Source organism: Lucilia sericata, unplaced genomic scaffold, assembly GCF_015586225.1.
Source record: "Lucilia sericata isolate MDLA Ls3-8-SP2 unplaced genomic scaffold, ASM1558622v1 Contig002433F_arrow, whole genome shotgun sequence".
Taxonomy (NCBI): domain Eukaryota; kingdom Metazoa; phylum Arthropoda; class Insecta; order Diptera; family Calliphoridae; genus Lucilia; species Lucilia sericata.
In genome coordinates, this window is record NW_023996222.1 from 1 (window position 1) to 53056 (window position 53056).

At 31.5% G+C, this 53056-nt stretch overlaps 3 protein-coding genes across 3 annotated transcripts; 2 read left to right on the plus strand and 1 right to left on the minus strand.

Annotated features, from left to right (window-relative positions):
• The first annotated feature begins 22532 nt into the window (after positions 1–22532).
• LOC119613922 (protein DDI1 homolog 2) lies at positions 22533–29871 on the plus strand. The gene is made up of 7 exons (XM_037969994.1): positions 22533–22829; positions 23138–23597; positions 25437–25908; positions 25975–26097; positions 26163–26325; positions 28672–28885; positions 28989–29871. Exons 2-7 carry the CDS (start codon positions 23321–23323, stop codon positions 29168–29170), a joined length of 1431 nt encoding a protein of 476 aa, XP_037825922.1. The 5' UTR covers positions 22533–22829; positions 23138–23320; the 3' UTR covers positions 29171–29871.
• A 3313-nt stretch (positions 29872–33184) lies between these two features.
• On the minus strand, positions 33185–34817 carry LOC119613924 (eukaryotic translation initiation factor 2 subunit 1). Its single transcript, XM_037969995.1, has 2 exons — positions 33952–34817; positions 33185–33888 (listed from the first exon to the last, which is right to left on the minus strand). Exons 1-2 carry the CDS (start codon positions 34644–34646, stop codon positions 33534–33536), a joined length of 1050 nt encoding a protein of 349 aa, XP_037825923.1. The 5' UTR covers positions 34647–34817; the 3' UTR covers positions 33185–33533.
• A 719-nt stretch (positions 34818–35536) lies between these two features.
• On the plus strand, positions 35537–44760 carry LOC119613921 (eukaryotic translation initiation factor 4H). Its single transcript, XM_037969993.1, is given in 6 exon segments — positions 35537–36175; positions 39295–39594; positions 39671–39716; positions 39718–39913; positions 40374–40631; positions 43709–44760. Coding segments are annotated over 6 exon segments (1008 nt in total). The 5' UTR covers positions 35537–36143; the 3' UTR covers positions 43885–44760.
• Positions 44761–53056: the final 8296 nt, after the last annotated feature.

The following is a 53056-nucleotide window of genomic DNA, read 5'->3' on the forward strand; positions in this document are numbered from 1 at the left end:
AACTAGAACTAAACTAGAACTAAACTAGAACTGAACTAGAACTGAACTAGAACTGAACTAGAACTGAACTAGAACTGAACTAGAACTGAACTAGAACTGAACTAGAACTGAACTAGAACTGAACTAGAACTGAACTAGAACTGAACTAGAACTGAACTAGAACTGAACTAGAACTGAACTAGAACTGAACTAGAACTGAACTAGAACTGAACTAGAACTGAACTAGAACTGAACTAGAACTGAACTAGAACTGAACTAGAACTGAACTAGAACTGAACTAGAACTGAACTAGAACTGAACTAGAACTGAACTAGAACTGAACTAGAACTGAACTAGAACTGAACTAGAACTGAACTAGAACTGAACTAGAACTGAACTAGAACTGAACTAGAACTGAACTAGAACTGAACTAGAACTGAACTAGAACTGAACTAGAACTGAACTAGAACTGAACTAGAACTGAACTAGAACTGAACTAGAACTGAACTAGAACTGAACTAGAACTGAACTAGAACTGAACTAGAACTGAACTAGAACTGAACTAGAACTGAACTAGAACTGAACTAGAACTGAACTAGAACTGAAGTAGAACTGAACTAGAACTGAACTAGAACTGAACTAGAACTGAACTAGAACTGAACTAGAACTGAACCAGAACAGAACTAGAACTAGAACTGAGAACTGAACTAGAACTGAACTAGAACTGAACTAGAACTGACTAGAACTGAACTAGAACTGAACTAGAACTGAACTAGAACTGAACTAGAACTGAACTAGAACTGAACTAGAACTGAACTAGAACTGAACTAGAACTGAACTAGAACTGAACTAGAACTGAACTAGAACTGAACTAGAACTGAACTAGAACTGAACTAGAACTGAACTAGAACTGAACTAGAACTGAACTAGAACTGAACTAGAACTGAACTAGAACTGAACTAGAACTGAACTAGAACTGAACTAGAACTGAACTAGAACTGAACTAGAACTGAACTAGAACTGAACTAGAACTGAACTAGAACTGAACTGAACTAAACTGAACTAGAACTGAACTAGAACTGAACTAGAACTGAACTAGAACTGAACTAGAACTGAACTAGAACTGAACTAGAACTGAACTAGAACTGAACTAGAACTGAACTAGAACTGAACTAGAACTGAACTAGAACTGAACTAGAACTAGAACTGAACTAGAACTGAACTAGAACTGAACTAGAACTGAACTAGAACTGAACTAGAACTGAACTAGAACTGAACTAGAACTGAACTAGAACTGAACTAGAACTGAACTAGAACTGAACTAGAACTGAACTAGAACTGAACTAGAACTGAACTAGAACTGAACTAGAACTGAACTAGAACTGAACTAGAACTGAACTAGAACTGAACTAGAACTGAACTAGAACTGAACTAGAACTGAACTAGAACTGAACTAGAACTGAACTAGAACTGAACTAGAACTGAACTAGAACTGAACTAGAACTGAACTAGAACTGAACTAGAACTGAACTAGAACTGAACTAGAACTGAACTAAAACTGAACTAGAACTAGAACTGAACTAGAACTGAACTAGAACTAGAACTGAACTAGAACTGAACTAGAACTGAACTAGAACTAGAACTGAACTAGAACTGAACTAGAACTCAAATAGAAGTGAACTAGAACAGAACTATCCATACCTAAAGTATCAATTTAACTTAAAAACAAATAGTTTTTTAATATTCATTTCAAAAGTAACAACACTGAATTTAGCCACCTTTGCTTCTAAAACCCTTCACTTCATATACTCTGTATGCAAACACATTTGCTACTTTAGACCACAACTTTTTTACATAAATTTTACGTTAAATTAAATATAAACAACAAATAAACAAAATTTACATAAAAGATTATACCATTTGACTTTTATTATACAAAAAATTTATTCATAAAAAAAAACAAAAATAAACAACAAAATTATATTATTACAGTGTGTGTATAGTTTACAATGAAAACTTATTGCGTTTCGTGTAAGTGATTAGAAATGCAATTTCCAAAACTATAAATCTAAATATTATGAAAAGTAAAACTAAAGAACAATAACAAAGTCGAGGGAGGGAGTTTGTTGAAACAAAACTACAAGATAAATTTTGTTTGTTTTCATATACAACAACAAATGACTGACAAGCCGGTTGAAAATATTATGGAAATTATGTCATCATTTCTTTAATTATACTGATTAATATTGACTTGATACACCTATGCTAACAGTAAAATAAAAATAATGGATAAGATTCGAAGAAACACTAATTTAATTTATGAATAATAATGTTTATTTCTTTAATTCTATAAAAAAATAGAAATTGAAGGCAAAATCGTAGAAATGATTTAGTTTTATTGACCGGAAAAGTATGCAGAAAATAGCAGCTCCAAGGCTAATGTTAAAAGACTTGGTGACAACTTAAATACAGTTTCAAGAATGTTCTTGAACAGAGCTAGAAGAGATCAGAACTAGAACAGAACAAGAAAGAACCAGAACAGAACTAGAACAGAACTAGAACAGAACTAGAAACTAGAACAGAACTAGAACAAGAGAACAGAACTAGAACAGAACTAGAACAGAACTAGAACAGAACTAGAACAGAACTAGAACAGAACTAGAACAGAACTAGAACAGAACTAGAACAGAACTAGAACAGAACTAGAACAGAACTAGAACAGAACTAGAACAGAACTAGAACAGAACTAGAACAGAACTAAACAGAACTAGAACAGAACTAGAACAGAACTAGAACAGAACTAGAACAGAACTAGAACAGAACTAGAACAGAACTAGAACAGAACTAGAACAGAACTAGAACAGAACTAGAACAGAACTAGAACAGAACTAGAACAGAACTAGAACAGAACTAGAACAGAACTAGAACAGAACTAGAACAGAACTAGAACAGAACTAGAACAGAACTAGAACAGAACTAGAACAGAACTAGAACAGAACTAGAACAGAACTAGAACAGAACTAGAACAGAACTAGAACAGAACTAGAACAGAACTTGAACAGAACTAGAACAGAACTAGAACAGAACTAGAACAGAACTAGCACAGAACTAGAACAAAACTAGAACAGAACTAGAACAGAACTAGAACAGAACAGAACTAGAACAGAACTAGAACAGAACTAGAACAGAACTAGAACAGAACTAGAACAGAACTAGAACAGAACTAGAACAGAACTAGAACAGAATTAGAACAGAACTGGAACAGAACTAGAACATAACTAGAACATAACTAGAACATAACTAGAACAGAACTAGAACATAACTAGAACATAACTAGAACATAACTAGAACAGAACTAGAACAGAACTAGAACAGAACTAGAACAGAACTAGAACAGAACTAGAACAGAACTAGAACAGAAACTAGAACAGAACTAGACAAACTAGAACAGAACTAGAACAGAACTAGAACAGAACTAGAACAGAACTAGAACAGAACTAGAACAGAACTAGAACAGAACTAGAACAGAACTAGAACAGAACTAGAACAGAACTAGAACAGAACTAGAACAGAACTAGAACAGAACTAGAACAGAACTAGAAGAACTACAGAACTAGAACAGAACTAGAACAGAACTAGAGCAGAACTAGAACAGAACTAGAACAGAACTAGAACAGAACTAGAACAGAACTAGAACAGAACTAGAACAGAACTAGAACAGAACTAGAGCAGAACTAGAACAGAACTACAGAACTAGAACAGAACTAAACAGAACTAGAACAGAACTAGAACAGAACTAGAACAGAACTAGAACAGAACTAGAACAGAACTAGAACAGAACTAGAACAGAACTAGAACAGAACTAGAACAGAACTAGAACAGAACTAGAACAGAACTAGAACAGAACTAGAACAGAACTAGAACAGAACTAGAACAGAACTAGAACAGAACTAGAGCAGAACTAGAACAGAACTAGAACAGAACTAGAACAGAACTAGAACAGAACTAGAACAGAACTAGAACAGAACTTGAACAGAACTAGAACAGAACTAGAACAGAACTAGAACAGAACTAGCACAGAACTAGAACAAAACTAGAACAGAACTAGAACAGAACTAGAACAGAACAGAACTAGAACAGAACTAGAACAGAACTAGACAGAACTAGAACTAGAACAGAACTAGAGCAGAACTAGAACAGAACTAGAACAGAACTAGAACAGAACTAGAACAGAAGAACTAGAACAGAACTAGAACAGAACTAGAACAGAATTAGAACAGAACTGGAACAGAACTAGAACATAACTAGAACATAACTAGAACATAACTAGAACAGAACTAGAACATAACTAGAACATAACTAGAACATAACTGAACAAACTAGAACAGAACTAGAACAGAACTAGAACAGAACTAGAACAGAACTAGAACAGAACTAGAACAGAACTAGAGCAGAACTAGAACAGAACTAGAACAGAACTAGAACAGAACTAGAACAGAACTAGAACAGAACTAGAACAGAACTAGAACAGAACTAGAACAGAACTAGAACAGAACTAGAACAGAACTAGAACAGAACTAGAACAGAACTAGAACAGAACTAGAGCAGAACTAGAACAGAACTAGAACAGAACTAGAACAGAACTAGAACAGAACTAGAACAGAACTAGAACAGAACTAGAACAGAACTAGAACAGAACTAGAACAGAACTAGAACAGAACTAGAACAGAACTAGAACAGAACTAGAACAGAACTAGAACAGAACTAGAACAGAACTAGAACAGAACTAGAACAGAACTAGAACAGAACTAGAACAGAACTAGAACATAACTAGAACAGAACAGAACTAGAACTAGAACTAGAACAGAACTAGAACAGAACTAGAACTAGAACAGAACTAGAACAGAACTAGAACAGAACTAGAACAGAACTAGAACAGAACTAGAACAGAACTAGAACAGAACTAGAACTAGAACAGAACTAGAACAGAACTAGAACAGAACTAGAACAGAACTAGAACAGAACTAGAACAGAACTAGAACTAGAACAGACTAGAACAAACTAGAACAGAACTAGAACTAGAACAGAACTAGAACAGAACTAGAACAGAACTAGAACTAGAACAGAACTAGAACAGAACTAGAACAGAACTAGAACAGAACTAGAACAGAACTAGAACAGAACTAGAACAGAACTAGAACAGAACTAGAACAGAACTAGAACAGAACTAGCAGAACTAGAGCAGAACTAGAACAGAACTAGAACAGAACTAGAACAGAACTAGAACAGAACTAGAACAGAACTAGAACAGAACTAGAACAGAACTAGAACAGAACTAGAACAGAACTAGAACAGAACTAGAACAGAACTAGAACAGAACTAGAACAGAACTAGAACAAACTAGAACAGAACTAGAACAGAACTAGAACAGAACTAGAACAGAACTAGAACAGAACTAGAACAGAACTAGAGCAGAACTAGAACAGAACTAGAACAGAACTAGAACAGAACTAGAACAGAACTAGAACAGAACTAGAACAGAACTAGAACAGAACTAGAACAGAACTAGAGCAGAACTAGAACAGACTAGAACAGAACTAGAACAGAACTAGAACAGAACTAGAACAGAACTAGAACAGAACTAGAACAGAACTAGAACAGAACTAGAACAGAACTAGAACAGAACTAGAACAGAACTAGAACAGAACTAGAACAGAACTAGAACAGAACTAGAACAGAACTAGAACAGAACTAGAACAGAACTAGAACAGAACTAGAGCAGAACTAGAACAGAACTAGAACAGAACTAGAACAGAACTAGAACAGAACTAGAACAGAACTAGAACAGAACTTGAACAGAACTAGAACAGAACTAGAACAGAACTAGAACAGAACTAGCACAGAACTAGAACAAAACTAGAACAGAACTAGAACAGAACTAGAACAGAACAGAACTAGAACAGAACTAGAACAGAACTAGAACAGAACTAGAACAGAACTAGAACAGAACTAGAACAGAACTAGAACAGAACTAGAGCAGAACTAGAACAGAACTAGAACAGAACTAGAACAGAACTAGAACAGAACTAGAACAGAACTAGAACAGAATTAGAACAGAACTGGAACAGAACTAGAACATAACTAGAACATAACTAGAACAGAACTAGAACATAACTAGAACATAACTAGAACATAACTAGAACAGAACTAGAACAGAACTAGAACAGAACTAGAACAGAACTAGAACAGAACTAGAACAGAACTAGAACAGAACTAGAGCAGAACTAGAACAGAACTAGAACAGAACTAGAACAGAACTAGAACAGAACTAGAACTAGAACAGAACTAGAACTAGAACTAGAACAGAACTAGAACAGAACTAGAACAGAACTAGAACAGAACTAGAACAGAACTAGAACAGAACTAGAACAGACTAGAACAGAACTAGAAACAGAACCTAGAACAGAACTAGAACAGAACTAGAACAGAAACTAGAACAGAACTAGAACAGAACTAGAACAACTAGAATATAACTAGAACATAAACTAGAACAGAACTAGAACAGAACTAGAAACAGAACTAGAGCAGAACTAGAACAGAACTAGAACAGAACTAGAACAGAACTAGAACAGAACTAGAACAGAACTAGAACAGAACTAGAACAGAACTAGAACATAACTAGAACAGAACTAGAACAGAACTAGAACAGAACTAGAACAGAACTAGAACAGAACTAGAACAGAACTAGAACAGAACTAGAACCAGAACTAGTACAAACCTAGAACAGAACTAGTACAAACCTAGAACAGAACTAGAACAGAACTAGAACAGAACTAGAACAGAACTAGTACAAACCTAGAACAGAACAGAACTAGAACATAACAGAACTGATTCATTCATCAAAAACTACTTCTTATTTTAAAGTGACAATCGATTGATTATAGCTATCAAATCTCTAATAGCTATGGGAATTATTCTGGAAAATACCAGTTTTAAATTAACAATAGTTAACTATCTTGATATTATAAATTATAATAGAGTTGTGTTTTACTATATAAATTTTATACATTTTATTACAACTTAAAACCTCCATTAAAATAGATAGAATATTAACAAATTTTATTTAAACCGAATTTAATTGCGCATATTATATGTTGAAATCATTTAATTTAAACTTTTAAACAAAATATCTAGATTAATTTTTAATTAAATATATGTATAGAATTATGGCGAATTTTTATAGATTATTTTTGACTTAATTTTATCAATAAACCGGTTATTGGTAAGTAAAAAAGTAAAAAAAAAAATAATAATTAAAAATTATATTAGCACAGTTGTTTACAAATAAAATTTGCAATATTTATATGAAATCTTGTTTACATTGCGTTTATTATTTTTTTAATAAAAATAATATTAATTATAAAAAAACGTATGTATGTATGTATGTATGAATATGTTTAAAATAAATATGCATTATGTAATTAAAATGAGTAAAAGGTGCAGAAGCCAGCAAGTATTCATTCTACTTTTAATATATTCGCGACTACATTTGACTTTTTTTGTGTATTTACAAAACAAATAAAAACATTATTAACAGCACGTACTCTCGTATGATTCTGAAATCTATGTCAGTTAAGAAAGACTTTATGACATTCTACTTGCATTAAGATGAGTCTTTTACTTTCTAATTAATGCAGCATATAAGGCTTTTAATTAGAAACTTAAAAAAAAGTCTAAAGTACTAGACACAGAATTCCTCTCTACCATTTCATTTCCTAATCAACAAAATTCCTGTAAATTTAATTAAAAATTTCCTCATCAATTATTTTTAAATCAGAATGTTATTTATCAAAGAGGTTCTGTAAATATCTTCATTTGAAATTCTTTTTACTAGTGAGAAAATAATTTGAAACATTAATTCTAAAATTAAAGCAAAATGTAAATAGCCCGGAAGTAGTATAAATACTTAAGAGAAATTGTAATGTATAAATTAAAAGCAAAGCCGGTAGAGAAGACAAGCAGCAAATAGTTTACGGAAGATATACAGTTCTAAATAAAGGAAATGTTTTGGTCAGGAAATCAATCTAGTCTACAGACTAGTATATAGTTAAGTCTATAGTCTCTATAGTCTATAGTGTATAGTATAGAGTATAGTCCATGTATAGTCTAGTGGGTAAACTAGTGTGAAGTCTAGTGTATTGTCTAGTGTATAGTCTAGTGTATAGTTTAGTGTATAGTCTAGTGTATAGTCTACTGTATAGTCTAGTGTATAGTCTAGTGTATAGTCAGGTGTATAGTCTAGTGTATAGTCTAGTGTATAGTCTAGCGTATAGTCTAGTGTATAGTCTAGTGTATAGTCTAGTGTATAGTCTAGCGTATAGTCTAGTGTATAGTCTAGTGTATAGTCTAGTGTTTAGTCTAGTGTGTAGTATAGTGTAGTGTAGTGTACAGTCTAGTCTATAATCTAGTCTATAGTCTAGTCTATATTCTAGTCTATAGTCTAGTCTTTAGTCTAGTCTATATTCTAATCAATAATCTTGTCTATGTCTAGTCTATTATAGTCTAGTCTATAGTCTAGTCTATAGTCTTGTCTATAGTCTTTGTCTATAGTCTTGTCTATAGTCTAGTCTATAGTCTTGTCTATAGTCTAGTCCATAGTCTAGTCTATAGCCTAGTCTATAGTCTAGTCTATAGTCTAGTCTATAGTCTAGCGTATAGTCTAGTGTATGTCTAGTGTATAGTCTAGTGTGTAGTATAGTGTAGTGTACAGTCTAGTCAATAGTCTAGTCTATATTCTAGTATTTAGTCTAGTCTATAGTTTAGTCTATAGTCTTGTCTATAGTCTTGTCTATAGTCTTGTCTATATTCTAGACTATAGTCTTGTCTATAGTCTAGTCTATAGCCTAGTCTATAGTCTAGTCTATAGTCTAGTCCATAGTCTAGTCTATAGCCTAGTCTATAGTCTAGTCCATAGTCTAGTCCATAGTCTAGTCTATAGCCTAGTCTATAGCCTAGTCTATAGTCTAGTCTAGTCTATAGTCTAGTCTATAGTCTAGTCTATAGTCTAGTCTATAGTCTAGTCTATAGTCTTGTCTATAGTCTAGTCTATAGTCTTGTCTATAGTCTAGTCTATAGTCAAGTCTATAGTCTAGTTCTAGTCTATAGTCTAGTCTATAGTCTAGTCTATAGTCTAGTCTATAGTCTAGTCTATAGTCTAGTCTATAGTCTAGTCTATAGTCTAGTCTATAGTCTAGTCTATAGTCTAGTCTATAGTCTAGTCTTATAGTCTAGTCTATAGTCTAGTCTATAGTCTAGTCTATAGTCTAGTCTATAGTCTAGTCTATAGTCTAGTCTATAGTCTAGTCTATAGTCTAGTTCTATAGTCTAGTCTATAGTCTAGTCTATAGTCTAGTCTATAGTCTAGCCTATAGTCTAGTCTATAGTCTAGTCTATAGTCTAGTCTATAGTCTAGTCTCTAGTCTAGTCCTATAGTCTAGTCTATAGTCTAGTCTATAGTCTAGTCTATAGTCTAGTCTATAGTCTAGTCTATAGTCTAGTCTATAGTCTAGTATAGTCTAGTCTATAGTCTAGTCTATAGTCTAGTCTTTAGTCTAGTCTATAGTCTAGTCTATAGTCTAGTCTTTAGTCTAGTCTATAGTCTAGTCTATAGTCTAGTCTATAGTCTAGTCTATAGTCTAGTCTAGAGTCTAGTCTATAGTCTAGTCTTTGGTCTAGTCTAAAGTCTAGTCTATAGTCTAGTCTATAATCTGTCCGTTAGTCTATTTTATAGTATAGTCTATATTTCTAGTCTATAGTCTGGTCTATTGTATATTCTAAATGTAAACAAATCCATTCCTCTTACCTATATTACCCTAATTCTCATGTGTAGTCCCCACAAACCGGTTAACAAAAAAATAATAATACAGCAATTTATAAATGTTTAGCATGGAAGGTGTAAACAATTTTTTCTTCTTCTCTCGCTCACTCTTCATTGTATTTATAAAATTCGTTCGTTATATTTATAAAATTCATTATTATTAAGAATAAATAAGAAAAACATTTAGTATTTTTTCTTAAGTAGCTGTTTTTTTCAATTTGTTCATAAATATGGATTCTTTCTATTACATCATTTTAACGGAGATTTAACGTAAATTGTAGTTTTAAATAAATAAATTAAACTAATTAACTAAAGAAGAAATTGTAATGTGGGATTAAGCTACACAATTAATGGGAGAATATGTGTAGAATGTTTTAATAAGAAGTATGTACATTATTAATGAGTTTTTAATTAAAGTCATATTAGATTTTCTGTAAAGATATTCCTCTAAAGTTATCAAAAAATCTTATTTTCCATAAAAAATTTTACGGAGATATCCCGGTTAATCTTAAGTACTGAGATAGTTTGATTTTAGCGGAAACTTATAAAAAAGTTTGTTTAAATTTACTTCAGTTTACGAAGAAAATGTTAGAGAGAGAAGACCTTTTTGAACATGTGCGGAGCTAAAAAGTACTTAAGATCTTGTTTGACAACAAAAATTTCTTTTCTTTCAATGAAACTTGTGTTGACATTTCTATAATTGCTTAAATTGTTGTTAAATTAATGAGTAATATTTAAAAAATCTTATTTAAAATAACAAAGATTTCTTAGTCATATTGCCTTAAAGTAATAATTCTTTTTAAAATAAATTTTGTGGGTTCTATGCAGAAATTGTAAATTAAATTTTTAATTAAAACAGAATTGCTGAGGTCATAGTTGATATAAAAATTCAAATACAATAACAATTGACAACAGGCATGGAAAACTGAAATTTTGAAATAGTACTTACTTATTTATACCAGTAGTAGAATAGACTATAAACTATACTATAGAATAGATTAGACTAGACTATATACTCGACTATTGACTAAATTATAGACTATAGACTCAACTATAGACTAGAATATAGACTAGACTATAGACTAGACTATAGTCTAGTCTATAGTCTAGTCTACAGTCTAGTCTATAGTCTAGTCTATAGTCTAGTCTATAGTCTAGTCTATAGTCCTCTATAGTCTAGTCTATAGTCTAGTCTATAGTCTAGTCTATAGTCTAGTCTATAGTCTAGTCTATAGTCTAGTCCTATAGGTCTGTCTATAGTCTAGTCTATAGTCTAGTCTGTAGTCTAGTCTATAGTCTAGTCTATAGTCTAGTCTATAGTATAGGTCTATAGTCTAGTCTACAGTCTAGTCTAGTCTATAGTCTAGTCTAGTCTAGTCTAGTCTAGTCTAGTCTAGTCGTCTAGTCTAGTCTAGTCTAGTCTAGTCTAGTCTAGTCTAGTCTAGTCTAGTCTAGTCTTAGTCTAGTCTAGTCTATAGTCTAGTCTAGTCTAGTCTAGTCTCGTTAGTCTATAGTCTAGTCTAGTCTAGTCTATTCATGTCTATAGTCTATAGTCTATAGTCTAGTCTAGTATAGTCTAGTCTATCTAGTCTAGTCTAGTCTAGTCTAGTCTATAGTCTAGTCTAGTCTAGTCTATAGTCTAGTCTAGTCTACTAGTCTATAGTCTAGTCTATAGTATAGTCTATAGTCTAGTCTATAGTCTAATCTATAGTCTAGTCTACAGTCTAGTCTACAGTGTAGTCTATAGTCTAGTCTATCTAGTCTATAGTACAGTCTATAGTCTAGTCTATAGTCTAGTCTATAGTCTAGTCTATAGTCTAGTCTATAGTCTAGTCTATAGTCTAGTCTATAGTCTAGTCTATAGTCTAGTCTATAGTCTAGTCTATAGTCTAGTCTATAGTCTAGTCTATATCTAGTCTATAGTCTAGTCTAGTCTATCTATCTCTAGTCTATAGTCTAGTCTATAGTCTATCTATAGTCTAGTCTATAGTCTAGTCTATAGTCTAGTCTATAGTCTAGTCTATAGTCTAGTCTATAGTCTAGTCTATAGTCTAGTCTATAGTCTAGTCTATAGTCTAGTCTATAGTCTAGTCTATATCTAGTCTATAGTCTAGTCTATAGTCTAGTCTATAGTCTAGTCTATTCTAGTCTATAGTCTATAGTCTAGTCTATGTCTAGTCTATGTCTAGTCTATAGTCTAGTCTATAGTCTAGTCTATAGGCTAGTCTATAGTCTAGTCTATACGTCTAGTCTATAGTCTAGTCTAAGTCTAGTCCTAGTCTAGTCTAGTCTAGTCTTCTAGTCTAGTCCGATAGTCTATCCTTAGTCTAGTCTATAGTCTAGTCTATAGTCCTAGGTCCTATAGTCTAGTCTATATTCTAGTCCATAGTCTAGTCTATAGTCTAGTCTATAGTTATAGTCATAGTCTAGTCTATAGTCTAGTCTATAGTCTAGTCTATAGTCTAGTCTATAGTCTAGTCCTATAGTATAGTCTATAGTCCTACGTTCCTATAGTCTAGTCTATAGTCCTAGTCTATAGTCTAGTCTATAGTCCTAGTCTATAGGCTCCTAGTCTATAGTCCTAGTCTATAGTCTAGTCTAATAGTCTAGTCTATAGTCTAGTCTATAGTCTAGTCTATAGTCTAGTCCATAGTCTAGTCTATAGTCTAGTCTATAGTCTAGTCTATAGTATAGTCTATAGTCTAGTCTATAGTCTAGTCTATAGTCTAGTCTACAGTCTAGTCTAGTCTATAGTCTAGTCTAGTCTAGTCTAGTCTAGTCTATAGTCTAGTCTAGTCTAGTCTAGTCTAGTCTAGTCTAGTCTAGTCTAGTCTAGTCTAGTCTAGTCTAGTCTAGTCTAGTCTAGTCTAGTCTATAGTCTAGTCTAGTCTAGTCTAGTCTAGTCTAGTCTAGTCTAGTCTATTCTAGTCTATAGTCTATAGTCTATAGTCTAGTCTAGTCTAGTCTAGTCTAGTCTAGTCTATAGTCTAGTCTAGTCTAGTCTAGTCTAGTCTAGTCTATAGTCTAGTCTAGTCTATAGTCTAGTCTATAGTCTAGTCTATAGTATAGTCTATAGTCTAGTCTATAGTCTAATCTATAGTCTAGTCTACAGTCTAGTCTACAGTGTAGTCTATAGTCTAGTCTATAGTCTAGTCTATAGTCTAGTCTATAGTCTAGTCTATAGTCTAGTCTATAGTCTATAGTCTAGTCTATAGTCTAGTCTATAGTCTAGTCTATAGTCTAGTCTATAGGCTAGTCTATAGTCTAGTCTAGTCTATAGTCTATAGTCTATAGTCTATAGTCTAGTCTAGTCTATAGTCTATAGTCTATAGTCTATAGTCTATAGTCTATAGTCTATAGTCTATAGTCTATAGTCTATAGTCTAGTCTAGTCTAGTCTATAGTCTATAGTCTATAGTCTAGTCTATAGTCTATAGTCTAGTCTATAGTCTAATCTATAGTCTAGTCTATAGTATAGTCTATAGTCTAGTCTATAGTCTAGTCTATAGTCTAGTCTATAGTCTAGTCTATAGTCTAGTATATAGTCTAGTCTCTAGTCTAGTCTAGTCTATAGTCTAGTCTATAGTCTAGTCTAGTCTATAGTCAAGTCTATAGTCTAGTCTAGTCTATAGTCTAGTCTAGTCTATAGTCTAGTCTATAGTCTAGTCTATAGTCTAGTCTATAGTCTAGTCTATAGTCTAGTCTATAGACTAGACTATAGTCTAATAGAAAAGAATTAGACTATAGTCTAGTCTATAGTCTAGTCTATAGTCTAGTCTATAGTCTTGTCTATAGTCTAGTCTATAGACTATTTGGCAAAAATCTGTTAGATAGGCATTGCAAATGCCTTGGGTCATCACGTGGGTACTGATAAAGTACTGTTTTTTCCATAGCAGTTTGACAATATGTTTTGTTTTGCAAGCAATTTTTTTCTTAATAAAACAATGTTACGAAATTCAAAACCACAAATCGTTTAAACGTTTAATAACGTAAAGTGGGTGTCGTTTAAATTGAAATTATAAAAACAATGAATTTCGCTTTAATTTGAAATAAAAGTTGATTATAAAATATGTACAATGTTTTAGTCACGTTTATTTTAAACAGATTTAATATGATGACAAAACAGCGGTACGTTTAAGGTTTTAAAATTTTAAAAATTCGGTATAAATTTATATTTTAAAGAGAAAGTTATAAATTCTACAAAAATATAAAATCCTTGTTTTTCCATATTAAAGGGAATTTATTAAAAAGATAATAAATCTTTTAAAAATATACATCTTTAAGAAATACTAAACATGGGTTTTGTCTGTACGTGACAAATAGTAGAAACAAATTTTTAAAAACTAAAAAAATCTCATTTACAGTTCTCAAACAAGTTTGTCATTTAACACAATTAGTGAATTTTTCTAATTAAAAGAAATTCCAGAAAATTTGTTAACCACAACAAGAAAATCTATGTTTAAATTAAATAGAAAAGAATTTGTACATTATTTTAAAGTAACGGATGGATTATTTCATAAACAATTTAGCTTATTTTTCGTTGTTACTTTAAAAAAACAAAACAGAATACATTTTTACTTTAAAATAACATAATGATTATTTTTGCATTCAAAATATAAAGAATTTTCACGCTTATGGTCTTTCACAACATGAGTTTAGTGTTTCAAAAGAATGGGTTCTACATACAAAAGAGACCGCATCAAGTGTAACTAATCTTTTTGCCACTACCTACTTAACAAAAATATAAAATTTTTTTAAAAAACCAACAACAAAAGATTATCTTTTGTTTTAAAATAAACAATTTTTACATATTTTCCATTGAAGAAACACATTCTTGTAAATTACAGACAAAAAAAAAAGTAAAAGAAAAAACTAAACTGAACTGAAATCTATAGAATTTTCTATATGAATTATAAAAAGGCCAGTTGTAGCGGCAGCAGCAGATGTTATGAACTATCTCATTTCATTTTGTATAAACATTCAAGTGAAAAATTTTAAAGAATTCTTTAAAATATGTATTTGTAATAAGGGTTTTATAGAGCATTTTAATCCCTTTTCCAAATTATCAAGAAATTTACATGTGAAAAAATAAGGCGTTCAAGTGTGTCAAGTGAAGTGATTTATTAAACTCAATTAAATTTTGTTAAGATTTTTTAAATGACCTAATAAATTTGTTTAATAATAATATTTCTTCTAACAATTTCATTTAATTTTAGTTTTAAATGAGAGAGATTTGTTTAAATGGAAAAAATGTAAACTGTGGATCAGGAAAAGTATAGATAATCGAGACTGGGAGTTTTGTTAAACAACTTTAATAGTTTGCGTCTAAAAATCCATTGCAAAAATGGAAGTAAGATTGACTGAGCACTTAAGAACAAGCTGGACACTAATGACAGCACGGTCAGGAGCAGCGCCGTTTAATATATAGCTAACAAGGCTTTGAAATCCTTCATCCTACTTCACAATTTGTGCGTGATTACAGTGACGTGAGCTGTGGAATACAGCGACATAGGCTGTCAGAGTTGAATCCCAGAATTTTTGGAATGTGCGCAGTCGGAGTTTGCTTTCTATACACTAAGACTACAAAAGTATAAATATATGATCGTATATATCAACTTTGTGGCCCTTTGCCTCTCCTTGTAAATGTCCGGGGAGTTTAAAAAGGTTGAAGTTAACAAGATCGCCGTCATCTTGTTTAACTCAATGGAGTTTTGAACGTTTGTTTCTTATGGTATTGTTGTATATCTCGAAGAATATGGCTTTACTGGCCTTTCACCGGCTTCTTTCCGTTTAAGGCCTGAGTGACAGTGGCTGTGCTTTATTGGTGCTTTGTGGCAGGACTCATGGACGAGTAAAATATCCAAAATAGTTTTCTGACAGCTAACAGGTTAGATATAATTTAAGGCCTGAGTGTCGGTGGCGGTTAATGCTGTGGTGGTGTGGCATAGCCTAAGGGGTCTTCGGACATCTAACAGGATAGAGATAAGCTTTTTAGATTTTGCCCCCCAACGCTTTTTTTAGGTTTTAAATATGGTGTAAATTGACTCTTTTTTCAATACTTCGGAAATTACGAGCCTGCTTACTGACATGTTGAACATCATAGTCAGCTACTCAATATTCCGCTCGCCAAGTTCATTTAACATCAATATGGATATTTTATCGTGTTCAATCGCCTTTGGCATTGTTGATGACTTCTTATACTTTGGCTCTAGATTAGTCCGTCACTAGAAAGTTCTTCAAATAATAGTTCTTTAATAAGATTTAAGCTCTAATTATTCACTTGTTATTTCATAAATTCATTAACATTTAATCGAATAACCTTTTACAAAACTATAACACTAATTTTAGTCTAGTACCTCTATACTAAATGTTATTTTGTTTATGTTTTTCATTAAATTACAATTATAATAAAAATAAAACATTCCCGTTGTATTAGTGCAGCGAAAAAGACGACGGGCGTCAGGCGAAAATATATAAAAAAAAATCAGCTTTAATAATAGTTATTTGTCATTTAAGTGGTGTGGGCAATGTTCGACCTTGTTTGGTTATTTGTTTGTCATACTCACTCGTTCACAAGTTTTCATTTTAAAAGGGGGAAGATGAAAAGTAGTACTTTTTTGCAGTACTTTTTTGAAATGAAGAAAAACTTTTAAAGCCCTCATGGTGTTTATAAAACTATTTTTTTCGAAACTTCAACTACCACCAATACATCTGTCCCTCCCTTTATTCTTTAAAACATTAAAAGATTCTCTATTTTTGATCTAATAAATATAGAAATATTCTTCAAAAAAACATTTTGCACAAATATCTTTTATTACATTCTTTTTAACCCGTAAATTCTGTACATATTTTCTCTAACCAAAAATGGCCATTTTATTTCTCACTGAAGCAAACAAACAACAACAAAAAAGTACAAAATCACATTTATCATCCCTGTTACACAGTGTGTAGAAAAGAATAACAAACAACAACGCATACTAAAAAACAATAAATAAATAAATTATAACAAAAACAAAACATCAATTAAAACAAAACTATGTACATAAATGAGACAAGAGACTATATACTAGACTAGATAAAAAAATAAAAACAATAACAAAACAAATATGTCAGATTCAATACAAAACAAACATGTTGTCAACTGTTTGCAAAACGAATTCTTGAAAGTTGTAGAAACTACAAGAAAAAACGCTTAAATAGAAAAAAGTACTTTGAATATGCAAATACCATGATTTAAGTTAATGTAAGTTATTAGTTATTGTAATTGGATTAAAAATAAGCATTTTGATGAAATTCCTATTATTTACAATATTATTTAAAGTAATTTTTTATAAAATATTAAATTGTTAGTTTTCTTTTTCTAGCAAAATTGATTCATGCTAAGTTTTGGTTTCTGCAAGTCAATTTAAAATGATTGTTTTTAAGCTAATATTAATTATAATTTCTCACCATTAAGTCATTTTTGAAGGTTTTATTACTTATTAATATTTATTTTATTATTACAATTTATAAAAAATGTAATGCAAAAAAAATAATAATTATGTATCAACTTAATAAATATTAATAAACTACACCATTTACCATGGAATTTCAGAATTTCACAAAATAATTTTAAAATTCATTTAATTAGCAATATTTTTGCAAAAAATTGAACTATTTAAATAAAAATTTGAAAAAGCAAATAAAAAAAACTAGTTAATCTAACAATTTAATTTCTTATTTATTTAAAATACTACTCTATTTTCATATTTATTTCATTGTTAGCAATTATATGAGTATTATTAATTAATGTTAATTAGTTACTCGAGAACTATTACAAACACAAAGTATTTTCGAAATATTCTTTATTCATAGTTATTTGTCAAGTTCATGTACAAAGAGACAGACCATTTGACATGTGAATTGGCAAATTTTTTCTTATTTGTGTTTAAATTATAATAAAATAATGACGTCAAAATGTCATAATTTAAAAAATACATATGTATATAGAAAACTTGTGGTGTGTTATCAGTTTATTATTGTAATTATTTTTTAAAGATTTGAATGCTAAAGTGCAATAATTTATTGATATTGAAAATGTACTTCTTCAATAAACAATAGAATGGCATGTATTCTTGTTCCCATATAAGTAAGATTTTTAAATTCCTGGTCCTGTTAGAGAATATACGTCTGTCGAGATTTTATTTGTGTTCGATCTAGAATACGAGCAAAAACCCAAAAACAAACGATTTCACAAAGTATTTTTTAGGTTAATTTTATAACCAATTACGACTCTATGACAACCCCAAAAATTATCCGGGTATTAACATTTATCTCATAGCGCTTTTAGGTCAGTAGGATATGTGTCAATCTGCGCGAATCGCATTAAGTCTGACAGCTGTGCATAAAGTTAGTTTTCTGACCAACATGTCCATTGGAATCCAAGCAGCATATCAAGAAAACTTTATAAAGTTATCGTTCTTGTTTATAGCTCACTACCTAAAAGTGACTTCTAAAAGTATGATTTGAGCAATATTTTCTTCAAAAATCCAATTCACAAGTTTGAGTTTTATTTTCCATCTTGTTTCTGTAGCCTTTTTGAAAATCTCAATTGTTATCTTGTCATAGTTTTGCTTTCAATAATAACACCCAAGTATTTCGCTGCGTTCAAGATTGAGAGTACTCCACCATTCAATAGGACGAGTGTAAATGCAAAAATTATCAACATTTGAGTATATCCTACGTGTTTTGTATATCCAAAAATTACATTTCATGAACTAAAGTGAAGAAAGGGTACTACTACCTTGAGGAGTTTCCCAATTTATTTCGATATACCAAGTCGATAATATATAAATATTTTTTAAGGTACTTTCTAGTTCCAAAAAGCTCACACAAGTGTAATCTCTGAATTTTAGCAACTTCTCTGTAGTATAGAAAATTGAAAATTGATATTTTTGACAAATAGCAAAAGTTCTGGCAGATGAAGCGATCGAATAAAGTTCTTCTAAAAGAAACACTTCGTTCGATCCTTCAAATATAGCACTAAGTGAATTTTATTACCTTCTGTGGAAGTGATGTTTAATGACTTCCAAAGAATCGAAAATAATTATATTTTTTTCAATCCCGAAGATTTATTTCTTATTCTTTCACTTTTATGAGGATGATATCCTTATTAATGTTAATATTATTTAAGTCAAATTAGTTGTATCCTATAGTACTACAAATTCACTTCCTAATAACTTCCTAAAAAGAGCATAAAAATTACTTCTTGAGAATGATCTCAGAAGTAGTGAGTTTGGAATCAAATAGAAAAGACATCCTCCTATGACAAGCATGTGTTAAAATCATCACTTCTTCAGGGCTTTTTTAGTACTTCCATTGAGTAAATTCTACTTCTTTTTCACTTCTTTGGAAGTTCTTTCTTTTCTGGGTAAATTTACACAAAATACCTTGAAAATTGCGAACTGTAGCGTGCGCACAAGCTTTACATGAAAGCTTAATCGACTCAAGTTTAGAAGTATAGAACCAACAGAAAAATAAAAATTCCAAACTACATCGGTGTAGAGTATAAATTCACTTTAAAATTTAAAGTTTAAATCTATTTTCTTTACTTTACTATGTTTTTAAATGCATTTCCTTTTGCCTTATTCATTTTTAAATAAAACGCAAATTTAGCATCATTTAAAACTACAGACAGCATTCTAAGCAATTGTTGTTGTTGTTTTCTGTATGCATGTTGTGTTTGATTGTAGTTGTTTTTGTCTGCTAAAGTAGCAGTTGTAGTTGTTTTTATAGTTTTTGTTTTTATATTTTTTTATTATTGTGCATGGCAATATTATTATTGTTGTTGCTGTTTTTTTTTCTAAATGAAGGTTTTGCACAATTTCAGGTCGTTGCTACTTGCATTATTGAAAATTCTATTTTTTTTTTTTTTTCATATGAAATTTTATTTTCTTATTTATAGCAAAATCAAAAGAAAAAGTTCGTATAACAAAACTGTTTAAAGAAAAAGAAAAAAGGGAAATGTAACCAAAAAAAACGAAAAAATTAAGCAAGCAACCATTTTTATTTTAACTCTCATACCATAACACCTGGCAACCATTATGAAAATAACAACAACAACAATAATACAATTCAGCGACAAGGAACATAATAAGGGCAAAATATAAATACAAAAGATAAACCCGAAAAAATATAAATACAGATAGCTCCAGAAAGTAGCAGCTGTCTGGGCAAAATATACATTAAAAACACATAATATGCCTTTCTTTTCCTTATATTTATCAACAATATTTTTTAAGTTATTTTTTTTTAGCTTTTTGGGGTACATAATTTTAGCTTAAAAAAACTTACCTTTTCCTGCTCACTTTGTGGAGTCATACACGCGGGACTGGGCTGAGCACTCATTATAAATCACACCTTTTTCTATTTTTGTGGAGAAACACAAAGAAATTAATTGCTTAATTTTTTTAAATTTTTTACTTTTCTTTTGCCTTTTTTTTCTCGGTGACTTTGCGTGTGTTTTTTCTTTTTCACCTATAAAATTTAATTTATTTAAATAACCAAAAAATTTTTTCCCAACAATTTATTTGATTTTATTTATTATAATTTTTTTCCGTCACCCTCGAGAAAAAAAATTTAATTTATATATTTCTTTTTTCTTTGTTCTTCTTATGTGTGTATTTAATTTCAAGCACGTAGTCTTAATTTTTTCACGAAGTACAAGAAAAAATATGCCACTTTTTAAAGGGATTTTTTGCTAATTTATCGTTGAAAACTTACTTTTATTTTAATAATTTTAGAAATTTGAATACTTTTTGAAATTTTTTTGCTAAATTTTACACTGATTTTCACTTTTTCTATATATTAAAATCACAATTATATATTTTCTTTACAGCTTTTTTCAGAGTTTCACTTTTTCTCTGTAGAGATCTTTTTTCCGAATATTTTTTTGCTTTGACTGTGCTTATAAAATGCTTCTTCTTTTTTGTTCGTGTTATGCGCAAACATACTGCGCCGACAATCATTTATGGTGGCGGCGGCTGAAACTAAGAACTTCGGCGGCGACTTCAAATCGTGTGTAAGCCGGCTTCTAATTCAGCTGTTATATTCGATTTATTAACAATATTAAAAATTAAAAAAAAAAAATACAATAATTTTGGTTCTATGTATAGTACATTTTTGGTCTGAAAGGCATGAATTCTGGAAAGCTAGACCTTGGAAAACAGTCACTCCATGGATATCGCATGATTTTTGATGCAGAACCTAGAAATACGTTGTTTTTAATTACCATAGGCATGCTAAAAATAGAAGCAATTATTAGCAAACTGAATAGTGGATTTCTTCGGGCTACAGCGTCCAAATATGGCAAAAAACTTCATGCTAATATCTGGAAAACCTTATGTGATTGATAAATTCTAAGGCCAGATTCAAAACACCAACAGTCTCGGGCAAATTTTTCTTTAAATTTTAAGTTTTCCTATATGCACCTAATTTTATACCCATGCTAAAATCCTCTTTAATGGATTGATTAATACCTCGAGTATGCCACACGTTCCATATTTGTCACTTTAGGGGAAAAAAGACGGCTTGAGTCTTAGGCTGAAAATTTTTTGCGGCGTCTATTTTTAATTTCATTCGCCGGCTATGCTTAGACTTTTTTAAGCCGAAACGACGCAGATCTCTGGTTATGCGCAAATGTCATATGTTTTTGTTGTTATTGTGCTGAATAATGCTGAATGATTGTTCACAGAGTTGTATTTCGTTTAGTAAGGCGTTAAATTAAATTTTCTGAGTGTATAACGGAAGCTGAAGTTTCTTGTAGATTTAAAAGAAAAAATTCTCAAATAACGAACATATTCAAATATTTTTATAATATTCTATAAATAAAGAATTTTTAAATGTATTCTATAAAGAATAAAATTATTAAAAATATACACCAAAAATATTTTTAAAAAATACATAGTATGTTTATCAAACTATTTACCGAATTGAAAAATTTCCTTAAAAAAAATATCGAAAATGTTTATAAAAAATTAGATACAATTTTATATAAAAAGAAAATTTATAAGTTGAAGATTTATCAAAAATATATAATATATGTATACTAGCAAAAGTAATTTTATGAAAAAATTTTTAAAGAAAGTAAATTTATCGAAAATTTTTTGTGAAAATATTATCGAAAATTTAAAGAAAATGGATTGCAAATTTTGTACGAAATTCTGTAATTATCAATATGTACATTATTTATATTTTAGCAAACTATAAAATATTAAAGTGACATGGCCACACATCAAATTTGTTGACTTAAACGGTAATTTTTTTAATTGTGTTAGTGAAAACTACTCACATGTATATAAGTGGTGTGAGTTTTTTACTAACACAATTAAAAAACTTACCGTTTGATCCAACAAATTTGATGTGTGGCCATGTGGCTTAAAACAAACAAATCTCTATGATTCCTACTAAATGATAAAATTTCAAAATCGCTAATTTTCACTTTATTGAAAAAGGTAGCTTTGCAACACTGACAATAAATGCCACACGCAAAAAACAACAAACAAAAGAAGAAAACTGTGCAGAATCGTCTTAGAGCCATCTGAGCCCAGCCGCTGGTAGACTATAAAAACCGACGCCGCCAAACATTTTTTCTGCTAAAAAATGTTGGCATTATTGTGTAAAATTTTCTTAACACTTTCACTAAATTCATAGAATTTTACAATATAAAACAATGTACGTACGATGTTTTTACACTTTTAATTAATAACGCTGAACACTTATACGGGTCAATGACGATTTTTTCGTTCATTAACGGCAATGAAGTTTTTGTATTTCCGGTCGCCGTCGTTAATGTTTATTGGCATAGGTCTCTGAACAGAAGCAACACAATATTTAGAAAACCACAAAATTTATCTTAAAAAATTGATTTATTGTGAAATTTGTTAAAATATCTTAAAAACAATAGGAAATTAACAACGTTTCCCACAAAATAAAAGGTAATAATTATACTTATATTATATATTCAATTATACAAATAATATATTTTAAATAATAACACTAAACAACAAATTAAGAGTAATAATAAAGAGAAAAGAACATCAATAAAAAACAACAACAAAATAATTTTTCGCTGTAAGCAGAATAAGATAAAGAAAAAAATATTCCAAAATATAAAGTCAATCGAGCTATTGTGCATATAGTATACAAATAATTTGGCAAATTATATTGTTCTTGTGTTTAACACCAGCAATTTAATTTTCATAAAAGAAATTCACATTTCGTTTAAAACTTTCAATCGTTGCAGGTGTGAGTAAGCTCTACACGACCGGCCAAACAACAACAACAGTAGCAAGAACATACAAAAAGAAGAATCATAACAAAAAACAAAGCATTTTTTCTGTGTCTTTTTACCTAAGCTCAAAGAACGTAAAATTAAAATCTATTTTTTTGCGTAGAAGCATTTCATAGATTAAAACTAAAGTTCAAGATGAAAATTACTGTAACAACCACAACGGATAAAATCTTTTTTCTTGATGTTTCGGAGGAATTGGAATTAGAAAATTTCAAAGCCTTTTGTGAGGTGGAATCTGGTATTGCCGGCCCACAAATGGTTGTGGTCTTCAATGGTAAACCATTGTTAGACAACCAAAAGCCTCTGAAACATTTTGGCATAAAAGATGGCGATTGTGTGATGTTACAAATACTTCGTCCTCCTGCAAGATCGAGTTTATCAGCTGCCAGTCGTGGCACTCCAATGGATTTGGGTAAGTCATCATTTAAGTTTTTTGCAAAGCATGTGCTTTGCAATAATGTCATTGTAATTGTATCCTCTGGCAATGTAGGCGCAGTAATTCCAAATATGTGCACAAAAACATTGTGTTGTTACACAAACATATAAATTACTTTGTGGTGGCATTCATGCTGTTGTATGTGTGTTTCTTGTGTTTTACAGAAATTTATTTATATTTGTCATCCATTTATTTATGACTTGTTTATATATGTCTGTCCGTCTGGCCTTTTGCGAACGTTCAACGGGCCCGACTTCCATGCATATGATATTCGTATAGGTGTTTGTGTAACTTTTTGTTTTGGACTTTCAGAACTGGGTCAATGCGCTTAAATGTGCGTATGTACATTATTTTCTATGTAATTGTTCTATAATAATGATTTTATTTTTAAATTTTTTTGTCTTTAATGACCGAAGACAAAAAGTAATTGGAATATGTATGTATTCAACATTCGGTCATTACTCGTGAAGAATCAAATTATTTTTCAGAGAAATAAGAGATTGACTCTTAACTTAGACTGCTGACTAGAGTATAGACTAGACTATAGACTAGAATATAGACAAGGCTATAGTCTAGACTATAGACTATATAATAGACTATAGACTAGACTATATAATAGACTATAGATTAGCCTATAGACTGTAGACTAAGCTATATACTATACATAGACTATATTACACTAGACTATAGACTAGATTAGACTAGTCTATAGACTAGAACAGACTATAGACTAAACTAGACTATAGACTAGACTGGACTATAAACTGGACTATAGACTAAACTGTACTAGACTAGACTATAGACTGGACTATAGACTAGACTAGACTAGTTTAGACTATATACTAGACTATAGACTAGACTATAGACTAGACTATAAACTAGACTATAGACTAGACTATAGACTAGACTATAGACTAGACTATAGACTAGACTATAGACTAGACTATAGACTAGACTATGGACTATACTATAGACTACACTATAGACTAGACTATAGACTAGACTATAGACTAAACTATAGACTGGAATATGGACTAGACTATAGGCTAGACTAAAGACTAGGCTATAGACTAGTATATAGGCAGACTATGCTATAGACTAGTATATAGGCAGACTATGCTATAGACTAGACTTTAGACTAGACTATAGACAAGATTATAGACAAGATTATAGACAAGACTATAGACAAGACTATAGACTAGACTTAAGACTAGAACTAAGACTAAACTATAAACTAGACTATATACTAAACTATAGACTAGACTATAGACTAGATAATAAACTGGACTATATAATAGACTATAGACTAGACTATAGAAAATACTGTGGACTAAACTTTAGACTGTTGAAATAAATTCAACAAATTGACCCTCACATACATTAATATAAGTGAAATCTTTCTAGAACACACACATTACAGAATTAGAAGCTATAAGCAGGAGTTAATTCTTTATTAAACAACAACACCTCCACAGTATTTTTTTACAAAATAAATTGATAATTTAAAAAAAACTTAATATGACATCATTTAAATAACTTAAACAGCTGGAAAAAAAGCATTTGACTTAATTTTCTTCACAGTTCAGTGTTAAGGTCAAGGATGTTAAGAGCGAAAATAAACATTTTTTTGATTTTTGCCAATTTAAAAAAATATATTAAATAAACAAAAAATTTTTAATTTTTTTTATGAAAGTATTTGTTTACAATAAATCACAAGGAGAAGAAACATTAGAAAAATAGGAAACCATAACAACTAAATTTATTTTTTAATGCAAAAATTTAACTTACACCATTTCCAAATTAAAAAAATTACAGATGAAGCTGCTATACGTAATTTGGATTTCAGCAATATTAACATACCCGGCACTAGTTCAGGCAGCAGTGCTGGTAATAGTGGCTTTCGTTTAGGTGGCATGCCTTCTGGTGCCAATATTCTGGAATACAATGATTCTGATGAATTCAATGTCAATTATGATGATGATCCAGCTGCTGTACGTAAAATGTTTCTTGATAATCCCGAATCAATGGCTTTACTAAAACAAAATAATCCTCGCTTAGCTGATGCTTTATTATCGGGTAATTTGGAAAGTTTTGAAAAAGTCTTGAAAGAACAAATTGATGCTCGTAAAGCACGTAATGCTCAACGTTTGCGTATGTTACATGCTGATCCCTTTGATCCGGAAGCTCAACGCATGATTGAGGAAGAGATTAAGCAGAAGAATATACAAGAAAATATGGCTGCTGCTATAGAGTTACATCCTGAAGTTTTTGGCACTGTCACCATGCTGTAGGGTTTTTGTAAAGGTTTACATTTTTGTTATTTTTACTAATAAGGTTTCTTTGTTTTTCCTAGTTATATAAATTGTAAAGTGAACGGTGTTCCTGTTAAGGCTTTTGTGGATTCTGGTGCTCAAACTACCATTATGAGTTCGGCTTGTGCTCAACGTTGTAATGTTACACATTTAATTGATACCAAGTAAATATCTTCTCTTGTTTTTAGTTTATTTGGGAAGGATTTTTTAATTTTTTGGTATTTTTTAGATGGAGCGGTATTGCTAAGGGTGTTGGCACTCAACGTATTATTGGTCGCATTCATATGGGCAAATTACAAATTGAAAATGATTATTTGGTTTCTAGTTTTACAGTTTTAGAACAACAACCCATGGATATGTTGTTGGGTTTGGATATGCTCAAAAGACATCAGGTAATTAAAAAAAAAAAAACAAAACAAACAAAACTATAAACTAGACTATAGACTATACTATACTAGACTATAGGCTCTAGACTATAGGCTCTAGACTAAACTAGACTACAGACTAAACTAGACTATAGGCTAGACTATAAACTAGAGGCTATACTAAAAAGAAGACTATAGACAAAACTAGCCTATAGACTAGACTATAGACTAAACTCTAGACAAGACTATAGACTAGACTAGACTATAGACTAGAGGCTATACTAAAAACAAGACTATAGACTAGACTATAGACTAGACTATAGACTAGACTATAGACTAGACTATAGACAAGACTATAGACTAGACTCTAGACAAGACTATAGACTAGACTATAGACTAAACTCTAGACAAGACTATAGACTAGACTATAGTCTATAGACTAGACTATAGATTAGACTATAGACTAGACTATAGACTAGACTATAGACTAGACTATAGACTAGACTATAGACTAGACTATAGACTAGACTATAGACTAGACTAGACTATAGACTAGACTATAGACTACACTATAGGCTAGACTATAGACTAGACTATAGACTAGACTATAGACTAGACTATAGACTAGACTATAGACTAGACTATAGACTAGACTATAGACTAGATTAGACTAGACTATAGACTAGACTATAGACTAGACTATAGACTAGACTATAGACTAGACTATAGACTAGACTATAGACTAGACTATAGACTAGACTATAGACTAGACTATAGACTAGACTATAGACTAGACTATAGACTAGACTATAGACTAGACTATAGACTAGACTATATACTAGACTATAGACTAGACTATAGACTAGACTATAGACTAGACTATAGACTAGACTATAGACTAGACTATAGACTAGATTATAGACTAGACTATAGACTAGACTATAGACTAGACTATAGACTAGACTATAGACTAGACTATAGACTAGACTATAGACTAGACTATAGACTAGACTTTAGACTGGACTATAGACTAGACTATAGACTAGACTATAGACTGGAATATAGACTAGACTTTAGACTAGACTATAGACTGGAATACAGACTAGACTATAGACTAGACTATAGACTAGACTATAGACTAGACTATAGACTAGACTATAGACTAGACTATAGACTAGACTATAGACTAGACTATAGACTAGACTATAGACTAGACTATAGACTAGACTATAGACTAGACTATAGACTAGACTAGACTATAGACTAGACTATAGACTAGACTATAGACTAGACTATAGACTAGACTATAGACTAGACTATAGACTAGACTATAGACTAAACTATAGACTAAACTATAGACTAGACTATAGACTAGACTATAGACTAGACTATAGACTAAACTATAGACTAGACTATAGACTAAACTATAGACTGGACTATAGACTAGACTATAGACTAGACTATAGACTAGACTATAGACTAGACTATAGACTGGACTATAGACTAGACTATACACTAGACCGTAGACTAGACTATAGACTAGACTATAGACTAGACTGTAGACTAGACTGTAGACTAGACTATAGACAAGACTATAGACTAGACTATAGACTAGACCGTAGACTAGACTATAGACTAGACTGTAGACTAGACTATAGACTAGACTATAGACTAGACCGTAGACTAGACTATAGACTAGACTATAGACTGGACTGTAGACTAGACTGTAGACTAGACTATAGACTAGACTATAGACAAGACTATAGACTACACTATAGACTAGACTATAGACTAGACTATATACTAGACTAGACTATATACTAGACTATAGACTAGACTATAGACTAGACTATAAACTAGACTATATACTAGACTATAGACTAGACTATAGACTAGACTATAAACTAGACTATAGACTAGACTATAGACTAGAATATAGACTAGAATATAGACTAGACTATAGACTAGACTATAGACTAGACTATAGACTAGACTATAGACTAGACTATAGACTAGACTATAGACTAGACTATAGACTAGACTATAGACTAGACTATAGACTAGACTATAGACTAGACTATAGACTAGACTATAGACTAGACTATAGACTAGACTATGGACTAGACTATAGACTAGACTATAGACTATAGACTAGACTATAGACTAGACTATAGACTAGACTATAGACTAGACTATAGACTAGACTATAGACTAGACTATAGACTAGACTATAGACTAGACTACAGACTTTAGACTATACTTTAGTCTAGACTTTAGACTAGACTTTAGACTAGACCTTAGACTAGACTTTAGACTAGACTCTAGATAATTTTATTGAATTAAAACAACACAATTCTCTTGTTTCCCTTTCAGTGTAACATAGACTTGCAGCGTAATGTTTTGCGCATTGGTACCACTGGTACCGAAACAAAATTCTTGCCTGAAAGTGAACTGCCCGAATGTGCCCGCTTGTCGGGCAATTCCGAAGATGATCTTAATGTTATGGCCGAATCTGCTAATGATGCCGAAGAGCGTGCAATCAAAGATGCCATTGAACAGAGTAAACGAGAAGCAGCGAGCAGTGGAGGTAAATTGAATAATTAATATTCAATAATCTCTCTCTCTCTCTCCCTATCACACTCTAGCATAACGTAAAACCAAATTGTATTGATTTTTATGTTTATGTTTAGCCTGCTCCACGAGTACGAATGCGAATACAATTGCTCCTGGTGACAAATTTAGTGAAAATGATGTAAGTGATCTCGTTAAAATGGGCTTCAAACGTGATGAAGTCATTACGGAACTGCGTAGAAATAATGGTAATAAAACTCAAGCTATTGCTGCACTCATAGCAAAAACTTTGAAATTTTAGAAAAACATAAAATAGATTTATTTTTTTTCTTGGACACACAACAAAAAAACACTCATTTATAGTTTTAGATTTAATAAAAAAAAGAAAAATAAATTTAAGTTGAAAATTAATTGAACAATTAAATTTAAAATCATACATTAAATTAGTAAAAAATGGAAAAATGAAAAGAAAATAAAATCTTTGAAAAAAAAAAACACAAAAATTAAATTCAAAATTTTATAACAACATCAACAACATAAAGAGTAACAAAAACTAATTTAAATAAAAAGCCTACCATTTTAATTACGAACTACCTCAGGCTGGAAGCATTTCTTATAACAATTTTTTTCTATAACAAAAAGAAAAACATTTGCAAAATAATTAAAGTCATAAAAACAATAAATGACTAGACATTTTATAAAGAAAACGAAACAATTATACAATAAATGTTATAAAAAGTAAACAATGTACTGAATTTCAAAATATTTTAAGAGCAACAACAACAAAAGAAAAACAAAAACATCAACGAATCAAGCAAAGATTTAAGAATTTTTTTTTAACGTCTACAAACAACAACATACATTTCTTATTCTTTTTATTTCTCTAGTTTATAAGTAAATTTTATTTAAAAACAAACAAAAAAAAAACTACGTAAAGGATCTACAAAACATATTATTGTACTATAGTAACAAAACATATACGAAAAATTACAAAAAAAAAAATGATTAACCAAATATAAACAAAAAAGAAATCTTTGATTTTAAGATTTTTTTAAAAGTTTTATTTTTGTAATAATTTTTTTATGACTACACATAAAAACATATTTTAAAAAAGAAATTATTAGGCAAAATATATTAAGTGGCTTTTAATTATTAAAGCAAGCAAAAGAAATATATATTTATCATGATCTGGTTAGAGTTTATAAGTTCTATAAATTATAAAGCAAAACAAAACAATTATAAATAATAATAATATTGGTGGTTGCATAAGTTTCATTTCTTAAAAAAAAAAATAGTTTTATATTTGTTTGGTTAAGTAATTAATAACTTTTTATAGTTTACTGGTTAAAATAAATAAAAATGAATTTAAGAAAAAAATTACGAATTTTAATTAATCGGGAAACTAAATAGCAGCGGCACTGATATATACAGGTCTGTCACACATTCCGATCGGAATGGTTTCAATTCCGTATTATTATTCCGATCATTTTTGTTTTAGCTTCTCCAAATTCCGAATTATTTCGTAAATTGACAAAAAATGAATAAAATTATATAGATTTCATTTAAAATTGTTCCTGTTTGGCTAATCAAAACAAGAACCATGTTTTTAGTAAAGGTTCTTATTATTAAAACTAAGTAAAGCGTTAATTACATACAAATATCAATTCCACTTCAAAAACTGAAAGTGGTTTCATTCCGAAAGATTTTGTCGTTTTCTTTTTTAGAAGAAGCAAAAATACGGAAATAATTCCACTTTCGATCGGAATGAAATTCTGTGACAGGCCTGATAGTCTGGACTATTAACTAGACTATAGTCTGGACTAAGCTATATTCACACTAACTATAGTCTGGACTATAAACTGCACTATAGACCAGACTCCAACCTGAACTATAGACTAGATTACAGTCTGAAATGTTGATCTATAGATCTATACTACTTATTATATTTTAGACTTTACTACAGATTAGACTAGGCAATAGTTTGGACTTAAGACTATACTATAGATTACTTTAGACTAGGCTGCATACACTAGATTATAGACTATAGTCTTGACTATAGACTCGCCTATATATAGTCTAAACCTTAGGCTAGTTTATAAAGTGGACTAGACATAAGGCTGCACTATAGACTAGACTATAGTCTCAACTATATACTAGATTATAGTCTGAACTATAGACTTGACTATAGACTAGACTATAGGTTGGAATATAGACATGACTATAGGTTGGACTATAGACCAGGCTATAGGTTGGACTATAGACCAGACTATAGGTTGGACAATATACTAGGTTATAGCCTGCACTGTCTACAAGTTTATTCTGGACTATTGACTAGGCTATAGATTCCTGCAGACTAGACTAAGTCTTGACTTTGGCATAGACTTTAGACTAGGCTATAGATTACTGTGGACTAGGTTGTAGTCTAGACTATAGAATAGCCTATAGTCTGAACTATAGACTAGACTCTAGGCTGGACTATAGACTGCACTATTGACTAGACTATAAACCGGACTATAGTCCGACTTAAGTTACGCAATAGTCTATACTAGAGAGTAGGCTATAGACAATTGTCTGGACTATATAAAACACTAGATTATAGACTAGACTATAGACTCGCCTACATATAAACTGGACTATAGATTAGACTGTAGTTTGGACTATAGCTAGACTATAGTCTGGATTATATATATACTATAGTCTGGCGTATAATCTGGAATATAGATAGAGTATAGTCTGGACTATAGGTGGACTATTGTCTATAGTCTGGACTATAGACTAGACTATAGTCTAGACTACGAACTAGACTATAGTGTGGACTATATACTATACTATAGTCTGTACTATAGATTGCTGTAGACTATATAGTCTGGACTATAGCTAGACTATAGTCTAGACTATAGATAGCTGGAATACAGACTAGATTATAGGCTGGAGTACAGACTAGACTATAGGCTGGAGTACAGACTAGACTATAGGCTGGAGTACAGACTAGACTATAGTGTGGAGTACAGACTATACTATAGTCTGGAGTACAGTCTGAACTTCAGACTAGAATATAGCCTGGACTGTAGACTTAAGTATAGTCTGGACTATAGACTTGACTATATGTTGGACTATAGTCTAGATTACAGTCTGTACTATTGAGTAGTTTATTCTGGACTTTTGACTAGACTATAGATTACTGCTAGATTGGTAGGTCTGGACAATAGACTAAACTATGGAATACACTTTAAACTAGACTATAGATTACTGTAGACTAGGCTGCAGACTAGACTATAGTCTGGACTATAAACTAGAATTATTTCTTCACTGTAGCATGTAGATTAATTCAGATTAGACTAAGCCTGGACTATAGACTAGACTATGGAATAGATTACAGTAGTATAGGGTGTAAACTAGACTACAGTATGGATTATAGACTAGACTACAGTCTGGATAGAATAGACTTTAGACTTTAAACTAGACTATAGAATAGACTTTAGGCTGTAGTCTTGATTAAAGTCTGGACTTCACATTAGATGATAGTCTGGATTATAGACTTGAATTATAGTCTGTACTATTGACAGTAGCCCGGACTATAGACAACATTATAGTCTAGACAATGGCAGAAGTACAGATGACGATATGTGCATTCTCATTATTATTAAATGTTGCATTATGTTCATTGGAATGTACTTGGAAGAGTCATATAACTTCAATACCTTGCAGTTGAAGCCTCTAAGAAATATCGTTTGAAAATATCATTAAATAAACAAGAACATATAATGGACATGACATGTCAAATTTTTTAACCTTGGATTAGTCCTTTAGGAGCAGAGCATTTACATACTTGATCTTGGCCTCATATTAAAATCAATATAAGTATGTATATTTAAATGATTAAAAATCGAAGACGTTTAACCCATTACTTCCATTTTTTCTCATAGTGGTACTTTTCCCTATGTATTATGTTTTTAAAATATTTATCGGTGAGTATTTTTGACCCCAAATACATATTTAATATTGACTAGAACTTCGATCCGGGACGTAATACTAATGTAAAAAAGTTTATGACGAAGCACTAGCAGACGTTACAGGGAAGTAGGATAGGACGGCAATGACTTAAACAATCTATAGTCAAGTAAAATATTTTACAATTAAATGCACTTTTCCTTAATGATTTGCACTACAAATCTTTACTCCGTCTCGTTATTTTGTTCTATTTTTTCCATCCTATTTTGATTTTGGATGGAATCACTAAGCAACAAGTGGATTCAAGTTTGACATCAGCCCAATAATATTAGCTAGGCGGAGTACATACATTAAAATAGACTCATTCGAGGTTTATAATTTATGTTTTATTTAATAAAAAAGAAAGAAACCAGTCCTTCAAAGTCCAGTCTCTTAATTTTATAAAAAAAGATTATATATATTGTTCTTAAGTTTCTTCTTTTTCTATTTTTTTCTTGTTGTTACAATTGCATTTAAGTTCATTTAGCTTGTTTTCTTCTTTTCTCTCTAAAATAAAAACAAAAGAGCTTGAGTAAAAAAAATCGATGGAAACTGTACACATAAAAGCTTTAAATAAACTTAAAATATATTATTTAAAAAGAAATTAGCAATTGCAAATCTATATTTCAAATGAGAATTTTGAAAATAAACCGAAATGAACGGAAAAAAACAAATTATTCCTCATCCTCTTCATCATCGTCCTCTTCGTCATCTTCATCGTCACCCTTTTTCGTGGGACGACGTCCACCTTTGTGATTGATTGATTCGTTCTCTGGATCAAATTGCATGCCCTCTTGATCATCATCTTCCTCCTCGTCATCATCACCACCCACTTCGGCATTTTCAGCCTCAGCCCGTTGCAAGCGACGAGCCAAATCAGCCTCATCAATGGCAGTAACAAGTTTGGGCGGCATAATAACCTTGAATTCACCATTGTATTCGGTGATTTTGGCCTTAATGCTATCGATGGCTTGTTCCAAAATCTTTAAACCTTCAGCTTTTTTGGTAGTTGAAGTGGTCATCACATAGCTGTAATAAAATAAATTGTAATTAAAGTAATTTGGTATTGAATCATAAAAAGTTGAAACTTACAGTGGAGGAGCAATCAAATTAATACGAATTGGCAATTCTTCAGTGCTCAATTCCAAACCCTTGTTCAAGGAAGCCTTTACAGCATCAATACCTTCATAACCATAGCAGGAACATTCAATGTCTGAACGAATCTTTACGGTGGGCGATACCAACTTGCGCTTGACATTGTTCAACAAAACTTCCTTTGTCTTTTCATCTAAATCACATTCATCGAAAACAGTGGGATCTGTTACGGACTGTTTGAAAATGTCATAAGCTGCTGCCTTGCTGTTGTATTTCTTCTCAAAATGCCAGGCGGTCTTCTGGTACAATTGTTCCAACTGTTCACTGGACTCGTAACCCAACAAATTGGCAACATGACGCAGCAATAGATCGACAGCCTTAGCTTTGGCAAAGCGTTCTGTACATTTCTCCACATCTTCGGGTGAGACACGACGTTTGGACAAATCTATATAACCCTTATCCTTGTCCACACGAATGACGACAACAGGTTCTGTTTTGCCCACACGAATCAGCTTGTTGATGGAACGTATACGACGTCTGGACAATTCAGACAACAGAATCATACCCTCTATGTTATTGTATTCCAATAAATGCACATAAGCACCCATTTCGGCAATGGACAGTACGTTGACCATAACCACATCTTCCACTTCGGGATATTTTTCACTATAAAAACGCGAAGTTAATGCCATTTTGATGCCTTCTATACGTTTTGTACGTTAATTTTGTTTATTAAAACACTAAAATCTGATGCAATTGCTGTTAGTTTTTGGAATTTTGCAGAAAAATTTCGCTTTTTTAACAGCAAAACGTGTACAATTTACGGGCGATTCTTTGTGGAAAAGGGAGATGAAAAAATGTCATACTAATGACATTTTCTTTTGTGCTTCGCATTCGTATTTTATAGACAGGCGGTGTTTTTTAAAGTTGCCAGATAGTTGGCGTGCTAATAATAAGTGCTGCCAAGTTTGTGTTTTTCGTTTATATAACCCAACTAACAACTTAATAGAACTTAAAGTTTAATATTGAATAGGAAGATATTAGGAACATAAAAAGAAAACAAAGCCTGATCTTTCAATAAAAATCAACAATTTATACTGTAAATAAATTTCTAAATAAATCCGAAAGAAAAAACTGGAAAAAAGTAGGAACAAAATTGGAAGAAGAAATTAGATTAGAAGAAATTCGAACAATCAATCGTATAAGCAAAAGTCGAATAATTGGAAACAAACCAAAAAAAAAGTTAACAAAACAAAATGCATAAAAAGTCGTATATTTTTTAACTTGAAAAAGGTAACAAAATCGATTTAAAAAAATGTTTAAGATTACGAAAGTACACTAGGATACTATAGTTGATATTAAAAGTCGATTTTTTTACAATTTTGAAATTGTCAACTTCGACTTTCTGTCGAACTACTGCGAGTATAGAACCCTACTCATAATATCTCAAATTTTGTTTTTTTAATTTTTTTTAATTTTAATAACTAGAATTAATTTTAATTTTTATGTTTGTTGGGTTATTTTCAAATGCCAGACAGTTTGCCATCAAACTTTCTGACAATTGGGGAAAACCCTCAAATACGGAAGAAATATTTTCAACCAAAGCAATATTAACGTTCAACGGATTTTTAATAAAATTAATTTAAATACAAAATATAATACTTTTTCTAATTACTCTAAATTAAAAATTAAATATAAATGTTTTGTTTAAAAAATTAGAAAGAAATTTTTGGTTAAAAAAATTAAAAGAAAAAAGACTAAATTTTAATGTGCGCGCGCAACGGCGCCCCCATATACAAAGATTGGGAGTGTTAAATTGTAAAAAGTGCATTAAAGATAATAAAATAATATAAAAAATAAACAAAAACAAATTTATTTTCTAAAAAAGAAAAACAAAATTAAATAATTTTGCATACGAAAAAAAAATCTTCAACAAATTAAATGCAACTCTGAACGCACATTTTTCTTGTACAGGTTTTATTTTTTGTTTTGATTAAACAATACGCCGCTAAGTAATATCGTGCCAAAAAGAGACAACTATATAAATACAAGCATAAGAATTTGAAAACCAAAGCAACTTGTCAAATAACAAGAAGCAGCACTCAATTCGCCGTAAATTAAGAAAAAAATTGTATGATTAGACAAAGACAAATAGAGTGTGATTAAAAGACCATTCGAAAAAATAAAACATGGCTGGAAGAGGTGGTTTTGAACATCCTAGGTAAATATTTAGTTTTTTTGTGTTAAATTATCAACAAATTTGTTATAAAATTCATGAAATTTTATTAATTAAAGTGTAAATTTTAAGCGGCATATGAAGTTTTAGTGGTAAATGCAAAAATGTGCTTTAAAAATTGAATGAAAAATTTGTGAATTTTTTTTATGCCTCTGCTTGTGTGTGAATTTTATTACTATTCGCCCCTGTTGGCGAGAGATGGTAGCTCGACGAAAATACAACGTTGCCGTATGCAATTTGTTCAGCAATTTTAATGTGTTTTTTAAAGAATTCTAAGAAATTATTATTCTTAATTAATAATAGGCTTTAAAAAAAGTAAATTTGTGTAAATAAAAAAGTGTTGGGAGTATTTGCTAAAATTTATTGGTGGGGCCCAAATATTTTTTTTTTTTCGTGAAGCCAGAAAATGTCAAAGTATGAAGAAAATGTGTTTTTTTTTGCTACCAGCTCTGCCCACGACGACAGAGCTGCCGGCGTGCGCAGTCGCTGTTGCCAAAAATTATTCGCCTTGCAATATTATTTCAATTATTTTTTAACTTTTCATCATATTTCATTGCTTTCTTCTCTTCCTAATGCTTAATCTAAGTGTGGTTAATGCTTTTTTGTTTTTGTTGTGTACGGGCTGAGTTGGAGTAGAAGAAGAAGTTTGTATGAAATCACCTGCCTCAATGGCGAGCCCCCTGTTTTTGTTCTAATCATAACTAACTGGCGGACAGACTAAAAATTTTTGTTTGCTTTCTGTTTTCATTGTTTTTCCAATTCCGGAAGTTGTGGCTGTAGTAGTAGTATGGGGAGCATTTTGATTTTTGGATTTTTTAACCCTTTTATAAAGGAAAAGTTAGTTTAGTGGGAGTTAGCAGGGTTGTTAGTTTTAACATGTTAGTAATTCCCAAAAAGTTGGGTGTTGTTTTATATTTTTGAAAAATTCTTTATTGTGCCTATCATTTGAATAATTTGTGCTAATTAAACTTTGTATTATTATATAATTAAAAGGTAAATAACACTATTCAATTTAATTAAGCTATTAAATTGTAATAAGTTCAATGAAAGCAAATGTGTATAAAAACAATTTATAAGCGATTTTTAAAAATTTTAACTAAAAATTGTATATTTTATAAAAAAAAATTAAATTAAAGCTAACTAAGAGATAAGCAGTATTTTTGAAAGATTATAGTATCCACATAATATGTTCATATGTATAAAGATTTCCATTTATGGATCCCTCAGAAAACTTGTTCGATATTTCGAAAAGCAGGATATGTTAGAGGTATCATTATCAATCACAATAGCAGTAATAGGTATAAAGTTAGGTTAAGGTAAGGAGGGTTGTGCACCATGAGTAGTATGGAGAGTAATAAAGAGAGGTCAATTTCTATGGTAGTTTCAATCTGAATCGATTCACTAAAGAAATAGTTGTGAGAGAATCTGTATTTTTATAAAAGAAGTGACTTCCCTGATAAAACAACTACGATTGTTGAATTCCGGAATTTCCCCAAGTTTCACAGTCATTTCAACCTGAGATTCTGTACTCTAAGATAATGGCAAATTAAGTGCTTAACTATCTCTAGTTCCTCTACATCTTCGAATATCCTGCAATAGTCCGCTTACTTACTGCAAGTTTGTTTGATAATGTCATTATCCACCCGGAAATCAGCTTATAATAGTGACAGATGTGTGGTTTTACTCTTCCATGGCCGTCATTTATGTCAAGGCTCTAGTAAAGAATGTGTATTAAAAGTTTAACAAAAGATCTGTCAACATTTTGGAAAAACATCTAGAGACAAGATCGCATTAAATGAGACTATGATCACACAAATTCTCACATTTGGTAGATTTTCCCTCATGGAAGGTGTAATTAAGTCATACTAATGAATTCTTTAGGCGTTCCTTTAAGATTTTCTTAACATCTTCTAATGGCGAACTTAACTATTTTAAAATAAAGTCATTTCTTGGAGGGTTTGTTTGAAATACATTAGATAAATGTTCCGCAAATGCAATGGCCTTATCTTTTACACTTAGCTCCAAGGAACCGTCACCTTTTCTAATATGACTTTGACCCTTTACCGGTGCCTTTATGTTTCTAGAGGCTTTCCAAAGGAAAATGTTCATACGTTTTATATTGGTTAAACTGCCTAACTGTAAGAAGGATTTCTGCGATCCTCATCTAAATGAAGGGCTTTTTTAAGTTTCAGCTTTGAAAACAAGCAACTTTTCTAAAGACCAAGCAACTTTACTAAAGAAAACTTGTCTTGAAACCAAGAAACTTTTCTACATAAAACTTGCTTCGAAAACTTGCAGAAATTTTTCTAAAGGAAAAGTTCCTTTGAATCCAAACAACTTTTCTATAGAAAACTTCTTTGAATCGAGGCAACTTTTCTAAAGAAACTTACTTTGAATCCAAGAAACTTTTCTAAAGAAAACTTGCTTTAAAACCAAGCAACATTTCTAAAGAAAACTTGCTCTAAATCGAAGAAAACTTCTATAAGGAAACTTGTTTTGAACTTACTTTGAATTGTGGCAACTTTTCTAAAAATCATGCTTTGAATCCAAATAACATTTCTAAAGAAACTGCTTTGATTCAAAGACACTTTTCTAAAAAACAATTACTCTGAATTGAAGCAAAGAAAACATTGAATCGACGAAATCTACCTTCCTTTAGCCAACACCCTTATTCTGACGTTTAAATAAAATCAAAAGTTATAATTTCGTAATATTCAATTGCATGATAAGATCTGCTAAAGTACTTATGATATTTGTTTTTAAAACTGATACGTTTTAATATGCTGGCAATAGTTGTTGTCATCATTAGGGCAATTTTGAGTCATCATAGTGTTATAAATATGGTCATCAACTAAAACAAAATGCACAGAATAATATTTTTATATTTGATATAAAAATATTAAATCATAATTATTTAAAAGATGAACAACAACTAATATAAAGGTCATTTTCAAGGTTAAATTCTATAATTTTAAATCATATCTTTTTATAGGGGGTGTTTCAATGTGTTTTTACTTAGGGACGCAAATTCACTAAATCTTTTAAAGAAAAACTATTTACAAAGATTTTTGTTTTTAACAATATTATTATGTTTATATTTCTAGAAATTATGGAGACCGTGGTGGCAAGCAATTGCCCTCTGAACCTCCATACATTGCCTATGTTGGCAATTTACCCCAAGGTCTTGTACAAGGTGATGTTGTGAAAATTTTCCATGAATTTGAAGTGAAAAACGTACGCTTGGTTAAGGATCGTGAAACAGATCAATTTAAAGGTTTTTGCTATGTAGAATTCGAGACACTGGACAATTTGGAACGGGCATTGGAATTTGATGGACGTATTAAATTGGATGATATTTCTGCGCCGTTAAGAATTGACATTGCTGAGCGCAAGAAAAATGATCGGTAATAATATTTATGAAAAAAACAAAACGATAAGAAACAAAAACTAATTTCTGTTCATGTTTATAACTACTCACAGCAGCGGAGGCGGTGGTGGTTTCAATAAACGTGGTCCCCCCCGACCAAGGTGGTGGTCATCAGCAAAACTTCAATCGCGGTGGTGGAGGTAATCGTGGTGGAGATCGTGGTGGCGATCGCGGTGGTGATCGTGGCCATGATCGTGGTGAACGGGATAATAGAGGTTCGTACAATGATAATCATGGTGGTCACAATGATAGAAATCGTGGAGGCGGCGGCGGTGGTATGAATAGAGGATATAATGGTAAATTATAAGTGTACTGTGTTATTAAATGCCAAACATTTTGCAAATTTTCTTATTTATCTTCATTTAATATTACTATTCCAGTAGTCTGCTAACCCAGTCCACAATTAATTATAATAATTACAAAAAACACTTTATAATTACTTTTACTTTTTCTTCTTATTTTTCAATATAGTTTTCTTTTGTCTATGATTTCTATATTATTTTCTATTTTTTTTTTTTTGGCTTTATACACTTTTGGTCACACAAAACACACAACAACTACTTACTAGCTGCATGACAAAATTTGTATAATCACAAACTACCCCTTACCCGCCTTACAACAAAATCCTCCTCAAACGAAATTATTATGATTTATATAACAAAAATTCCTTTTTTTTTAAACTTTTTAACTAAATATTAATTTTTAACTTTTATTCCCACTTCCTTTTTTTGGTTTATTTAAACTTTCTCTCATTAGATCGTCCCGCGAATCGTGGTCGTTATGGCAATTTCAATAACGATGATCGTTATAATGATCGCAATCATCATGATCGTAATCATCGTGAGGGAAGCTTTGGTGGTCAAAGTCGAGATGGCGGCAATAATGAACGCTATAATAGTTTTAGCAGGAATCGTGGTGGTGAGCGTGATCAACGTGGTGGTGGCAGTGGTTCCGGTAGCGGACATTTCAATCATAATGATCGACCATCATCGGTGTCAACATTAGGTAGTATAGGTAGGGTTTTAGTAACCTTATCGTTTTTTTGTTATTATTTTAAATTTGATAATTTGCATGTTGAGAATGATTTGTATAAAGGAAAGCTTGAGGTAATTAGCGAGAGCTTTCCGGATTGGAAGCTTTCTAGACTAGTATTATAGACTAGACTATAGACTAGACTATAGACTAGACTATATGACTAGACTATAGACTAGACTATAGACTAGACTATAGACTAGACTATAGACTAGACTATAGACTAGACTATAGGACTAGACTATAGACTACTAGACTATAGACTAGAACTATAGACTAGACTATAGACTAGACTATAGACTAGACTATAGACTAGACTATAGACTAGACTATAGACTAGACGATAGACTAGACTATAGACTAGACTATAGACTAGACTATAGACTAGACTATAGATAACTAGACTATAGACTAGACTATAGACTAGACTATAGACTAGACTATAGACTAGACTATAGACTAGACTATAGACTAGACTATAGACTAGACTATAGACTAGACTATAGACTAGACTATAGACTAGACTATAGACTAGACTATAGACTAGACTATAGACTAGACTATAGACTAGACTATAGACTAACTATAGACTAGACTATAGACTAGACTATAGACTAGACTATAGACTATAGACTAGACTATAGACTAGACTATAGACTAGACTATAGACTAGACTATAGACTAGACTATAGACTAGACTATAGACTAGACTATAGACTAGACTATAGACTAGACTATAGACTAGACTATAGACTAGACTATAGACTAGACTATAGACTAGACTATAGACTAGACTATAGACTAGACTATAGACTAGACTATAGACTAGACTATAGACTAGACTATAGACTAGACTATAGACTAGACTATAGACTAGACTATAGACTAGACTATAGACTAGACTATAGACTAGACTATAGACTAGACTATAGACTAGACTATAGACTAGACTATAGACTAGACTATAGACTAGACTATAGACTAGACTATAGACTAGACTATAGACTAGACTATAGACTAGACTATAGACTAGACTATAGACTAGACTATAGACTAGACTATAGACTAGACTATAGACTAGACTATAGACTAGACTATAGACTAGACTATAGACTAGACTATAGACTAGACTATAGACTAGACTATAGACTAGACTATAGACTAGACTATAGACTAGACTATAGACTAGACTATAGACTAGACTATAGACTAGACTATAGACTAGACTATAGACTAGACTATAGACTAGACTATAGACTAGACTATAGACTAGACTATAGACTAGACTATAGACTAGACTATAGACTAGACTATAGACTAGACTATAGACTAGACTATAGACTAGACTATAGACTAGACTATAGACTAGACTATAGACTAGACTATAGACTAGACTATAGACTAGACTATAGACTAGACTATAGACTAGACTATAGACTAGACTATAGACTAGACTATAGACTAGACTATAGACTAGACTATAGACTAGACTATAGACTAGACTATAGACTAGACTATAGACTAGACTATAGACTAGACTATAGACTAGACTATAGACTAGACTATAGACTAGACTATAGACTAGACTATAGACTAGACTATAGACTAGACTATAGACTAGACTATAGACTAGACTATAGACTAGACTATAGACTAGACTATAGACTAGACTATAGACTAGACTATAGACTAGACTATAGATTAGACTATAGACTAGACTATAGACTTGACTATAGACTAGACTATAGACTAGACTATAGATTAGACTATAGACTAGACTATAGACTAGACTATAGACTAGACTATAGATTAGACTATAGACTAGACTATAGACTAGACTATAGACTAGACTATAGACTAGACTATAGACTAGACTATAGACTAGATTATAGACTAGACTATAGACTAGACTATAGACTAGACTATAGACTAGACTATAGACTAGACTAGACTATAGACTAGACTATAGACTAGACTATAGACTAGACTATAGACTAGACTATAGACTAGACTATAGACTAGACTATAGACTAGACTATAGACTAGACTATAGACTAGACTATAGACTAGACTATAGACTAGACTATAAACTAGACTATAGACTAGACTATAGACTAGACCATAGACTAGACTATAAACTAGACTATAGACTAGACTATAGACTAGACTATAGACTAGACTATAGACTAGACTATAGACTAGACTATAGACTAGACTATAGACTAGACTATAGACTAGACTATAGACTAGACTATAGACTAGACTATAGACTAGACTATAGACTAGACTATAGACTAGACTATAGACTAGACTATAGACTAGACTATAGACTAGACTATAGACTAGACTATAGACTAGACTATAGATTAGACTATAGACTAGACTATAGACTAGACTATAGACTAGACTATAGACTAGACTATAGATTAGACTATAGACTAGACTATAGACTAGACTATAGACTAGACTATAGACTAGACTATAGACTAGACTATAGACTAGACTATAGACTAGACTATAGACTAGACTATAGACTAGACTATAGACTAGACTATAGACTAGACTATAGACTAGACTATAGACTAGACTATAGACTAGACTATAGACTAGACTATAGACTAGACTATAGACTAGACTATAGACTAGACTATAGACTAGACTATAGACTAGACTATAGACTAGACTATAGACTAGACTATAGACTAGACTATAGACTAGACTATAGACTAGACTATAGACTAGACTATAGACTAGACTATAGACTAGACTATAGACTAGACTATAGACTAGACTATAGACTAGACTATAGACTAGACTATAGACTAGACTATAGACTAGACTATAGACTAGACTATAGACTAGACTATAGACTAGACTATAGACTAGACTATAGACTAGACTATAGACTAGACTATAGACTGGACAATAGATTATAGACTAGACTATAGAAAATACTAAATTTTCCATGCCATGTAGAAAGCTGAAGTTAAATAGCGAGAGATTTCCTAAAAGCTTATTTCGCTTTATTTTATTCACATACTTTTACTTTCTTTTTCTAGATGACAGTGAAAGACCTCGACTTCAACTAAAACCCCGTACTGTAGATGCTCCCATCAATGGGCTGGCGGAGACAAAGCAGGCTGCTGCTATTTTCGGCGCCGCTAAACCACGCGAAGAAAAATTCAAAGATGAACCACAAAACAACAATCCTGGTTCACCAAAAGAAGACAATTGAATGCATTAAATGAGTAAACAACAACACACAGAAAAATAATAAAAAATACAATATATAAAAAGTTTTTTTGAAGAGAGAAAAAAGAAAATACCAAGAGGATTTATATGCAAAGAGATATATATATACACACGACGACGAGACGAGACTACTAATTAAAGAACCATAAACAAGAACCACTTTATGCTAAAAATATATGAAAGAGTTAAAATACCAAATAAAGCCGAGAAAATACACAAGTTTTAAAAATAGAGATAAAAAGCAATTGAGACGTGTATAAGCAGAATTTTGCTAAAATTTTTTTTATTAAAAATATATTAAAGAAATATATGACTTGATTTAAAAAACAAACAAAAAAATATTTTTTAAGTAAACAAGGAAAAAATAAACTTTTTATTGAAGGTGAAAGAAAACATATTAAAAAAAAACGGAAACAAAAGAGTTTTAATAAAATATAAAAGAAATAAAAAGAGGACTTTTTTCAAAGCTTAAATAACCTTAAAAAAGTGTGTAAGTGTTAAATAAAAGAGAGCGGCAAAATAAGGATTTTTAATAAAATACTTTTTTTTTAAACATAAAACTAATTTAAAGATATTATTTAAAAATTAAAAAAAAAAATATTATTACTACAGCAGCAGTAAAAAAACAACAGCAACAAGTTTAGCATAAAGAGAAAAAAAGGCCCTTAACACACACTTTCTCTCTCTCTCTTAATTAAACCAGCTCCTTACTCCTACTAAAGAAAGATAACAAATTTAATTAATATAATAAACAACAACAACAAAAACTACTTTTTAATTAAACATAACTTTAAAACATATACTTATATACTTGCATTATATACATACATTATATACAAAACGATTAAACAAAAAAAAACTAATTTAAATATACAAATAACAACAACAAAAAAGAAATCTAACAAAACAAAAAACACAATAACAAAAAGGTAAATATTGTAATTTAATAATAAAACAAAACAAAATAAACAACAAAAAAATTTATGCAGGCTAAAGTTATAGATTTTTAATATAAAAACAACAACAACAAAAACAAAATAATTATAAATTAAATTTAAACAAATATATTATTATAAACAAAACATATTTTGTAAAATTCAACCATAGACTTTTCTTTTTCTTTTGAAAAAAAGGACAAGCTAATAAAAACAAACAAAAACAAAAACATTTGACTAAAAACCAAAAACACACCCCCTCCATTAAACTTTAAAAATTAACAACAAATATAAAAAAAATTTAAAACAAATTGGGCAATATTTCAATAACAATATAGTTTTTAAATAAAAACAATTAAAAGAAAAGTTTTAAAACTTAATTTTATACTTGATTTTGTTTTATATAAAAATTTATAAATTATTGCTTTAATTACTTCTCCCTTTTTAAAAGTCCTGCTTTTACTACTCTCTTTATTTTTAACTAAAATCTCTTTACATTTATAATACCTCTTAAATTTTTTTTTAAGTTTTTAAGTTTTTTTATTTAAAAACCTTAATAATACAGCCTATTTTAGTAGTTTTTAAAAAGCCATTTATCTATCCACAACTCCTATTGTTTCAAAAACACTTAACAAAAGCAAACTATATATTTTATTTTTTTATTATTATTTTGTTTTGTATACCTCCCCCCATTTTTTGTTTTCAAAATATAAAATTTTTCAAAAAAAAAAAAAAAAATATTTTCTTTTTTTCTATTTGTTAACAATTTTTCTATTTTAAACCACAAAATCAAAATAATTAAAATTTTTTATCACTCTTGTTTGATAATTTAAAAAAAACCTTTAAATTTTTATTACTTTAAAAACCGCCTCCTACATTTAACTAAACGTGAGATAAACAACAACAAAAAAAAAAAAAAAGTAATAAATCTATAAATTAATAAAGTAAAAAATTTCATAAAATACAAAAAAAAAAAAAAAAAATTAAAATTACTTATATATTGCATATATAAAATTACTTTTTTGTATAAGAAATAAAAAAAAAACAAAAAATATTAAGTATATTTAAATATACTTTAAAGTAATATTATATTAATAATAATAATAATAAAAAAACTGAATAAAAATGCATACATTTAATAATTTTATGTTTAATAAATTAATAAATAAAATAATAAAACATAAAAAAAATCAAAATACTTTTTAATTTTTTCTTTATATTTATATTTAAAAAGTTGAAAAACAAACGTGAGTGTTTTTGTTTAAAATTAGTTTTAAGTTTAGTTCTTAAGTAAAAGTAATTAAATGTAACTTTAAAGTATTATATTATTGTAATCGAACCCACAATACCCAAACTGACTGATTAGCACACACTACTTGTTGGTACATCAGGCTGCGAAAGACACATATGTGTATCCTTTTGGTCCTTTTTTGTTGTTGTAACAGCTAAAACTATACAATACTCTAGTTGGAGGGGTTCTACATCAATGTCCAGGACTAAAAATTGGGCTACTTCAACTGTATACGTCCATAAATCCATAGGACAGAGTGAAGTAGGGTTGGCTGAGCAGTTGAATATGTGGTGGGTTTCATGGGGACCCTGATCACATGCAGGACATTAGTTGGGGACGGCATGGTAGGCATTCACCCCTATCGCCAATCAACATTTCACTTTTTTCGTTCACTAACTTTTTTGTCGTGCAAAAAAATTTACCTTTTGTGAAATTTGTTGATGGAGTTTTGTAAACATTGAACAGCTGTTGCATACAAAATCAACTATTGTGAGTGAATTATTTACAACAAGTTCACGATAGCAATTTTTCCTTCGAGGGGAATGAACATTTTTAAGGGAACAAAAATTTCACTTCTATTGGCGATAGAGCCTGTTGCTCCATTCCGATCTTAGTTGTGCCAGAACTACTTTTGTTTTCCACTGCAGGTTTTCTTCCGTGCCTGCTATGGGCGACCTCCAAGTAGGTACGACATTCATGCGGTATCCTGCGAACGAGGAATTTATGGCATCACTCTGAATGTCGTTCAAAGCTGCCGTATACATTCACAACAAGTACACGATAGCAATTTTCCCTTCGAGGGGAATGAAAATTTCAAGGGAACAAAAATATCACTTCTATTGGCGATAGAGGTGATTGACCAGTAGGCATTGAGCCTGTTGCTCCATTCCGCTCTTAGTTGTGCCACAACTACTCTTGTTTTCCGCGGCAGGTTTTCTTCCGTGTCTGTTATGGGCGACTTCCAAGTACGACATTCATGCGGTATCCTACGAACGAGGAATTTATGGCATCTCTATGAATGTCGTTCAAAGCTGCCGTATACGTTCACAACAAGTTCACGATAGCAATTTTCCCTTCGAGGACAATGAACATTTCAAGGTAACAAAAATTTCACTTCTATTCGCGATTATATTGGTGATTGACCAGTAGGCATTGAGCCTGTTGCTCCATTCCGCTCTTAGTTGTGCAAGAACTACTCTTGTTTTCCGCGGCAGGTTTTCTTCCGTATCTGCTATGGGCGACCTCCAAGTACGACATTCATGCGGTATCCTGCGAACGCGGAATTTATGACATCTCTATGAATGTCGTTCAAAGCTGCCGTATACGAGAACTGATCTAGTGGTTCCTGCACATATCAGCATATGTTTTTCTCGTATATACGAAGATCCTTCCTGACATACCTCGGGGGAGTATCCAACTGTGTGATGATAAAGTTCGCAGGAACTGTTTAGTAAACATGACATTGTGTTCCTTAACTGGGGGGACTTTCGTTTCCTCGTGCAGGTGATGTTCCGAGTTAATTTGTAGGCAGTCCGTTACAGTCCTTAGTGCGGCATTTTGGCAGCTTTGAATGTTTCTACACTCAACAGCATAGTTAACACTGGAGCAGCATAATTAACCACTGACCAATCAATAGTTTTATATATAGCTAACAAGGTTTCTTTATCCATACCCCAAGTGCTGCCGGCTTTCTACTTCGGAATTTGTGCGTGATTGCAGTGGCGTGAGCTGAGGAAGTAAATGGGCTATGAAATGTGACCCCTGCATCAACAACAACAATACATGCACGTTCCCACGACAATCGGTTCTTCGCACCGGAACGACTCGGAGTTCAACGAACAACGACCAAGGATTGTCAACCCAGCCACACCGACTTTACACGTGTCGCTGCTACAACAACAACAATACATGCAGAGCGGACAGTAGCAGAGAAGATGAGATATAGTCTGCTCTTCCTCCTCATTAACACAACATTTGCAGTGGTCATTGTACTCAATATGCTTAATAACTACCTTGAAGGTCCAGTTGATACTCAACAGCATAATTAACACTGGAGCAGCATAATTACCCACTGACCGACCAATCGTTTTATATGTAGCTAAGAGAGCACAGCATATGAGATGTAGTCTTCTCTTTCTCCTCATTAACACAACATTTGCAGTGGACATTGTACTCAATATGCTTAATAACTACCTTGAAGGTCCAGTTGATACATTTAGGGTTGACAGCCCAGTTGGTACCAACCACTCTCCTACAAGTGTATATAGCAATATTAGCCTTACTCGAAGCAATATTGCCATATATTCCAGGATATTTTACTGTCAAGGATTACTCCGAGGTACTTCGAATGATCAGTAGTATTCCGCCTTATTCCGTTCAACTTTGAAGGCATTAAGTTTTCAACCTTCCATGCAACTAGATATCAAGGGGTTTTCCTGATATCAATACCGCTGCGTTGTTGGCATAAGCGACTGGCAAGTCTTGAGATATTCTTAATCTTGTTTGGGAAAGTTCCTAGAACATGTTGTCTATGCGTTTATTGCATACTCTTAATGGAGTACTACAATAATTGTCTATGTCCGAATCGGACATTTTCGGGAGTTCGTCAGTAACATAGTTGCCAGTAGAAATCCCCTGTCCTCGTATCCATCCGAGTACGATGTTTGAATGTCTCGCCAATTCTATCAAAGGATGTCCGGCATTCCAGGACTAGTCGGGATCTAGATTATACACCTATTAGCGACTTAACTTAGCAGGTTGTCCTTAAAGATTAGGATATTTTTGATCGATATCCTTTGAAACCAGTGTCAGTTCTTTTCTAAAGAATTCTTGCATGTGCAGTAGTTGAATCCCTTTTTCGTTATTTCCTTTCTTTCCATGAAAGCATGCTATCAAGAAAGTTCCTATATACTTTGCTCCTTTAGATAAACAATTCGATGCAATCTAACATTAGAAGCCTAAGAGAATTCTGGGTGATTTTGCGTTTAATCTCGATCATGGTGCTTTAAACAACCAGCAGTTCATTCTGCTATGTCAGGATCAGTTGGTAGAGTCGTTGTGTTTATAGTTGTTATAGATAGGAGGTTTCACAGACCTATCTCTTCTCTCTGCTCTATCTAGGTTTATAAAACAATATTTCCATACAATATCTAATTTAGAAACCGTTTATAAAATAAAAATTTTGTTTGTGAATAAGGGCGTTAAAATATAAAAAATTCTTAAAAAAATCGTTTACAGCTTACGATTTTATAATGGAATCGACGGATATTGAAATTATACGTGTTTTTATACCCTACACCACTTTAGTGGGGAGCGTATATTGGATTTGTGCTGATGTTTGTAACATACAAAAATATTCGTCCTAGACCCACCTTAAAGTATACCATTCGGCTTAGAATCGTTTTCTGAGTCGATTAAGCTATGTCCGTCCGTCTGGCTGGCTGGCTGTCCAAGTAAACCTTGTGCGCAAGGTACAGGTCGCCATTTTCAAGATAATTGGATGAAATTTGGTACTCAAGGACGAAGCCTATTGAAAATGGTTAAAATCGGTCCATTATTTCACCTAGCCCCCATATAACAGAACCCCCGAAAAGGGCTTCTGAGCTCATAATTATGTTAAATATACAGATATACCGAAAAATACGGCACAACTAAGTTTTATAGAAGTCTTGATGGCCCTGCCAAATTTCACAAAGATCGGGCCCCATCTGACCCTAGCTCCCATACAAAGTCCCCTTCAGAAAATTACTTGAATGTCCCAAATTAACTTATAAACACAAATATCGCGATGAAATTCAGTACAATAAAATATTATGTAAATATAAATATATTCACAAAATTTTATCGGGCTTGGCCCATATTTGCCCCTAGCCCACATATAAAGCCTCTTTCAGAAAATTAGTTTTTCATCCATATATTGCTTAAATGTATCGGAACAAGGGAATATTGAAGATAAATGCTTTATTATGAAAAATAAATCACATTTAATATTCATAACTGGTGTAGGGTAGCATATGGTCGGCCACGCCCGACTATACTTTCTTACTTGTTTGTATTATATGATTTTATTAAAAATGTTATTAACATTTATATTCTTGACTAATTTCAATAGCTAACAGAGAAACTTTTTCTATTTAAACCAGAACAACGAACAGTACTGGCATCCAATCCGGGGCTGGCGGCTATAAGAAAGATTGCTGCCCTTTTCAGCAATAACATAGAAATTTCTCAAGTTAAAACGGCAACTCAAACGGAAGATGCTCATAGTAGTGGACAGCTGGAAACGAGAAACGAAGATACTTACAATAGCGGAGTGCTGGAGAGCCGAAGATAATCCCCATTCTCAAGTGGGGGAAACCCAAGTCGAGGATGCCGCTATACTAATCCGTTGACTAGTCTTTGATCTAGTCTATTGACTAGTCTATAGTCTAGTATAATTACTACTTTATTGTCGAGTCTATTGTTTATTAACTGGAATATTGGACTATGGATAGTATGTTTATTAGTTCATTGACTGTACTATTGACTAGTTCATTGGCTAGTTAATTTACTAGTCTAATGAAAGTTCTATTAACTAGTCTATGGTCTAGTCTATTGGCTAGTTTAGTAATTACTTTATTGACAAGTCTATTCTCTATTAACTGGACTATGCACTTGTCCATTAACAAGTCTTTTGTCTAATATATGAACTAGTTTTATTGACTTGACTATTTACTAATCTATTGATTATTTTATGAACTGTTATATTGACTAATCTATTGATTAGTTTATTTGTGAAGTAATTGTATAGTATAAAGACTATGGATTAATTTATTACCCAGTTAATGGTTTAGTTTATTGGCAAAACTGCTTACTATGAACTAGCTTCTATTAAAAAATGTACAATAGTATTACATTTTCCAACTCTGCTCTGAATATATTAAGCTAATGCTAATTTTCTTCAACTATTTCCTATAACTGTTTCCAATCTTCTTAATTTCTTACAATAGTCTTTTAAAAAATATAATTATTTCCAAAATAGTTCCTAAAAAGTTGCAGTCTTTCTCTAAAGCTTCTCTAGAACTAGTTACGAGGTTGACAATATTTTGTTAATTGTCACAGTTGTCGATGAAAAATTTTGTTCAAGAATCATTCCACGGAATGTATGTGGACTTTATAAGGCTTCTACTAGCTAAGATCCCAAGTTCACAATTTACAACAAAAGAGATTGATCCCAATGCCAAACTATAACAAGTTCAAGTTATATGTAAGCGATCTAGAACTAATTACGGAACTAATGCAATGTTTCCCAATAATTGTTTATTGCATTTTTGATTTAATGTGTAAATCCTTTAAAAATTTCATTTAAAACTAAAAATATCAATATTTAATAAATTTTAATAAAAACCTTAATAATATGTTTATATTTAATAAAAATAATACATCAACATAATAAAAAAATTTGTTTTATTTACAATTTCAAACTGTTTAAAGTTAAGTAAATCTAACCGCAAGGGTATCCTTCTATAAGGATAACGGGTGTAACGACCCCGCGGTCCCTAGTTAGTGTAAGAGAGTGTAACCAGATTGTTTACATAATGGTTCTAAATCACTCTAACACTTCTACCCCTCCCAAACTGTGGCATGTTCTTTATTTGAAAAGAAATGCTTGGTCTGTTTTCTGTCTGATGTGGTCCGCAATTGTCTGTCCGTAACTGACTTTCACTTGAACTTTGAATATGTTCAGTGAAAGAAATTTTATTAATATTTATTTCTTTTAAAGCTTACTGAGGTAAAAGTTTTATTTAAAAAAAAAACTAAGTAATTCATACGTGTTTACCTTTTTTTCAAAAACTTTTTTAGAATTTTACTAACATTTACTATATTCTTAAATATTCTATAGAGACCACAGATCATTCCCACTTTAGATCAAACCCTACTAATGTTCAAGCTCCCCCTACAGGACTGGTGGATATTAGACAGTTTGCAGCCCTTTTTGGCGACAACATTGAGTTTCCTAATTTTAAACCAGAACCCCAAACTGTAGCTGCTCACAATACTGGACTAGATGACCCTCCTATAGTAGATACTTCCAATAGTGAACTGGTGGAATCTCGCAATGAAGATGAACTGATGGATCAGCGATCGCAAGAAGATGCCAATACTGCCCAGGTAGAACACCAAAGTAAATATGTTCCTCATGTAAGAGTGGAACAGCGCACCGAAACTTCTCCTAATAGAGATCTGATAGAACAACGAACTGTAGATGTTGCTAATATTAGAAATTTGGCAGAACTCCAAACTAAAAATACTGCCAATAGTATGCAACTGGAAAGCCGAAACGAAGAAGCAGCCCAACGAAATGTAGATGTCTCCTTTATAAGAACTTTGGTAGAACAACGAACTGAAAATGTTGCCAATAGTAAAGAAATAGAAAACCGAAACTTAAACGCAGCTAATACCGAACGGGCGGCACATCAAACTGTAGATATCTCCAATATTAGAACATTAACAGAACATCGTAGTGAAAATGCTCTCAATAGTGTACGAATGGAAAACCGAAACTTAAATGCAGCTAATACTGAACGGGATGAACTTCAAACTGTAGATCATACAAATACTAGACGACAAGTGGAATCACGCACCATACATTCTCATAACTCACAACATATGGAACCTCTAAACCAACATACCTACAATACTGGTTGGTTGGGACAACGAACTGAAGAAAATCACCCTACTGGATGGATGGAACACCGATCGACACATACTACTACTAGTACACAACCACCAGATTTTAATCACTTTGCTGCCCTCTTCAGCAGTGGTTTCTTTGGTGTGCCAAAAGCCAATAATTAATTAGAAGTTAAAAGTTTAAGTCCAAAAGTCCAAATTTAAAAAAATAATTAAATATTAAGAAAAATAAGTTTATTTTTAAGAAAATAATTTTA

Coding starts and splice junctions, on each gene's coding strand:
- LOC119613922 (XM_037969994.1), top strand. CDS start 23,321: ATGAAAATTACTGTAACAACCACAACGGATAAAATCTTTTTTCTTGAT. Junction 26,098..26,162: donor ACACATTTAATTGATACCAA/GTAAATATCTTC, acceptor GGTATTTTTTAG/ATGGAGCGGTATTGCTAAGG. Junction 28,886..28,988: donor AGAAGCAGCGAGCAGTGGAG/GTAAATTGAATA, acceptor GTTTATGTTTAG/CCTGCTCCACGAGTACGAAT.
- LOC119613924 (XM_037969995.1), bottom strand. CDS start 34,646: ATGGCATTAACTTCGCGTTTTTATAGTGAAAAATATCCCGAAGTGGAA. Junction 33,889..33,951: donor AATTTGATTGCTCCTCCACT/GTAAGTTTCAAC, acceptor ATTTTATTACAG/CTATGTGATGACCACTTCAA.